Raw genomic sequence first — 72,089 nt, 5'->3', positions numbered from 1 at the left:
TTTGCCTGTGTTTTTGATGCATCCAAGGAACTTTGTGTTAAAAGTGTCGCATCCACCATTTCCTATGAACAGAACTGTTTCTACCTTTTGAAAGTCATATTTTGAATTCTGTATTATAGACTTTTGTCGTTTTGGTCTTGTTTGGTTTAGATAAAGATTACTTATTTGTCTTAACTGGTGCGTTGTGCATTTGTAGTATTTTAACTCCATTACTGTATGTGTGCACAAATGCTTTACACACTGCTTCTGTCATAAGTCTGTCTGCTTGTGCAAGCTAGCAAGGGGGTTAGCAGGGGGTATTTTAGAAGTGTACCCCTCTGACCCTGATTAGGAAGAAAGGTCCTTACTTGGACAAAGGTGAAAACGATTGCCAACTAGAGACTCCCATTCCAAACACTGTGAAAACTTCACGTAATTATATATAGGATTGTAGCGTGTATGTTTTCTGGTCCAGAGAATACCTCACCTGGTAGTTTGGGCTGGACTGTTCCATGGTAAGCAGGTTTAAGGCCAATTTGAATATGAATGGGTCCAAATTGAGGTGGCATGGCTAGCAAAAAAAGATAGATTTAGTCTGTGACAGGGGTTCAATGGGTTCAATGAGAGACGAACCTACCATGGACTAATCAGAAAGACAAAGACAGCATACTTTACGATTAGGATCAGTGAGGCTGGTAACTCGACGAAAGAGCTGTTTTCTCTCTACAAAACTCTTTCAATTGGAAACCCAGCTATTGCCCCCGATGACTGTTCGCCAGAATTGTGTGACAAAATTGCAGATTTTTTCTCAGATAAAATAACAAAGATCTACTCAGCATTCCCTACGCAGTCCAAAACCGGGGCAGACTTCGTTGAAAGCCCAAGGGAGTGGGGAGATAAACCTAGACTTACCTTCTTTACTACCCCTCCCACGGAAGATCTTCTAAAAATCTGCAGGTCGGTGAAGTCGGGCTCTCCGAGAGACCCTACCACACCCAAACGCATGACGGATAGTCTAAGGGTACTAGAACCATACATTAGACATGTACTCGATGTATCTTTTACCACCAAGACAGTACCTAGGGAGTGGAAAAAGGCGGTTGTTCTGCCCCTCAGGAAGAAACCTACCATCAGTTTTGAGAAACTTGACAATCTCCGCCCAATTTCACTCCTGCCCTACCTAGCCAAAGTGGCTGAAAAAACGGTCAATAAACAACTAATGGACTTCGTGGAAAAGGCTGCCTTATTGCACGACACCCAATTCGGACCTGAGTGCAGCGTTCGACACTGTGGCGCACGACAACTTGCTACAGTGTCTGAACAACGGAGGTATATCCGAAGCTGCACTCCAATGGTTACAATCCTTCCTGACAGGGAGAAGCTTCCAGGTTCGCCAGGGCGACCACTACTCGAGAGACATAGGTTTGGGCCAGGGCGTCCCTCAGGGTTCGTCCCTGAGCCCAACCTTGTTTAATCTCTATGTCTCTCCAGTGGCTTCAATTGCCGTGAGTCACGGATTGAGCATCGTGTCATACGCCGATGACACGCAGCTGGCTATCTCCCTATCGCGTGCACCCGGTCTTGCGATGGACAGTTTCAGGAACTGCATGCAAGAACTTGCAGCCTGGATGTCCACCAACTGCCTTAAGCTAAACGGCAACAAGACCGAGGTGCTCGTTGTGGGGGGGAACCCATCTGTTTGGTCATCGGCGTGGTGGCCTCCATGTCTGGATGAAGCTCCCATACCACGCCAGGGAGTAAAAAACCTAGGCGTATGGCTCGACGCTGACCTATCTTTTGGACCCCAAATAGACCGAGTTGCAGGCGTCTGTTTTGGTATCCTAAAAACCATAAGGAAGGTTCTTGACCTCCTTCCTATGTCAGCACGGAAAACACTGGTACACGCCCTTGTGACATCACGCCTAGACTACGGCAACCTACTTTACCTGGGTACCACCTGCAAAGCCATGAATCGCCTTCAGGTAATACAGAACGCGGCAGCCCGTCTCATCCTAAAAATCCCTAAACGTTCAGACACCAAAGCCGCTCTCAAAACCCTCCACTGGTTGCCAGTAAGAAGCAGAGTGGAATTCAAAGCCCTCTGTACATGCCACCGCATCCTGGCTAAGAAATCCCCTATTCCACTCCAGAACTTAGTGACAAGGTATACACCTGCACGTGAGCTGCGCTCCTCATATGAGGGCCTACTTAAGGTTCCTAGGGTCAAAAGAGCCCGTATGGGCGGACGCTCTTTCCGCTATCTGGCAGCGAAAAGCTGGAATTCCCTCCCTCTCCATCTCCGTCTGGATCCTTCCGAATCCAGCTTCCGCAAGAACCTAAAAACACACCTGTTCGCCAGATAACGGGTCACTGGTCTCCACCTCGGTCAGAGTTCTTCAGTTGCAGCGCGGGGACACGCTTTGGCGTAACCATGCGCTTTATAAGCTACCCTTAATAATAATAATAATAATAATGTATGACAATTTTCAGCATGCCATCCATAATCCTTTTGTATTGCTACACGTTGCCCTTAGCGGGAAGGATACGCCCAGATGTTGGTCCTGTGCTTGCTATGCCACTGGATTCAAGCTAGCTCAGCTGATGAGGGGTGATACCCCAAAACCAGGAGACGATGCTTGCTTTCCGGGCAATGAAGGACATGTCTTATATCGGGCTGGACTGATTTTGATATGGCTGGGTCCAAACTGGGGCAGGATAGTGAGCAAAAAAAATTATGGATCTAACCCAGTTGTCAATAGGTCTGAATGTTTGACAATATTCAGCATTCCATTCATCATCTTTTTGCTTTGTATTCCCAGATTGACCTATTCTTGGTAATCTGGACACACATAAAAATCCATTGATGTTGCATGGGAACACCTAGGCAACACCCATGGAAATGCCTCCCTGGTGCAGAGTAATGCAGCACAGTAATATGTGCTGTGTTACATTACTCATGATTTAAAAAGACATGCAGGGCCACGAAAGGTGGCCTTGTGTGGCTTCATAAATGTCATTTTTTCATTTGCTTTGCTCTTGTACTACATTGCATAGAACAAGAACGACATAAAGGGGCTCATAAATATGCCCCTGGGTGGTTAACTAAAGGACAATAAAGTAAGTAGCTGTCTTTTCTGATTTTGAGAGAGCAGATGCTCAGTACTCGCATTACAGAGTTGTACCAACACATTATTGACAGCAAAGTATCTAACCCCAAAGAGCTTGCAAAGTATACATACCTCTGGTCCAGTATCCGAGTGTCCAAGAAGGCATCTCTGGGGAAAAATGAGGGAGACAAAAATGAAAGTAATGAATCCTCAAAGGCCCCATAATACTTCACTGGGGATGGATACCAAGCCCAACTCTGACCAGAAAACAAATGTGTTTATTGATAAGAAGAAAGGAGAGTTATCCCCAAGTGAGTGAGTGAGTGATGGTATTTCTAAAGCGCACTAATGCCGACGCGTCTTGGCGCTATGCGCGGTAACTGAGATATGCGCTCGCCATTGTCCTATCGAGTAAAAAGCCACGTCTTAACTTCCTTCCTGAACCCCCTGTGGTTGGAGACTAGTCTTAGCTGCTGGGGTATGGAGTTCCAAAGCCTCGAGGCCAGATAGGAGAAGCCCTTCCCTCCCCAATGTTGTCTATTGATTTTAGAGACCATAGCCAGCCCTTGCGAAGCAGACCTCAGGGGTCGGGTTGGAAGGTACCTTGTAAATAGGTGTTGAAGATCGGAGGCCCCCACACCCGCCAGTGCTTTGTGGACCAGACAGAGCGCTTTGAAGTCTATCCGCCTCTGAACAGGGAGCCAATGTAGCTGCCTGATGGCCTGTGAGGTGGAATGATATTTAGGCAGAAGAAGGAGCATTGTGACTGCTGCATTCTGAATTGATTGCAACTTGGCCGTTTGGGCACAACCTGCTCCTAAATAAAGGGCGCTCCCATAGTCTATTCTGGAATAGATAGTGGCGAATATAACTGTTTTCCTGAGATGGTAAGAATAAATGGCAGGATCTTTCTCAGCCCCTTGAGCATGAGTAAACAGGCAGAAACCATCTGATTCACCTGTGGCTTCCATGACAGAGTGTTATAGGGATGGGCAAGTAAAGGGGTATGCCAAGTGTCCAAACAGAAAACAACAAAAGACATGCCAATACTACTATACAGTGCAAAGAGGGCACAGCCTCCACTAGTGGGCAGACCCAAGAGTTGACTAGAGTAGGGCTTGGCAGAGGAGATGGCACCAGTTAGTAAGTGGGATAGAACAGAGGTTAACCTAGTGTCCCTGGGTGACCAAATATGTTTACCAAAGCCGAAATATTTGCTATTTGCTAATGCTTTCAAGAATAAGCAGTGGGTTACCATCAATGTGCAGAGAGTAAAGGGTCTGAGGGATACAGGAGTACGTATGACTACTATAAGGTGTCATTTGGTAACACCATGGAAGGTCATCCCTAGTACATACCAGTAGATTGTGGAAGCAGGCAACCGTGAGTGTCACTACCCATTGGCTCTGGTTCTCTTTAAGTGGGTGTATCATGTTCTCAAAAAGTAGCTGTGAGTCTTGCCATGCCTATAGATTTTCTGCTAGGGAATGATCTGGAGCCCACTTTTTTGAAGAAAGGTCCCTCTTGGTGACGTTAGGGTTGCCTGAGAGGGTGTGCCTGATCACAAGGTCCATGGCAGCCTGAGAGTGGAGTCAAGGAAGCATGGAGCTTGGAAAATGTCCTAGCCAGCTGCTGCAAAAAGGAAAGGAAAGGACATGGGAAGTCAGCATCTGAAACTCCCATGGTCCAGGAAGAGGATGGGTGTTGGGGCAATGGCCGAACCTAAATGACAGGATATTACAGTCCTGGGATACCTGCATGGCTGCCTGGGTGGCAATTTGAGGGTAATTCCACCAGGGAAGAGTTCTGCAGAGCTCAGGGAGAGTGCCCATCTTCAGAGGGCTTGAGGGACAAGCAGAGGCCCAGGGAGCTGGTAATACCTCTGGAGACCATCAAATCGATTGAGACAAGTATCTCCTACATAGTGAGCCTAAGGTTGTTGTGCCAGGGGCAACCCATGTGTTTGTAATCCTTCAGTGCTACAGATCCCTCCTTGTGGGGCTGTCTCATGACACACCCCTGGCAGGAAACCTGGGGAAGGACAAGACCTTTGACAAGCTTGTCACCCACTTCTATTGCTCATGTATCACCTATTTCTATTGCTCAACTATGAAGACAGTCTCAGATGCATTCTTCAAGTCTTGTTCCACCTTCCAGGACAATGGAAATTCAGGGTGGGAGTCCAGGGCTTCCCTGGTCCCTTTATCTGTTGTTGGCACCCCTTTTAAAAGGGTGGGCCTCATTGCTGTTGGGGCCATGAACCACAAGACTGTCTTAAGCAAATGGTTTATCCTAGTCTTGGTGAAGAATGCCATTGGATACCCAGAAGTCATACCTCTGAGGACTGTCACTCCATCTAGGGCCTTGATAGGGATTTTTATCCGGGTGGGGTTTCTGAAAGAAGTAGATTCTGACAGGGGCACAAACTTCATATCTGCATAAAAAAGGTCAATGGGGGATGAGTGCTGTGTGAATTACGGTTCTTCTCATGCTCAGATCAATGAGTTTGTTGACAGATTCAACAAGACCCTTAAAGGCGTGATCATGGACCTAGTAGAGCACATGGCAGAAATAGAACGTTCTCTTGCAGTGCATTCCTTTTGCCTACAGGGAGGTCTCACAGAAAGGTGTTGGGTTTCATCATTTTAACTCCTTTGTGGCCTACCTGCTAGGGGACTGCTCAATCTGGTAAAGGAGAGTGGGAGCAAGCTCCTAAGACCCCCACCCCAGCTGCATGTTGACTCTCAGAAACCAGATACAATACTTCTGAAGGAATGCCTCTGAGAATATGGTAGCCAGTCAGGAAGTAATGAGGCTCTGCCATGAGAAGAAGCCCGCTCTCATTAAGTGGGTATCCGTGAACTATAGGGATGTTTTTCAGTAAGGGTTACTGGGTGTCATACAATAGACTACTAGAGCAAAGTTCGACTCAATGATCTCATTTAAAGCTGAAGTTTAAAATATCACTGGCATTGACTTTTTACAGATCTAAAGTTTTATGTCATGCATGGCCCAACAAAATCACCTGACACTGGTTTTCTACTGCTAAGCAGGGTAAAACAAGTAATGAGGAGTTGTACATAACATGGCCTGTCCTCCATGTTCCACATTAAAAATAAACAAGTACATGGCTACTTGCCACTCACTTCCACTATCTGTGCCTACCGTTCACTCTGCTGCAGAACCTATGCTCTCTGCTTTCCAGAACTTCTATAATAAACTTTCAGAGACCACAGGCAGAGACGCCTGAAGTTCCTTTATAGTGTAGTAACCATGGTTAACCAGTTCCGATACTCACTGCTGCTACATCATAGCAATAAAATACTTGAATTAGGATCCAGTCTTTCTTGCTAATGGCTCTTTATTACAGCCATGTATAACATAGAAATTAGTTCTATGGTGCAAGTACTAAATACTCTGAATAGCCCTTTCCACCTGTTTTAACACATACTGGGCATATTGGGAGAGGAGTTGGCCAAACAGCTTGGGCGGTCGACCTTGAATCTGGGGAACTGGGTTCGAGTCTCGACAATGATGCTGAACATCCTGTGATTCTGGGCAAATCACTTAATTTCCCTGTGCCTAACAAAAAAAGAAATTAATAACATGAATGTGTCCTCATGTAATGCAACTGGTGCTATGTAAAGTGCTCTGATACCCTATTCAGGTCAAGTTTGCACTATATAAAACTCTGTAAAATTAAATTCTCAAGGACTTAATGCCGAGTTAACAGCACTTTATCGCTGCCAATGTGGTAATAAATGTATCGCCCCTTTCACAAGCTGGTGCTAACAGCTGACAACACCAGTTTACCAGCGATAGCAGCCGCAAAAAACATTGCCGCAGACGACCCCGGCATCTATCGCTAATGAGATGCAGAGTAGGCGTTCTCGTGCCAAAAGCCGCAACAACACCACTCCGCAACATTCTCATTGACCAGACGAATCTGCGTGCAGAGTCAGACAACAGCCTGCACCACAAAAGGGAGGCCAGCCCAGAGCCACACCTGAAGAATAACAGATGCCATGGAGCAATTGAACATGCGGGCTGGACACCCAGGAGGGCCACAAAACCCACCCACACCTTCCCCAGGTCCCCCAACCCCTCTGGACCCCCACTGCCCCCAGACCAACACTGAGGCAGCGCAGACAAAGACAGTGACCCTCAGAACATGTACCAACCTCACACACCCAACACCAGAGAATGTCATTGCCCACTACATGCTCAAAGGGACAACCCACCTCTGCACCCTGGCCACCATTGTCTACAGCCTGACAGTACCAACACAGCGGACAACCAATATCCCTCCTCAGATCAAGCAGTTGGCAGTGATGTACCTGTTGGCCTCTGGTACTCTCCATCCAACATCCGCACGAGTCGGAGGAGTCACACAGCCAGGCCAATCCAAGTCCGTCACAATGGTCATGGATGACACCATCAGCTTGGCACCCCACTATCTATACTTCCCCCACACTGCACAAGTACAGCTGAAGACCAAGCAAGCTATCTACGCCATAGTTGGTTTCCTGCAAGTGATGGGGGCAATTGACACATGTCCTACTTGTGCCCCCTGCCGACACTGCAAACAATAAGTGCAACTGAAAGCAAACGTATCCCACCAATGTGCAGGCACCAGTGGACCACCAGGGAATCTCCGCGTATGTCGCCGCCAAACACCCAGGCAGTGTGCATGATTCATACACCTCTGACAGTTCATCATCAGCCAGCGCTTCCAGGATGGCACCCACGGAAAAACACTGCTCGTTGGCCTATACCAAATGCACACACCATTCACCTCAATTCCACAATAATGCAACTCACAACACAGGAAATGCACACATCACAAGCTCACATACAACATGCACACCCACAAGACACAACAGCACAACTCCCTGTGGGAACGTGGCCCAGCCATGGACATTACCCATCAGCCAAACAATAGCAGAATGACAGAAGAGGTGGAGAACGGGCATGTGTGAAGGAGGCACGTGACCGATGAATAAGAAAGTACACAATGCCAAGTGTGACATGGATGTGATGGCCAGACTCCAGTATGCAGACCACACACACATATCCATGTCTACACACACCGCTGGTGTTTGGAGTGCAAAGGACAGTGGATGCATCCATGTCACCCCAGCCAGTAGGGAAGATTGCAGGACTGTAGCTTGTTACGTTCCCCCTGTAAGTGTGAGCGGAATGGGCTGGCCTGGCATATACCAGGCCAGCATAGGGGTGTGAATAAAAGGCACATAACTCTGGGTATGTTCCTCTCCTGGAATGCCCAACGTCCCTCCCAGGGTGGCACCTCTTATCTTGCCACGAGGCTGACGCTGTTGCCGTGAGTGAGGTTGATTTCAATCTTGTGCACCATCTGCATCCTGGGCCGCTGGTCCCCGAACCTATCTTACCCGCCCCTGTGCACCCAAGCCTTAATGCCCACCTGTCGACACCGGCATGTGTCGAAGAGGGCCCACCACGTGCTGGTGCATGCTCCAAGCCCAATGGCCGGGACCCTGGCAACCTGCTACGACCGTCATGGAATCCGCAAGCAGTATTCATTTCTCGTTCACGTACTCTACCGGCTGACACAGCGGACTAGTAGGTCACACATTTGGAACTGAGTCTTGATCACACCTCGGCCAAGCACATAAATTATGGCTGACTTTATGTAACAATACTCCCTTCGAAGTGGTGCCACCAGGTCTTAGTAGTGCATCACTACTGCAAGATTCTGGGCCCACGCGGACTACTGCCCACGGCCTACGCTGAGCTCAAGTAGGTCATACAAATGGAACTGAGCATCGAGTTTTCCAAGGCAGAGTACATATTATTGCACGCAAGAAGAGGCATAAAAGAATGACGCGTTGCATTTAGGAGGAAAAAAGGATCATCGTTACGGAGGTGATCGAACACTACCTTCAACTGCCCTGGTGTCACTAACTCTGTGCATCGCAAGCCTATGACAGATTGCTGTGGGCCACTGCTGACTGCTGCCTCTGGCATACACTGCATTCCAGTAGGTCACACATTTGGGACTGAGTCTTGATTTAGCAATGGCGGAGTTCATAACAGTATACCGGCATCATCGCAGACTGCATCCCCTCTCAACCCCGTTGCCACTAAGTCTGTTCCCCGACAATCATGGACACTCACTGGTCATACATTGGTTGCATCTGAGTCTATGGACTAGGGGGAAGTTTTCATCCTCATGTAGCTGATACCGAATTGGTGGTGGCAATGAGTCTGTTGCTTTTCACTCCTCCATTTGGTGCTTCTAGATAACTTCAGACCTCTGAATCATGCCCTGGAGGACACCTTCACTGTCCCCAGCAACCCTCAGCAACATTCACCTTCGACATCGATGATGACCCACTCAGTCTGCATGGCCCAGCCTCAGTGTACTACAAGTCTCCGTCCCGTGGCTGGGTGCTTTTGCCTGCCGCTGTGCATCCAGAGCCATTCACTCTGTCCAGGTCAAGTCCAGGACCCTTTCTTCTGTGATATTGGATGACCTCTGAGACGGTGGTCTTGGGGTCATCGATGCCATGTGAATGTGACCCTGCGCTGTCTGCTGCGTCTGACCTCAACTGAGGTCCACCAGGGCTCACACATCCAATTGAGTCCCAACCGGTCCAGACGCGGCATCACCGCAGGGGGCATACACCACCATTGCCAGGACCACCTCCAACTGCCATCTGCCAGAGTCAAAACAGTGGTACTGGCAGACTTAATGTGTTGCTCACACCTATCGTAGATGCCATAATCTGCCTGATCCCCTGCTCAGCACTCCAGGTGCCACTGACTCAGTACACCGCAACCCATGGACCGTTGCTGAGTGAGTTTTGTGCTGTAGAGATGTTGCGCAGCAATGTCACCTCAGGCAGTGTGGGAGAGCTGGGACGTTGATCAGGAAGATGATGCAGGTCTAACACTCCCCACTGCATCTGCATCAGGAATATCCCGAATTGACACAAGCCTAGTCATTTTCATCACATGAGTGCGCTCAGCTCCAATGCCCTAATCTCAGTGCACTGCAACACTTCTGTTTGTAGGGTGACCTCTGTACTTGCTCCGGCTCCCTCCATGTTGCTCAGCAGTTGACTCTGTTATGCAGGTGGTTTCAGTTTCCATTGCACTGGTGTCCACTGTTCAAGTTGCTGCCAGCACCAAGCACTCCTTGCGGGCTGGCTTACACTCACCCCACACACATCCATCACAGGCGTCACTGTACATGTGGCCCTGCCAATAAAGGGGCTGGGCGCACGTGCCTGTAGCCAGTTCGACATAATATCTTCGTGTGTCCCTGTGATCTTGATGTATGCATGAGGGCCCTGGGCACTACAACATTACATTGTGCAGTGTACAGCTGGCCCAGACATGTCACCACAGGCAGCAGGTTGGAGATTGGAAATATAGCTGTGTCATCACCCAATCAATTCGTAAGGGAAGTGGCCTGGGCTGTGGTACGCAGAGCCAATGTGGGTGTGTGACTGATATTTGCGTGCCCCTGGCGTGGTTCTGTACTGGGAATTTGAATCTGCATGTGTCTGTAGGACAGTGTCAGTCAACTTTGTTGGGTGTAGGTGGTCCCTTAAGGATAATACACACCCACATATGTGATCTAGTTTACCATCCATGGGTTCGGACCACACCCGCACCTGTTCGGCCACCTCCATTTGGTGTTCTGACACCTGGCATTGGGATGCCATATGTGGGTCGGTGAAGTGTTGTGAGCCAGCCGTGCTTGCGGGTGATTCCTGCAGTGTGGTCTGTTGCATGGTTTGTGTTCTCCTTTAAGTAGCTTGACTGCACTGGTCCTGGTGGTGGGTTGTGTGGGATGTCCGTGGACTGTTGTAGAGCCTCATTGTCAAAGGTGTGGAGGTCCTTTCCAGCATCACTGATGTGTGGTCTTCTGTGCTCTGCTGGGGGTGTTGTGTGTCCCTCCGCAATGTGAAGGGGAGATGGATGTTGACATTGTGTTGGCATGTATGTTGGTGCAGAAGGGATAGCATTGGATAGCATTGGGGTAAACATTACTATTCCAACTCCAGAGAGTGCAACAGTAGGGAAAGCGTTGGATAGCGTAGAGGTAAAAATTACTTTTCCGACTACAGAGCGTGCAACAGTAGAAAAAGCGTAGGAAAGCGTAGGATAAAAATTACTATTGCGACTCCAGAGAGTGCAACAGTAGGGAAAGCATTGGATAGCGTAGGGGTAAAAATTACTATTCCAACTCCATAGAGTGCAACAGTGCAGAAAGTGCTGGATAGCGTTAAAGTTAAATATAACATACTTATAAATAATTTTTGTAATTAAAGTAATTATTAATTTAATTGGTAAATAACTCTACATCATTTACAAATACCCATTAATAATGATTAAAAAGATAATTACAATTGAATAATTAATTACCAATAAATTACCAATAAATAACAATAAATATGAATTTAATACATATTAATTTCAAAATAATAAATAGTGAACAATAACATATTTTTCATAACAAAAACATATTAATTAATAAAAAATGATTACCAATTAAAAAATAGTAAACAATAAAATGGTTTTTTATACCCAAAAATACTTTTAATGAAACATTAATTACCAATTAATACATAATAATTTCCAATTAATAAAAAGTAATCAACAATTAAAAATATTAATTGGCAATTAAAAAAAATAATTACCAATTAAAAAAATAATTACCAATTAAAAACATTAATGCTAATCAAAAACATTAATTAACAAATAGAAAAAAATGAAATACAAATTAAAAAAATTAATTACCAATTAATAATAAAAAAATTATCAATACCAATAAATAAAAATAAATCATTACTTAATTACAATTAAATCACTTCCCAACCTATTCCCCTATAAACCCACAACCCGCTCCGGTACTGAAACACAAAATTGACTTAAAAATAACATTATTAACATAAAAAAAATAGTATACCTACAATTTAAAACCAGTAGAATACTTAAAAAAAAACATATAACACATACATATTAAATACATAATAAAATACATAACAATAATACAAACATCGATATTAGTAGCATTGAGATTAGTAATTTTGATGTTTGATATCGATATTATTGACTTCGATATTACTTACCAAAGGGTCGATATTCTGTCTAACGATACTGTTGACCTCGATATTCTTTACCTTCGATATTTCCAACTCAATATTTCTGTGGGTCGATATTTTTGAATCAATATTTAGACTGGGCAACATTCTTGAGAATATGCCCCACTGTTCTAAATGGCCTAGTGAGTGGGATACTTCTCTCACAAAACTGTTTTCGTGAAAAATGTCTCTAGAAACTATATTTGTCCTGGGAAAATTCTCCAGCCCTCGATGTTTAGCAAAGTTGGAAAACTCTGAAAACGTTTGACATTGCATGACTTTTGAAGAAACCTTATAGACACTCTGTACAACTTTTCTGACCTATGTTGGTTTTCTTGAGCTTCTTTCCAGCTTTAAGCAGCTGTTCTGTTGCATTTTGTTGTTGTAAGAAGTTTGCTTAATACATTTACAAAATATATACACTTGAATAAGTCTGGAGTGCCATTTTGGCAACTAGTACTACTGTTCAGTAGAGATATGGTGATTATTAGGAGTTTAGTTTTCACTCATTTTTAATATGTTTAAATAGTGTTCCTTTAATTTGAAATGTATACGAATGTTCTTGAAAAGTTATCCATCATAAATTATTATTTTAGCAGCAGATTTCTGCCGCTAAACAAGCAATAATTAACGCCGTTCTTGATAATATGCCCCACAGCTTGTTTATTTTAAGGTGGATAGTGCAATAGCTTGAAGATCGAAATGCAATATTTCTGCATGAAATGTGAATGATGTCCTAATCTTAGGAGCTAGGATGCTAGTGTCAAATCTTCGCTTAGTAAATAACTGTCTGCCCTGAAGCTTGCCTTACCCTGTTGGAACATCCCTCCAATGGTTGGAGCATGTCAAAGGGCATCAAACTGACTGCAACCTGGCTAGAAGATTGCCAAATAAAAAATTACAATTCAAGGGTGTAATTCATCTCGTACTTTCTGTTGCTGCAATTTGCTAAATATTCAGAGGAGGCTTTTTCCTGTAGTAGACAATTCCTCAAAAAACTATGTAAACCACACATTTTCATGTGTAACTCAAATCTCCAATATCTTGAAATCGACGGTCGACATTCAAAGTACCATTTCTTTTGAATGAAGTATTATTTGCCCTTCGACATTGCTACAAGAACACGTTCATTGCTACAAGAACACGTTTAACGCGGGTTAGTTATGGCTTAGAATGTGTGTAACTGCACATTGCTGGCTTTATTGTTACATCAGCCAGACCCCGAAAATCACTTCAAACCCTAAATACTTTAGGTCCAGTTTCTCCAGTTGATGTAGTGGTTAGAGACAACACTCCTCATCAAAAGAATAACAAAAACAAAACAAAATAGTAGAAACATAATGGATTGAGTTCTAGATCAAAAATAAGGCGAACATGAATGTATTACACATAAATTAATAATGTAGTACATAGATAAATGCATGAAATGCCATGAAGGCTCAATATAGGAGTTACAGATATTGGAATTTCATAACCTTAATAATCCCTAGTTTGGCAAATTCTAAGCAAACATTCTAAGTGTGAAACTTATAAAGAGTACTGACAGCATCCCATTAGCAAGTATAGGAACAAAAAAAGAGAATGGCAAGTCACCTGCAGCAAAAATAGTCTATATAGTTATAGACAAATCATACAAGCTATTAATAGATTCTGTAAATGTAGCATGGTATGATCATGGTTAGTGTTGCATTGCCAAATCAGAAACAACAACGTAATTTTCTAAATCTTTAGCACCCACCCATGTCTTCAGGTAATTTTCCATCTGTTTCAGCAGCATCTGTACTCCTGCAACCTAAATTGAACATTTCTTAAACAATTGCTCATAGAATTAATTGTTCCACAACATTACTTTCGGCAGAATGCTTGCTAATTATACCTTCAGTACACAATAGAAGCTTCACTCACACTACACATTTTCTAACAATGTTGTGCAATGCTAGTACATTGGTGTCATTCACCTGGGGATCCGCAGAAAAACCAAAGTCTCACCATATAAAAAATAATAGTATATTACATGTTTCATCAGTTTTCATAGTATTACTTTACACTTCTAATTGACCTAGGTAACTTGCTCAAATTGCAATATTAGTAGGTCATAGGGTACAACTCCATGCATCATTAAACATTTTTTTTATCAAACATAATTTCACACAATATTTGCACATTTTGCCTACGTCAAAAATGCTATAACAGTTTTTCGCAGGAGTAATTTCAACGTTTTTGCACAACCACTCCAACAGCAATTCCAATTTTGTGAAGCTGTTCTGAATTACAGCTCCAAGGGTTTGCTGAAGATTCATAAGCTCCAGGAACATTTTTTAATCTAAAAGTACAAACTTTCAGCATGGCCAACTAGTATGTATTTCCCACGTGTATTTACTTGTGGGACAGCCACAGATGTTTTCCAGATTTCAGTAGATAACATAGAAGGGACTTTGAGCATTTTCACATTTTGTATTCTTTATTGAAAAAGTGTAAATTTGAGCTTTCTTTGTGTAATGTTTTGCTATGGGATAACCTTTGTTTTGATTTATTTATCCTTTTTTAAATATTAATGGGTCTTTAAAGTTCTGTATTTTATTTTTAGCTGCATTGTTGTTTTGACTTGTGTTTTACATAAGTGTATGCACCTTCTCTGCAAAATACCTTGCCTCTTCTGCCAGGCTGGCAAGGGTGACTTAGCGATTCCTCACAGCAACCAGTTTTTGATTTTGAGTGAATTTGTTATGGCCCTGTGAGAACCTATTTCCAGTTCATATTAAGACAGCGTTTATTCTTGCATAAATCAACATCCATTTCTATATATATACACAAAACAGGTAGGCTATTTTGAAACTATAAATACACCCATCAGCAAAAAAGTCACTCATAACTACATTTATATGAATATATTTTGAAACAAAATGCTTGTTACTATCATCAGAATAAACAAACAAAGGAGCCGGACAGTGTAACGTTTTTAGAAGCAATTGCAGACCTAGTATAATGAATTGCTAGGCTGAACAACCATTTGTGTTGAATCACTAATTTTTTATGAAAAATTATGAAGCAAGTATTTAAGCATCAAGGGGTACACTACCACATTTACAGAGGTTCACAAATACATTGAGTAAACCACAGACAATACATTCAATCAAATAATACACATATAAACAATTGTGATGAAAAAATAAATATAGACAACTGTGCAATGCCTCAACAGATTACGTCATTGAGGCACCAATCCTAAATACAAAATGAACAAGTGGACTGGCAAGATGAAAGACTAGCCTACTTGTTACTATCATCAGCCATTGATATGAAAATAAGTTACAATTGTGTATGTCTTGATGAACTTACACTAAATTACATAAAACATACATTTTTCCAGAAATATTCAGATCACCAGTATTATGTTAAACTAAAAGGTAGCAGTCTAGCACACATTCATTTGCTTGGTTGAAATTGACATAAAACACACATCTGTCCATTGTACCTTTTTCTTGCTTAGTCAATTTGCCTCTCGCGGATAGCAGATAACATACAGATTGCATTTGGTTAATACTGGGCACCACTAGTCGGTTTTCAGAAATAAAATATGTAGGGCCAATTTATATTTCCTGAAAAGGAAGATCAGTTGTGGCATATCTTGATAGCCCAATATGTCACAGTCAAGTGCAGTGCCTCCTTCAAAAAACGTATGCATAGTCATTGTTTTGGTAGCTCAAACTGGAACAAGTTTGCCAACTGCTTTCAGTTTCTGGCAAACTGGAATTCCTAAATGACGCTTCTTTTTTAAATGCTCCTGTAATCAGCAGTCCCAAGAACGTCCATCCAGCCAGAACTGTCACATAACACTCTTCTTTCCTCTAGGTGCAAGGCACATTATATGTCCCTCTGGTCCATTATCTCGTCACAAACATGTATTTTAGTGAAGAAACATTATACGTAAAACCCATTAAGCATAATCGTTATCCTTTTTACACAGTGAATCATAGCACACACATTGTTATTTCTCTCAGACAGTGAGATGAAGGAGAGTAGGTGTTGGAAAGATCAGCCATTTCTGACTTGATGAGGAGGAGGAGATGTCACCTACCACACTTGCACATCATAAAGGCTCTGCCTGAGTACACTCACAAAGGGATTGTCACTCTTCTATTGAGACCCAAGTCTAACAGGAGCTATGGCAAAGAGTCAGGATATTCCAAACATCTCTGAGGGTGGAAACCTCCAAAATCTTCTCCTATTACCTACTAACTAGGTATTAATATTTGACCCTCAGGCCCAACTCTTCAAAACACAACTGGACCGTTTGGAAGTCTCAGAAGGACTTCTGTGCAACTGTGCAAGAAGAACTGCTACTCTGTTGCCCTGCCATCTGAGTGGAAGGAATGGACCTGCATCTTGTACGTAGGAGCACCAGAGTGACTCCAAGGGCGTGTTGGATGGCCTCCTGATCATAGCAAAAGGGACAGAAAAGGCTCCAACTGCCTTGAACCCAGCACCTCGACTCAGTCTGCCATCCTATCCCCACGTTGTTCCAACCTAGTCCTGCACCTTTGGAATTGGGACTGAAGGTGTTCTGCCGGTCAATCTCAGGTTCTGTGAAACAGAACTGATGCAGCAAGACGCAGCTCCTCACAGCCTCATTGGAATCGACATAGTGGGACCCATCCCTAAGGGTTAATCTCGCATCCAGGTCGCAGTCTCCTCTGAACTGCCAGTGCACAGCACATCTTTGGCGTACAACTTTGCATCGCAATACCCTTATCTGCGGCATCTTCAATGATGATGCCAGACCCTTCAGCACATCCTGCAGCTCCTTGGAACCGACGCTGTGCATATCATCCTCGACATGGGAAAACAGGATTTAAGAAATATTTTTTTCGGCGGACCTGGCTTGGTCCCTGTATATGGTGTGTGCTCCATTGTGGTCGGCCTGCCTGTGTAACTTTGTCCCAGTCCGATGAGACCAGAAAACTGCAGTTGGTGCTTTGTGCTTCTTGGCACTATTTTCTCTTAAATCTTTACAATTGCGTATCTCCACTTCTACTGATTGGAATTTTGTCAGTTTGGTTTCAAATGCTATATTACATTTGACTCTATTTTTTTAAATTGGTGTGGGATTTTTCTTTTTTTTGTCTTCTCTCTTTTTTTTAAGTTTGATTTATTGAGGAATACAAAAAAGGGAGGAATGAGGGAGAGGGGGGTGAAAGGAGAAGAGTTACAATAAGCGGATGGAAGAAATAAGCAATATAACAATAATTCCATAGAAAGTAAGTGTAGGAAGGTGGATATCTGACTATGGTTACCCCCAAACTTTTTGCCTGGTGTTTAGCTGGTTTTTGACATAGTTGGCCTGGGATCCTGCTATTCAGGGCCCCAGGCTGATTGCTCTCTCCTTAAAATGGACTCCATGTACCTTAGGTGCATACACAATTGGAACTGGTTCATCTTATAGGCCCCTGTAACAGTGTACCCTAGGTACCCAGGGCACAGGTGTTTCCAAGGCCTACCAGGGGCTGCAGCATGTATTGTGCCACCCCTGACCTGGCCTCCATATTTGACACAACTGGCATATCACTCAGCTGGGGTAAGTTGGTGTAATCACCTCTTGCTTAGATATAGTATCACAATATCTACCCTTAAACTGGACACATATGTTCCTATCAGCCACTCCTATGGAAGGCCTCATCAATCCTGGAGGCAGAGTGCTTGGAAATATGTGAGATGGTGCTGTAGCATGAGCTGAGCCCGTCTGCAGCTGTCGGGAACCACTCCCTAAGCTGTTCCGGGATATTGCCATACCATATACTCTTAAGTGCATTATAATCCTTGCGGTTAAATGCTATCTTTGGTTTGGCTTTATCAAAACATGTCGAGTAAGGTGTCATACGAATGGGAATACTATCCTCTCAACAGTTCTGTCGACGGGGATAGCATTCAACCCTTCTAGAGGGACACGACATGTGTGTAGCCTTAACCCCGGTTAAAGTTAACCAGAGCCTCAGCATCACAAAATGGATGCTGCCACCGCAGACACGAGTCTGACCTCCTGCTGCTGGGAGTCCTTCCAGCGAGGGAGGCTTGGGCAAAGGGTTTCCTGCCTTGGGAGGTGCGAGCACCACCCCAGACAGGGTTTTGTGTATTGGGTAGGACAGGCCTGAATAGATTGAGACATGCCCGGGGCACACAAGGTGTCCCCGTGCATAAGCCAGTCCAAACCGGTCCTGGGACTTTCCAGATCCATGCCTGGCGAGGAGCTGGACAAAGGAAAGGGGGTGTAACCGCCCCCCTTCCTGGTTCCTCCCAGAGGAGGGACCTAGTAGGTGATCCACCCCTCAGATTGGGAATAAGAGTGGGAGCAGTGCCATGGCACAGCAGATCATCCTGAAATCAACTTTAAACAAGAAGAAGACTGGACTTCGACATTCTGCTGCACAGAAGACTGAAGAGAATCTCCCTTGTGGCCTAGGAGTGGCCACCCTGTGAACACAGGCACCAACCAGCAACTCGACGTCTGCTTTGCCACCGCCTCCCGCTGGAGCCCGAGCCCAGAGCCTGACAAGACCCAGACTCCCAGACCTCTCACAGCCCGATCCACAGTCCCCGCAAAGAAGGGACCCGTGGAGGCACAGAGTGACGTGGGACTGGACCTCTTGAAAGACACTCAAAAAGCTGACTGCGCAGCAACGGAGGCATCCTCGATGTTGTGCTTTGGGGACTGAGAACCCCCACCACCGAGCAGCCCTTGCACTAAAGAAGAGCCCTCCAGAATCTCCACGATCTGCGTGGGGCCCTTTTGCATTGTGCCACTCGACGTGCCATCCCGGTCACTAGCCATGTGGTCAGCGGCCATCTTGGCGACAAAACCGACAAACTACACTGCGAGTCCGGTTGCTCCAGACTTGCCCAAGCTCCTGTGAAAAGGAGCACTCGCTCAGACCTTGCTGGTCCGAGTGTTAAGCATTTTTTGATTCCTACTTGGCTTGCATTAGCAAAAGCCTGTTTGCTCCGATCAAGTTGCCAACACCGCCAACAGCGAGAAGCCTGCGTGGGACAGCTCGTGACCGACTCCTGGACGTCCTCAACCCCCGGTGTCCACGTGGCTGCAGAGAGAAGCTACACCTCGACGCCTGTTTGCACCCGACATCGCCTGGTTCCAATCTGGTTCCACGGTAGTCACTGGCTAGTGACTTTGAACATTGTCCCCTCTGCTTTCAGGTCTTCACATCTTCAGATCCACCCTTGGATCCACCGGAACTCTTCACATCGAGCCGCCTGCAGCATCTCCAGCTCCAAGCACCATCGACCAGCGTGACGAAACCCGACACTACTTCGACCCTGTGCACCCGCTTCCTGTGGGTGAGGTAACTCAGCTCTGCCGGTGTTTCTACACTGGTACATATCTCAAGGGCCTGTGTCTTAAGTTTCAGCATTCTAGGTCACTCGGAAGGTTCCAAACTAACTAACTTTGTACTTTTTACGCACCATAGACTTTACATTGGAAAGTGCGTGCACTTTAGACACTGCACCCGAGTCCCGCAGGCCTTTCCCGACTTAATCACTGCTAGTCTCGAATAGCTCCAGCGATTCCCAAGGCCCTAGGCCTGTTCCCGTTCTGATTGGTATCTCTTATACCACTTTCTTAGTATATGGTTTACGTGGTCCCTAGGGCTCATCCATATTGTGCAACTTTTGTGTATTTTAAACTGTCTTGTGATTTAACGATTGTGCTTCTGTGCTCATAAAGAGACCAGGGGATTTATAGTTAATAAATCAATATATATTTTCAATATATATCTGTGTGGTGTCCTTTCATTTGGTATTCAAGGGGGTTGTGTATGGTAATACAGCTGGCTTCACATGCCTTTCAGAGTTTAGCCTAAGACTGCTTTGTCCACGTTACCACTAGGATAACTGGTCTACAAGGTTGAATTACAACCAATCATCATAAGGGTTGCTTGGCATGGTACAAAGTGATCACTAGAATTAGTGAGCATTATATACCAGGCCAACTTCTCACAGTAAGCATTACAAGCATGAAGAATTCTGAACACTTTATAAGAGTACAATACAATAAGTAAAACACAGTATATTGAGACTTAATATTATAGTAATCAAGTAAAAAGAAAAAACAGGTAATAAGAAAATCACGGGGGCTTGTGAACTTCAACTGTTTCAGGATCAGGAGAGGGATGAACTGGGGCAGAGGAAGAGAGGTATGTTACCAAAGGAAGCCAAATCAGGTCACGTTTAATAGCTAGGGAGATGGGAGATACATAATTGGTGTCTAAACGATGATTTAAACAGATTGCATTCCACCAAGACTGATATGAAATATTTGCAGCCTGTTTCCAGTTAGAAGTGACGATATGAAATGCTACAGCAATGAAAAGGTCAAGTAAAGGGTAGTGATTGGGAGAATGAGGGAGGTCCGATGAAAGGGAGCCAATAAAAACTAGTGAGGGGGAAAAGGCGACCTGAAACTGGAAAATCTTTTGTATTTGCCACCAAACCAACTGCCAGAACTGGGAATTTGGAGGGCAATCAAACAACATATGTTTGAGATCAGCAGAAGGGCATGGACAAGACCAACAGGTAGAGGGAGTGTCTGGTGAAAAACGGGATAAAGAAATCGGAGTAAATAAAGTTCTGTGATAAAAAACAAATAAAGTTTGGGTAGTGTTAGCAGCTCTAGAGGTCTTATGAAGTTTAGTCCAAATTTTTTCCCAAAAAAGTACAGGCCAATTCTGAGAAAAATCCAACTCCCATGTAAGTTCAATGCGAGATTTCAATCTATCAGTAGTAAAACGGAAAGAATTATATAGAGCGGATGCAGAAGGAGAAGTCTCCAATAAAAGGGAAGTGGATCTGTGATCTAAAGGAACATCATTGGAGGGTGAAAGAGATTGAAGATAGGAGAGCAAGACTGGATAAAGGGTAGTGTATTGCGATCGGGCAGAAGCAGGCAAAGAGAAAAGAGATTGAAGATCCTGGAAGGAGAGAGGTGTATCCTGGGAAAGTGAATGAGAAATCCAGCGTATTCCTCGAGAGTGCCAAGTTTTCCAATAAATGGTACGATTACGGATTTTGAGAAGAGAGTTATTCCAAATCGGTTGTTCGTGAATGGAGAGGAGGGATGGGTAGGATGAAGTTAAGTAAGGAGAAAGAAGATTACAAGAATGTGAAAGAATAGGCGAACGAAGACGAGTTACAAAAGACGTAAAGGACAAGAATTCACGGAAGGTAAAAGGAGAAATAAAAGAGGATTCCATATTTAGCCAGACAGGATGATAATGAGGCAGATTAGATGAAAACCAGCGAGTTGATTGTTTCAAGGAAAAAGTACGGTGATACTGTTTGAAATCAGGAAAACGTACTCCGGATTGAGCTTTGTCCTTACGTAAAGAGGCAAGAGCTATTTGAGGACGTTTACTGTTCCATAAGAATTTCAGTAATAAAGAGTCAATCTTCTTAAAGAAAGAAATAGGAATGTGCAAAGGAAGCATGGAAATAGTATAGAGAAGCTAGGGGGATAGCATCATCTTTATAGAGTTGAGTCGACCCCACCAGGACAAAAAGAGCAGATGCCAACGAGTGATAGCCGTGTCCATTTTCTTGTAAATATAGTCAAAGTTTAGCTTGAGAGTATCAGATAATAGGGGAGAAAACCAAACCCCTAGGTATTTGATTTTGGATGGTTGCCATGAGAAGCCTGTACAAGAAAAGAGATGTTTCTGACAAAGAGGATTCAAAGGTAAAATTCCACACTTGTAGGCGTTCAAGCGATATCCAGATACTGCAGAGAAGGAAGAGACCTGCTGAAGAAAACAGGGAATAGAGGTGGCAGGGTCGGAACAATAAAAAAGAATATCATTGGCATAAACCGAGATTTTGACTTGTTGGGAAACAAAATGAAAACCAGAGATAGTGTCATCTAAGCGAATTTTAGTAAGGAAGGGTTCTAAGGCTAAAACAAAAAGTAAGGGAGATAAGGGGCAACCTTGTCGAACCCCTGTATGTAAAGAAAAATAATCCGAGGACATCCCATTAACAAAAATAGAAGCTTGAGGATCAGAGTAAAGTAAAGAAACAATAGAAATGAATTTAGGAGGAATACCAATCCAACGTAAAGCCTGAAACATGAAGTCCCACCCAATCCTATCAAAAGCCTTCTCCGCATCTAAGGAGATAGCTGCGAAAGGAGGAGTCAAGGAAGAAGACTTGCTAAGAATGTTAAGAAAAACCCGTGAGTTATCAGAGGAGAGAGGCCCCTTGACAAAACCAGATTGTTCTGGGCCAATTATATCCGGTAAAAGGGGGTCCATGCGTAGTGCTAATATCCTTGCTAGAATTTTGTAATCAGTGTTGAACAAAGATATTGGCCTATAATTTTTGCATAAGGAGTGATTCTTATCCTCCTTTGGAATTAAGCAAATTAAGGCTTGTTGAAAAGAACCGCTAGAAGAACCGGCATCAGAGAAAGATTGAAATAAGAGTAAGAGTTTAGGGAGAAGGAGAGAGGCAAAGTGGCTGTAAAATTCACTAGTAAACCCATCAGGGCCTGGAGATTTACCATGACGAAGTTTAGATACAGCAAGGGCGATTTCAGAAAGCTAAATGTCCTGTTCCAAAGTGTGAAAATCAACATGTGAAACCGAGGGAGATGGAATACAGTGAAAGTAAGAGAGGATCTTAGTGATATCTTTTTAGAAGAAGATGAGGCTAACAAAATCCCTGCTTTAGACAATGTTAAACCAGTTAAATGTTCAACTATGGCCCTTCAAATGACGAAATTATGTACAGAATATTGCCTTAGGGCCTGTAATGGACGTTTACCGTCGGATAGCTTGAAGAAGCCTACCTTCTTTAGGGGGAACTACAAAAGTAACATAGACGTTGTCATCTTCTCCATACCAACTTGGGCATACCTCCTTGACATGGAGGTAATAGAAAGATTAGAAAGCGATCACTTCCCTCTAGACTTTAAAATGGAGGTCTCGCTGTTAGAAGTTACAGCTTCCTCCATGTCTCAAGAAGGAACTAATGGTGACAACAACGAGACCCACATTAGTAACAACAGACGATCTCTAAAATGGCCATTTATACTGGACAATGGCGAAATTGTCGCAGAAATATACACACTGTTCGCATGTCCTTTTGGCCCATACTTAAATCACTCATTAGACGAGGAAAATAATAGCCACTTCAAGATGTTACACAAAAAATTCTTTGATGCTCTAAAGTTGCTAGTCACCTAAATGCCCAGGAAAAGTCAGCAGAAGACACGCAATCTGTCTCATAGTAAACCCTGGTACAACAAAGCTTGTAGGGAGTCCAAAAGGGCACTTTTAACCGCGATCCAATCTAAGGCACTTTTAGATATTAAATCAGCTAGGAACAATTATAAATTGGTACAAAAGGCATCCAAATTAGCTTGGGAAGAAGAGAAATGGGCTGATTTGCTGCAAGCAGCAAAATCACGTGATAACGTAGCTTTCTGGAGGCTAGTAGCGAATGGAAACCACAAAGGGAGAGTGGTCAAGGACGTATATTTGGACGAACAGACCTGGGTTAACCACTTCACTAGCCTTTATAAAAAATATGAAAAACTCCCCACTGATATGGTTGTCCTAAGCAATGCTCTTCCAACAGACTACCTGGACTTTACGCTAGGAGTGACAGAACTGGCAATAAGCCAAATTAAACCTGGCAAAGCCCCTGGGTTAGACAAGATTCCGGGAGACTTGTATAAACACGATCTAAAAATATGGGCACCCTACATTAATTACTTGTGCAATGAGTTATCCCGAAATCTTGACTTTCCAGAGAGTTGGAAGGGAGCTGAAATTCTTTTTATTTTTAAAAAAGGAGACAGGATGGACACCTCAAATTACTGGCCAATAAGTTTAATGGACATACTCCAGAAAATGTATGCACAACACATCTTACTCCGTGTTAACGATTGGCTGGATGAAAAGACAATTTTGACTAGATATCAAGCGGGATTCAGACCCAAAGTAAGCACAAAAGATCAAATTTTCCGATTCTGTTGCCTTTACTGGAAATATGTTAAGATCAAAAAGGGCCAACTATATGTTGCGTTTGTCGATCTAAGGGCAGCATTCGATTTAGTGCCGCGCAAATTACTATGGGAAGCATTGAGTGTAGCAGGGATGCCAACTACCTTAATAGTGCAAATCAAAGAGCTCCATAGAGATAATTTTGCGAGAATCCGTTGGGGCCCAAACGGAGAATTAACCCCAAAAATTCCTATTGAGCGTGGTGTGCGCCAGGGGTGCGTTCTGGCCCCTACACTCTTTTCCCTTTTCGTGAATGACATTCCCTCATATTTAGAGGGATGTAAAAACGATTCCCCCAAGCTTAATGGAGAAAAGGTAACTTCCCTATTATTTGCAGACAAAAAAAGGTCTCCAAGCTCTCCTAAATTCTTTCAGCGAGTACTGCAGCAATAAAGGATTGGAGATAAATGGGAAAAAGACTAAGGGGTCGATTAGGATGGCGGACGGACTTGCGTCCGTCCGCCACTCCTGAGTAGGAGGGACCGTCCGCATGGGCAGCGGCGGTCCCTCCATTGCAATTAGGATGTGACCGCCACCCTGGCGGTCACATCCTGTATGTTTTACATTGCAGCGGGTGCTGCTTGAAGCAGCACCAGCCGCAATGTAAAAAATTAAAGCAGTGCATTTGCATGCGCAAAGCGGCAGGCACCGCGCGGTGCCTGCCGCTTCGTGCACGCAAAGGCAGGGGGGTACCATAGGTACCCCCCATGTGCACCCCCATGCAACCTTCACCCAGGGGGCCCACAACGGGCCCCCAAAGTGAATGTCCGTATGCTTTTCCACGGCGGAAAAGCCGCTGTGGAAAAGCATTACATTCCCTACACCCTAATATGGCTGGCGGTGTCTGATAGACACCGCCAGCCATGTTAGTGCTTTTCCGCCGTGGTCGCCTTCCGACCGCGGCGGAAAAGCGGAGGACAGATTGTGAGACCCACCAGCCATCCTAATTTGGCGGTGGGTCTTTCAGGCCTCCTCGGCGGATTCCCCGAATACTCCGGGCCGGCGGTGGCTTCCGCCGGCCCGGAGTATGCGGGGAATCCGCCATCATAATGACCCCCTTAGTGTATGGCCCTAAATCCAACTAAAACAGATAAAGGCTGTTTAACCCTAATTGGTTTAAAATTAGAATCGGTTCCTTACTTTGCATACTTAGGGGTGACACTGGATTCCAAATTTTCTTGGAAAGCGCAACTGGAAAAAAGCAAGATGACATTTTGCCAGAATGCAAAACCCATTCTCAGGGAACAAAGTCTGAGTACCAGTAAAGCCGTATCTCCTGCGGTTGAACTTTTTAAATTTAAAGTGCAGCCAGCAGTGCTTTACGGCTCAGAAATCTGGGGCCCTGGGTCGAAAGGCACCTTTAGTGTCCTAGATAATAATTTTTTGAGAAGTTTGGTCAGGGTCCCTAGAAGTACCCCTCTGGTGCCCCTTCAACTGGACCTAAATTTTCGAAGAACGGACCACCACATTATTTTACGCCCTCTGCTGCTATGGATAAGGCTATGGCAGGTACCAGAATTACAAGACTACAGAGATGGGCTTAAAGAAATTATGAAGCTTGATAACCTCAAAATAATATCGTGGTTCAAACATGTCAAAATGTGGCTTAACAATTTAGGCCTGAAACATTACTGGGAAAACCCGGATCTATTACCACCTAACTCAAAAAAAATAGTAAAAAGGGCCTTTAGGACCTACATCATAGACATGACCAAAAGTGCTTCATCTAGTGGGACACTAGTAACAAAGTTCCTTACCTTTAAAGATGAACCAACTTTCGAGACCTTTTTGGATGAAATAGAACCGCCGCTTGCAAAGAGTCTATTTTTAAAATATAGATATGGCAACCTCCAAATAGGCTCCACATTGGCTCGCTGGACTAGTGGTGCAAATATCCCAAATCAAGTGGTAGATAAACTTTGTCCCATGTGTGGAAGTCACCAAAAAGAAAACGAGCAACATATCCTCTTTTTCTGCCCATTATATGCCCAGGCCAGGAAAAGATGGATCAAACCAATATGCCTAGCGTTAATGTGTGAGATCATGTTTTCAGGCTCTGAGAATCCTCTCTACCAACACAAGCCAACCTATAATATTTAGTGTCAGTAGATTTTTGCATTGCATCTTTTTCCAAAGAAAAAAACTGGGCTATCGATTGTAAATAGGTAGAAATGTGAAAAGTCCCTTTCAAATAATTAATGGGGGCCCACTGCAGAACCCGAATGTTGTTGATTACAATTGTCTCCAATGTAAATGAATTGTTCTTAATGAATGGTTTTATGTTCCACGCTGTACAGTTTTAATATGCTTTTATTGTATGCATATGAATTGCTTCTTTTATGGCATTAATGCCGAAATAAAGATTCTTTGAATTGAATTGAATTGAAGAGAGGAGATCATCAGACGTTGGAACCTGTTCTGGGGTATAAAGGGTATCGTAAAATTTGGCAAATTCAGTGAGGATATCTTTATCCTTAAATGTGAATTCACCAGAAGAAGTTTTGATAGATTGAATTTTTGTGCGTTCCTTACGAACCTTTAAGTAATTGGCCAGGAGCTTTCCCATCTTATTCTTACCCCCATAGTATCTAGAATTACATTTTATTTAGAAGCAGCGTCTGTTGTGAATTTGTTAAAGGAGATTTTCGCTTCAATAAGAGCCTTAAGGGAGGAATCAGATTCAGAAGCATAGTAAGCAAGTTCTAAAGCTTTAATGTCAGCCAAAATTTTCTCTGACTTGGCCTCTCGAAGTTTCTTCCACCGAGACACAAAGTTAATAATAAAACCCCTAGAGGCTGCTTTGAATGAATCCCAAACCATAACAAAAGGGGAGTCAGGGGTATGATTTAAAAGAAAAAATTCCTTGGCAAAGGCAGTGAATTCGGTACAAAAGGTTGGTTCCAAAAGTAAAGCATTATTAAATCGCCATCTGCCAGGGTGGGGAGAGAATGGGAGTAGGTCAAGATCTACAAAAATTGGGGCATGGTCGGAAAGTAAGATGGAGCCAATTTCAGAACGAATAGCGTGTTGGGACAAGGATTTACTGAGAAAGATATGGTCATTGCGGGATTGGGATTGATGAGGAGGGGAGAAAAAACTATATTCTCCAACATCAGGATTACACAGTCTCCAAATATCTACTAAGGCGTTGTTTTGAAAGGAGTTCACAAACTACGTGTGCATTCTAGAGGGATCAAAATTGACTTTCGAGTGACGGTCAAGGAAGGGATCAACAATCTGATTACAGTCTCCGCTGAGAAGTATGTAATCTCCAGAAAGGGAAGACAACTTGGAAGAGATAGCAGGCCAAAAGGATCTATCGATTCCAGTATGAGCATACACATTAAAAAGGGTGAGTGGAATGTTATCGATGAGTAAATTAACAATGAGCCAACCACAATCAACATCATATTCATGAGTAATCGAGGAAACATTTAACTTTTTATGCAACAAAATTACAACACCATTCTTCCTAGACGTCGTAGGAGAACAAAGAACATGACCCACCCAAGAACGTTTAAGTTTCAAAGCCTCCGGTTCAGCAAGATGAGACTCTTGAAGGAGGGCAACGTCAGTTTTAAGTCTTGCTAAATGTGAGAGAATCCTCTGTCTTTTAATGAGATTATTTAATCCCTTAATGTTCCAAGTCGTTACACGGAATGAAACAATTTAGAAAAACAGCTGAGTGCAACATGCTCAATAATGCATAAGAAATACAATGGAGAGAAAATGAGAAAAATGGAAAGGAAAAGAGAACAAAGAAGGAAAAAAAGAGAAACCGTGAAAAAGAAAAGTTAAGAAAAGTCCAAGAAAAGAGAAATAGAAAAGAGGACAGCATCAATAACGATCAAGAAGACAGTACACGTCCAAAACGAACAACTGAAAGACATACTTACAAAAACGAAAAAAAAAAAAAACAGAAAAGGGGATATGGTGGTGCAGGACACGACGGCGATGACATCCAGAGCGGACACGAAACCTCAGTTATTATGACGTCAAAAACAGCAACAAGGCAGCACAAGGAAACAGTAAGGTAAAACATGGTGACGAGGGGAAGAGAAATACCTGTTGAAAGAAGAGAGACATTAGGATAAATACATGAGCATGAAATGAAAAAGAAGAACAGTGGGTTGAACAATTGGAGTACAAAAGAGGAAAGGCAAACATAAGGATAACAGTAGGTACTTCATAATATCATTAGCACAAATGAGGAGAAAACCAGAACAATATTATAATGAGATCAAAAAGAAAGTTAACAAAACCAGTCAGCCAGGCTTGGACATATCAATGACATCAGGACCATGTTGATGAAGACAAGCTTGTAAGGCCGCAGGATCCTCGTAGGTGGTTGTTTTATCTTTATAAGTAACCTTAAAGAGACAAGGTTTCAAGAGACCATATCTAGCATTAAGGGCTCTGAGCTGCGGCCTCATGCCCAAGAACTTCTTCCTGCGCTCCACGGTGGCCTTGGAAACATCCTGCGATAAGTAGAGACGATGACCCTCCCATGTAATCTGCTTCTTGAGCTTGGTGGCTGAAAGGACCTGTAGGAGGTCAGTGTATTGGAGGAACAGCATGATGACGGCTCTGGGCTTGGAAGCAATTTTAGGACCAAGACGATGAGCTCGTTGGATGTTGATAGAGGATAAGGCCGGAGCATCTAGGATCTTGACAAGAAAGGATTGGAAGAAGGTGGTAGGGTTAGACCCTTCTGAAAGTTCGGGAAGACCGTATAGGCGTAGGTTGTTTCTCCGATTCCTGTTCTCTAATTCCTCCGTCTGAAGTTCAAGTAGTAGTATTTCCGCCTCCATAGACGGAATACGGGAACAAGAGGACTGTAAGGAATCTGTAGATTGTTCCAAGGTGAGAACATGTGTATCCAGAGATGACCACTTCTCCTGCATTGCCTGCATATTTTTGGTGGTGGCTTCCATAAATGGCTTGAAAGCACGAAGCTCCTCTAATATGAGATCCATAGATGAGGGAGAAGAAGCATTCCCAGGAGAAGGTGGGTCCTTTTTCAGGCGCTTGGAAGAAACTAAAGAGGATGATGCTTTACTTCCGGTGGGAGCCTTAGGAATGGCTCCACGTGCGGAGTCAGATTTGCTGACCGACCCTCTTCCATGTCTTGAATAGGTGAGTCGGAGTCTGAACCAGCCGGCACTTTAGATGTGGAGTTGAGCTTTAAATTGCAAAGTTTCCCCATGAAATCCCAGAGTAGCAATTGAGAAAGAGCAATGAGTCAAAGGGAAATAAACAGGAGTCCAGGCACTATGTAAGAAGAACGAAATGCAGGCACCTTATTAGTACAAGAAGATAAGGATTATCAATATTCCATGGCAGCCTGAGAGAAAAGAAGGACCACAATGTCATGTGGAGAGCATAAGAGGGCAGTGTCAAAACCAGGAGGAGACATCTAAATGAGCCATAGCGCAGATGAAAAGGTCACACGAACACCTTTGCAGATTTTGAAAGGAGCGCAATGTAGGCAGCAAACAGTGATGAAAGTTTGCACAACGCGCCAAGAGAGCAAGCGGTGTTAATCAGAGAGAGCTCGTGGAGACATGAGGAAATCCACAAAATGGCGGGCGAATCCACAAAAGTCAGGTCTCACAAAGCGCAAAGGACAAGAAAAGTCCAGAAGCCACAGCAGGCTGGAACGAGGGCTCACCTCTTATGTAGGGTTGTTTTGATGTTGTTGGCCGAAAATGCGGCATGTCAGGAACTTCACAGCCGGCCGCCGTGAGGAAAGGCAGCCGGCGCACAAAATGGCGGCCGCAATTGCCGGAATCGGCAGCTCCGTGAAATTGCGCAAAATTCAGAGCACAACCGGGAAACAAGGAGGGCGAGCAGCGCACCTCACGTTCCGGTCCACATATCTCGCACAAAGCACCAAAAAAAGTCCCTTTAGTGCTGCAGAGGAAAAGTAAACTCTGAGGCTCGCTACAGAGCTCTGGAGCTACGCCGCCATCTTGGCCGGTGCTCAAGCCACGCCCCGTGTCTTCTCTTTATTAGTGTTGAAATGCTTAATGAATACTTTACACATTTTCTCCTGACTGCCTGTGTCAAGATACCAGAGGAACAAGCACAGGTTAATTTAGGGTTTGTTTGTGATTTCACTCTAACAGAAATTGTGGTTGCTGCTAGAGTAGTGTTTCAACCCCCTCAACCAGTAACCCAATATTAAACACTATGTAACCTTGATCCCAATGGAGGGCCTTAATTCATCAAAACTCCCAAGTTAATTACCCTTTCTGTAGCTCAATTCACAAAAAGTACATAGGTAGTTTTATATGTATCCAATTAGTGCATTTTATTTCACAATGTTCTCTTCATAACTCCAGATCACCATAATATTCAATGTCAGCCAACGCATTTCGTCCATTAGGGACATCATCAGGGCTTAAAACATTATTATTTGCAGTTAGTTTCTAACCGGATACCCCACTTGGCAGAATCCGTCTGTCCTTTCAATTGCATGTGTGATCTTTCAGTTCCTCCTTTCAATTCAAAATGAAGTCCATTTGGTCGTCGCAATGCTTCCCGCGGGAAGAGGGGTATCCGGGTATGTGATTCTTGCCCGCACCGCTGGACGTTGTGTTTGACAATTTTAAACATGTATAGCTTTCTACTTAAGTAGTGTGCTAAATGCCCAGGACCTGTAAATTAAATGCTACTAGTGGGCCTGCAGCACCTATTATTTCACCCACTTAGGCAGTCCCTTAAAACATGTCCAAGGCCAGCCTTGGCAGCCTGAATGCAAATTTAAACTGCCAATTCGACTAAGCAACAGAACATTCCACTGCATTCTTCTCCTCAGCAACAAATATTATTCAGTAGTTCTTCGTCTGAACATGGAAATCTTCACTGTGACTTCATCCAGTGAGTCCCTGATGATGACACCTTCTCCTTGGACACCACATGCAGCTTTGCCCTGCTGTACATTCCCTTTCGAGAAACTATTTACTGAAATTTCTTCTTAACTTGAAATTAAGTGCCAACTAGGCTTATACACTTTTGTATCAATCATGCATTCCATTGTCATTGACCATATTTTTATACTTTGACCCAGTCATGAGTGATTTGATGTCTGCGTTTGGCAATTTGATCTTTTAGGTGCCAATTTTTACCTTCTACTCTCACGTGTCATAACTCTCCTTCTATTCATTGGAATTTTATTGTTTTAGTATTAAATAATTTATTAACATGTAGTCTATCTTTCTAAATTGGTGTGGGATTTTCCTCGTGTTGTGTTTACACTTTATTACTGTTTGAGTCCTGCATAAATATTTTACATTGCCTCTAACTTAAGTCTAACTGCTTTTGTGCCAAACTACCAGAGGGTTAAGCACAGGCCAATGTAGTACATTTGTCTTTCTCCCTGACAGGGATTTTTGTTGCTGCTCGAGCAGGGGTAACACACCCCTCAACCAACAAGCCAGATTCTCACTGATAATGAGCCCAATGACAAGAATACTACCCACCTATACTTGACATATTATCACAAAATCAGAATGTGTTATTAACAATAAGTCAGTCCTTCTGTCGTAAATTAACAGCGATTAGATTAAGCATTAGCAGAAGACATCTTAGTCCTGGCTGTTATCTTGACATATTCATGGCAGCTACATTTTGTCTGCTACATGCTGCCTTGTGTCGACCATGTGCTTTTTCCTACCTCCCTGTCCACGGCGCTTGAAATCTGTCCGACAACAAGTTATATTTAGCATCCCTCACTTTCGCGCATGTCAAGTAGGGTCCACTTCTGTTAGTGATTACTTCGAGATAGGAATGTATTTGTCGACCCCCAAAACTGTTAGCTCCTCCCACTGATCGATTGTGCCTCTCGATATTACCTTATATGTACATAAACTGTGCTCTTGTGTTTGTACACTTACTGTGGCATATTTGGTATTTGGTACTTGGTAGACTAGTCTTATTTGTATGAGTATTTGTATGATTTGATATATGAGTTATAACACATATAGGCAGGCAATGTGGAGATTTTTCTTCAAAGAGTCAAATTTGACCAGCACAACGTACTAGAAGTACCTTAAGTGCCACTTAGTGTATAATACTGCATATTTTGCAGTATTTTTGGCATGCCTGTTTTCAGCGCACTTCGAAAGATGTGCTGCTTTTGTCATGGGGTCCGAATTAGACTTGAGGACTCGCAACCGGCTCCTCCAGAGGGGACGCCTAATAGGGATGTGTATATACAATTTGGTCTTTCTTCCATAATGTACTGCACGTTGTGGAACAAATATACTAAAAAGGATCCTGAATTACGTTGGCCTATGCATGGGTCATTTGATATACGAAATATTGAGTATGTGGAGCGATGTATGTTTGAGCGGAAGTCTAGACGTGATATGTTTGAATGTGTGCATATGTGGGAGAAAGAAGTGCGTGAACGAGCGAAACGTGAGCAAGCATTGATTGAGAAGGAGCAGCGGAAGAATGTGTATGAGAAAGCGCTGGAGTTGAGAAAGAAAGAAGTGAAAGAGCTAATCGAGAGAGAGGAGAAAGAACACAAATTTTAGGTACCTGCCAATACCCTGTCCGACAACCTCTCTACCCTGTCCTCAATAAACCACAAGATGACTTTTTGTTATTAGACCGACCTCCGCCTCCGTATGCCGTTCCGTCCATTCAGTCCGATGGTGGTGAAGATTCTGATTCGGAACATTAGAAAGGCACGGGACACCCGTTTTATGCTGTCCGCACAACGTGCAGCCGATATCAGACAAGCTGCTCGAAAAGCATTACGTAGCACTGATCCTGTTTCCGATCTTTTAGCTAGTATACAGGGGTGGTCGGAAAGGGAGCAGATGTATTTCATCGAGGCAATTGCTTCAGAAGTTATTGAATTATTTTGGAAATTCTCTCCAGATTTAGAACCTGATGATGTAGCAGCTGATTGTAAGAACATGCTTGATTGTCTTTTTGTTTTTTCTCAGGTGGTTGACACAATTAGACAGTTGGTTAAATTACGAACTGAGGCGGTTCACTTGAAGGAGAAGAAAAAGCTCGTAGACGAAGCTGCGTAGAAATCTCAGACCGGACAGTCGCAGTCTTCTATCTTCGGAACAGATAAGCTAATGGCGGTTTATATGAAGCCTATGCTGGAAGCCGCGCCTATGTATGTTCCTCCTAAAGAAGCGGGTGACAATGATGATAAAAATTCTGTTGATGGAAAAGGTTATTTTATTTATAATTGGGTTTATACTTCTTGGAATAGGGCAGATGTAATGGTGCTTAAAGCAGCATTACCCGATCCACGTAAAAATCCAGCTGCCTTCTATGGTTCCCCCTCCTAAAAGCTCTATAAATTCCTGTCTATAAATTCCTGTATTATGACTTTGTGTGACATTGATTTATTTTTTGGGTTGATATTACCACCGGATATGTGGTGGACCGTTCGTAGAAATATTGATCGTGCTACTTTTGGCGCGGAATGGAAAGAATTAGAACAAATGAATGTGGAGAGGGAACCCGCTCAAAAGCTACATAAGTTAATATTAGATCTTCCTGCAGCTACATTAACTAAGTTAAAAACAGTTATTCCCCCTAAAAATATAGATTGGACTGTTTTAGCATCGTGCAAACAAAATGTAGATGAATCGGTTTCTCATTTCTTTACACGTTTTGAGGAAGCTTTGCACGATTTTAGCAGTCAGTCCTTGACAGATGATACAGGCAGACATCTTTTTGTCGATAAATATGTTGCGAACTTGTTACCAGGGATAGCTAGCTGTTTAAAAGCCAGTGAAAGTTCTTGGACTACATCTTCTCCAGCATCTGTTTTAACGATGGCTCAGTATTATGAGCGTCAAGAATTAAAAACGAAAGGCAATGAAGACAAGAAATCTAAAGATCTGAAAATGAAGGTTATGTTAGCTCAAGTTTATGGCCTGCCCTCTAGAGGTTATGATAGAGGCGGATGTGGATCTTTTAATTCCCCCTATACTTGTTCGAATTTGTCTATTAATCAATGTGCGTATTGTAAGCAATTTGGCCACTGGATGGCTGATTGTCCAGTGTTGCGTGCTCAACAGGGTTTGCGAGGTCGGGGACAAATGAGAAATCGCTCAGGTTATTCAGGGCCTAGAGGGAATACAAATGGTTGCGCTCGATTCGACAACAATCTACGAACACATGATAGGTTTAACACCTTTGATAGACAAAATAAGTATCCAATGTCCGATTATGTGCAGCTTGACCTTTATGATTATGTTCATGCATAGGATTGCCTAGGAAGGGGTAAGGAATCAGTTGAAGTTCCAGTAGATCAGACGGGTCCCTATGTTACAGCACATGTTTTGGGTTCTACTGATCGGTTTCTGGTTGATACAGGAGCTACTCGTAGCGCTTTGTCTAAACAATTGGTTCCAAGGGCTTCCCTGCTGGCGTAACTATTACTTCGATTGGTTTCGATGGAACACCTTCCATTAGCCCATTATCACAACCACTTGCATTCCATGTTGATAAATTTAGTGCTCCATGTCCGTTTTTGCTTTCTCCAAACACACCAGACAATATTGTGGGTCTCGACATGCTCAAATATTTCAGAGCCACAATACGATGCTCTCCTGAAAGAGTGCGTGTCATTTTGAATGATAATCACTCTGGGACTGAGAGAACTTGTTTTGTTAAAGAAGATATTGCATTAGCTTCACTCCCTGAAACTTTGTGGGCTACCTCAGACACTGATGTGGGCCAAATGGTTATCCCACCGGTACACATTATTGTCAAGGAGTGAGCTGTGTTGCCATGCTTGCCTCAATACAGAATTTCACAGGAGGGTGAGGGAGCACACATATGAATTGTACATGATCTCATTCAAGTTGGAGTTGTTGAGGAAGTTCTATTTAACGTTTGTAACAACCTGATTCTCCCGATTTTGAAACAAGATACTGATAATAGAGTTTACAGGTTCATTATAGACCTTAGAGAAGTGAACAAGATCGTAGTACCACAATACCCTGTGGTTTCTGATATTACGACACTTCTTACTTTGGTTCCTCCAACAGCGACTACGTTCTCTGTTATAGACTTGAAGAACGCTTACTTTTCGATCCCTATTCATCCTGATAGCCGATATTTGTTTGGTTTCACTTTGAATAATCGATCGTATAGATTTTGTAGAGTTCCTCAAGGCTATACCGAGAGTCTGAGTATTTACAGTCAAACATTGAAAAGAGAGCTTGATTCTTTTGCTTTGCCTTAAGGTGTGGCTCTCATACAATATGTCGATGACATCTTGTTGGCAGCCGATACCTCTGAACAATGTGAAAAATGCACTCTGTCTTTGCTTTCTTTTCTTGCTTCACATCATCACAAAGTGTCACAAAATAAATTGCAATATTGTAGATCAATGGTAACCTACTTAGGTCACTTTTTGTCTAAGGAGGGACGTGCATTGACATCAGATCGCATACAAGAAATTTTAGACACACCAGTACCTTCGACACAGAAAGAGGTGCGTGCATTTCTTGGTCTTACTTCTTTTTGTAGACAATGGATTTTGGGGTTTCCCTACATTGTTAAACCTTTGCTAGCACTTTTGACAAAAGACAAACCAATACCCCTTCCTTGGACAGATGAATGTGAAACTGCATTTTGGCAGTTACGACAAGCCCTCTGTTTAGCACCAGTGTTAGGTACACCAGTTTACGCAAAGCCTTTTACACTCTATGTGCATGAGAAAGATGGATGCGCGTTGTCATTCTTAGTTCAGTTACATGGTGATAAGCAACGTCCCTGTGCTTATTTTTCAGCAGTTCTTGATCCTGTTGCCCGAGCGTTGTCTGGGTGTTTTTGCTCAGTTGCAGTAACAGTGGTGTCAATACGACATATTGAAGGAATAGGTTTGTCACATAAGCTGTTAGTGTTGGTACCCCATGCTGTTGATGCTCTCTTAAATCAGACAAAGACGCAGCACTTAACTAGTGCCCGTCTGACAGGATATGAACTGACATTGCTAGCCCCTCACATTACATTGAAGAGATGTGCAACTTTAAACCCAGCTACTTTGTTGCCATATCCGGCGACTCAGCCCCAGTCTCGAGAAACACATGATTGTATATTCCTGACTGAGGAACAGACAAAGGGTTGCATTGATTTGCAGGATACGCCTCTTCCAGATGTGGATGGTGAATTGTGGGTTGATGGGTCCTGTTTGAAGTTACCAGATGGCACGACCTCAGCCGTGTATGCAATTACCACGCTTGAGACAACAGTGGAGACAGCTCGCATACCAAAGAGATTGGCTCAAGCAGCTGAATTGATAGCTTTGACACAAGCATGTGAACTTAGTACTGGTCTATGTGTGAATATCTATACAGATAGCCGCTATGCTTTTGGAGTGGTGCACAATTTTGGCCTGGTCTGGAAGGAAAGAGGCTTTCTTACATCTCACGGAATGCAGATAATGCACGGAGATTTAGTACATAATCTTTTGACTGCATTGACATATCCGAAGAAAATAGCTATTGTGAAGTATAGTGCGCGTAAGAAAGTGACAGATAAGATTGGACAAGGGAATGCCTTTGCAGATCACTTGGCACGTGAGACTGCGACGCAGAGAAGCACTACTTCTATGTATGTAGTGAAGTCACAAGCTGAGCGTTGGCATGATGCTAGGCAAGAAGTACGAGAGATACAGAAATCTGCTTCTGTAAAGGAACGCAAACGATGGTCTGAAGAGGGATAGTTGGATGATGAAGGTTGTTGGCGAAATAAGCAGATGGATAGATGGAAGCTGCCTATAGCCTTTTTACCACATATGTTTCAGATGGCATATGGGCTTGCACATGTTGGAGCTTCAGCAATAACGAGTTTGCTTACGCAAGTTTGGGAGCATCCAGAAAGTGCTAGTACAGCTAATAGAGTAGAGCTGTCTTGTTTGATCTTTTTACAATATAATCCTGGAAAAGGGACACAGACTCCAGCTGGAGGATTTGCTACTCCAACTGCACCTTTCGAAGTCTTGCAAATGGATTATATCCAGCTTGAGCGTTGTAATAATTTGAAGTACGTCTTAGTGGTGGTCTGTGCCTTTAGTAAATGGGTCGAGGCATACCCCACGAAGGATAATACTGATATTACTACTGCAAGGTTTTGTTGAAGGAATTCTTCCAGAGATTTGGTGTTTGCAAATTCTTATGGAATGATAAGATTAATTTTGTTGGGGAAGTTATCAAACATGTCCTGAAAGGATTAGTAATTAAACAGAAGTTCATGCAGCGTTCCATCCACAATCAGCAGGATTGGTGGAAAGGTTTAATGCTACTCTGAAGTTCAAAATAGCTACGATTCAGGCTTCCACAGCTTTGACTTGGCCGGATGCGTTGCCTCTGGCATTATTGTCTATTAGATCAGTACCACATTCTCGAACAGGCCTCACTCCTTATGAAGTGGAATTTGGAAGGCCAATGAATATTTGGGGAGTTCCGAAACCGAGTTCTGTGTATGATGTACACTGTGTCTTAATGAATGACTATTTGGCACAATTAACTGACAGCTTGGTTTCTATTCATCAACAGGTTCGAGAAGCACTCCCCAACAGATCTGCAGGTGATGGCCATGCACTCCCACCTGGTGATTTTGTCATGGTGAAGGTATTTGAGAGGTCAAGCAGCCTGGAGCCGAGGTGGCGTGGACCAGAACAAGTAATCCTTACCACAAGAACAGCAGTTCGAGTCACCTACAAGAAAAATTGGGTGCATAGTACCCATTGTCGCATGGTATTGTCGACCTTGCTGGAACCTGCTGTGCTGACCAATCATCGAGAGATCTTGACTACGGAGAAAGGCCACGCTGTATCACCTGATGAATCTGCGGAGTTCTTCCCGGACCAGACAATCCCTGGAGCATCGAAATACAACTTGAGGCCGAGAAAAGAATCTACAGTTTTGAAAGAGACAGGTTGAGCAACCGCCCTGGGTAGTAGAAACGGAATGCCGATATGACAAGGGGAGGGATTAGCCCTGCGTAGTGTAGTGACACCCACCTTGATCTTCGGTGAAGAAACCAAAGTCTACCCACGGGAGAAGAGCTCCTACGATTAGTTTAGATTTTATTTTTTAGAGAGAATTGATTTTGTTGCTGAAATGAATAAAGAAAGGAAAATTTTGGGTGTTATAGGAGTTTTTGCTGCTTTGACAGGTATAGCAGTGATTACTTGGTCACTCAAAGTGATAATTCCTGCTCGTGAGTTGTTTATTGTTGCCACTCCAGTCCCAGAGGAGCACCAGCATTTCACTTTTCCATATCATGAACAGAAACACCGCCAGTCGTTTCTCAATAACACTTTTGTTCAGATGCTTCACCATATCCATGATGCTACGAACACCACTAACTGTTGGGTATGTGGGATGATTCCAGCGCATCAAAAGAAAGGAGAAACGCCTTTTATTCCACTTCCTTTCTCGCACAATGGTTCTTGTCGAGCCTGGTACACCTTATTGTTTTCAACTAGGAAACCTGCAGTAGGTGGACTTCTTTTGCGTTTGAATAAAGAGTGTTACCAGGACAAAGATGGGTATCCTCAAGCCAATGAAACTATATGGGAATGGGAGGAATACCGACCGGACAATTTCTCTACGCCATATGTCTTCATCCACAAAAGAGACTTTGCCAAAAGTGAACGATTTGTGATTACTGTTACAAAGACTAAAGCAGACTTATGTGTACAAAATATTGGACATATCCCAGTTGGAGACAGTGATTGTATTACTGTATTAAAAATAGATGGAGCAAATAATAGTTCTTTTTCAGCTTCACATAACACATATCTAGTATGTTGCAGTAATGGATACTATCGACTATCAGTTGGGTGGTCAGGTGTGTGTTATGTATCTTTCTTGTTACCCCCTGTTTTCTTGGCACCTGCATCGTATCATAGAGATTTTAAACTGTACAAAAATGTTTCATTGAATTGAAGCAAGAGGACCAAAAGCACTGATGAGGTAGACCAAACAGAAACTAGTTTACAGCAGTATGTTGATTTTAATTTGGGATTGTTCTCTTTTATGGGCGCAGCACTGAATAGCAGGAAAGTGAGACGGTTAACTAGGGTTGTAGAAGCTGTCACTAATCAGACTGCTATAGCGCTAGGAAATATTACTGAAGAACGGCAAGTTGCTAGAATTGTAGCGCTCCAAAACCAGATGGTTCTAGATGTGATGCTAGCAGATAGAGGAGGAGCATGTAAATTTATCAATATTAGTAGTTGGTGTGTGTTTATCTCTGACAATTCGCCCTCAGTGTATGATGCAATTTTTAAACTACATAAGATAGCTACAGACATTCACATAAAGAATGGCACTTGGTCTTTTACTGGATGGTTTTGGGCTCTAGTCTCTGCTTGGGGTTGGAAACTACTGACTGTTCGATGTATTGTTTTTGCAGTGATTTTCACCTGTTGTATGTGTATCCATTGTGGCCCAATGCTATGTTCTATGTGCATTACTGCATGTATGCCAACCAGGAATAATATTGTGAAAATGAAATAACAACACGTGTTAGATAAAGAAGTAGCTGACATGATGCGAATAGATATACAGGATGAATGTTTAGATTATCCTAGAAGAGCAAATGTCTTCAGCTAATGCTGAAAGGGTCGTCTGTCGTAAATTAACAGCGATTAGATTAAGCATTAGCACTAGAAATCTTAGTCCTGGCTGTTATCTTGACATTTAGCGGACTCCATTTTGTATTCATGGCAGCCATTTTGTCTGCTACATGCTGCCTCGTGCCGACCATGTGCTTTGTCCTATCTCCCTGTCCACGGCGCTTGAAGTCTGCCTGGCAACAAGTTATATTCAGCATCCCTCACTTTCACGAATGTCAAGTAGGGTCCACATCTGTTAGTGATTAGTTCCAGATAGGAATGTGTTTGTCGACCCACAAAACTGTTAACTCCTCCCACTGATCAATTGTGCCTCTCTATATTACCTTATATGTACATAAACTGTGCTCTTGTGTTTGTAGCGCCTTCTTTTGAGCCCCTGTGCGGGTATAAATAAACCATGCTGTCTAGGCTCGTGGTGCTACTTCTTGCAATACCGAAGGGTACTGTTTGAACCGTAGCACCCCCTCATGAGGTGTAATAAATGTTACTTTTTCTATTCCAGTTTCTGTGCCAACTTCTTGCTATTGGTCTGAGGACTATGTGCAGAGAAGGGCGAACCCCTTGCACTAGCGGGTCTAGCTGAGGCCTGCTACTACACTTCTTGATTTGCCTTAGTGCCACCACATTGGTAAAAGTAGTAAATGGTATACTTCACCATTGCAACGGAATAGAAATCAATGGTGACGGTATCAATATTCAGTATATATTATAACCCACCATTGCAACACCATAAAAGTCAATAGGGATTGCATTGTCAATCATTACCATTGTTGATACAGTAAGATATTGATAAACATGTGTCCCAGTGTCTTATTTCTCGTTTTACTATGATGCTATTACACCTTTAGAACTAACCAATAGGGATTTCCTCACTCCAGAATTAATGAGCAAAAGCTTTCCCTCCAGGAGCGCTTAAAACACTGGATAGCCTCTTCCGGTATTAGGGATTCAATCCCTTGTTAGCCTTAAGGTGACTTTTGAGAAACATTCTTGGGGACTATTGCACTTCCTGCAGCCTCAACAATGCCTTGAAACCCTTGGTAGTGCCCCTGCCCTTTCTTGGAGCACCACAAAATGCAATTAAACCAATCTGCTCCTGCCCCAAAGGCTTAAGGGACACTCCATTGCCAAGAAGAGTTAATATGAAATGAATGGCAGTGACACTTTCAGAAAATACTATTTCTGATTTAATACATCAATGCTGCATTTAATTTTTTCAAAATTGGATGCCATACCCACTTGAAAAGCTGCATGTTCATCATTACTGAGGACAAGAGAGGAGCCCAAGGCCCCTACCGAATATAGGAACACAAAATGATGATAGAGGGAATGCTGAACATTGTCAAAAAGTCACCCCTTGTCACGAATCTGAGTTAAATCCATGTTTTTTTTTTGCTCACCATGCAACCCCAGTTTGGACCCAGCCATTTGCAAATCAGGCTTGACCCTGCTCCCCGTGGGAACAGTCCAGCCTCAATTGCCAGGTCACGCCCTCCCTCGATGTTGAAACAAGCATCCTGGGACCTGTTTTCGGGTATCACACCCTCATCAGCCAGGCTAGCTTGGACAAGGTGCATACCTCTGCCAACCAAAAACCCAATTTCTAACACATCACATACTTTCAGTGGGCACTATACACATACAAAGTGAATGCTCATTCACATTATGAGACCAAACCCAGGTCAACACCAATCCTTGTGGGACAGGCACAGTTTAGCCCTTGTTGATGGTTTGCTGCTAATGACTACCTGTGCACAGCTACCTGGCTGCAATAGACAGTAATCTCACACATGCAGTCTACACATGTGCACACACATGTTTGCTCACTTGTTCATATGTAATCAGCCCAGAGCCTTACCCTGGAGCAGCATTGGTGTTATCCTAAAAGGTGGATGCTGTTAGTTAACACTCTTTGTCCATTTATATGGAATTTACTTTGAGAAATACATAAGTTGTACAACTCACTCACAGCAAATGTCCAAAACCAAAAGGGGATTAAATGCGCAGAACCTGTTTGCTACAATTAGTATTTTTTAGCATTCCTTTATAACAAATTCCTGAGTTGTTGACTCATGCATTCAACATCTGTGGGTTAGATTGGATTTCTCATGGCTTGGAACTGTATATCTTCTTAAAACCCTCTGAACACTCCCCACATCCAAGTAGATTTGCAGGACCATTGCTTCCTGCTTTTTGCTGGACTCCTGAATACATAATATCTTTTGTTGGTGTGAGTGTTCAAACTTTCACCTATGTTTGAGGATTCTGAAGAAAGTTCATTAAACTACACTACTGTCTCTGATTTAATATTGTTATTCCTGTCTGCCAGAATAATATATATAATTTTTCAGGCACCTCATTTAGGATGGAAGGATCTGTCTATGAAACCTCAAATTAAATCACTGATGTTGGCTTGCTTTTTCCATCTGCGCAGCATCAAGATGATTAGCAGATTCCTTACCCATGATACCCTTGTCCACGTCATACTGGGTCTAGTAGTCTCCTGCATTGATTATGCAAATTCCCTCTATATCAGGATCCCCCTCTACCAGTCCCATCAACTCCAACTGGCTCAAAACCTGGCCGAGAGACTGGTCTTTCGGCAGCCTAGGTCTTGTTCTGTGAAACTGCTTCTGAGAAGCTTACACTGGCTTCCTGTTGTTCAGCGGAGTCTTTTCAAGGTGGGCTGTATGACCTACCTAGCCCTCAAAAACCAAGGACCCTCCTTCATTGCCGCTTTCCTCCACCATTACACCCCCTCCCGAGCACTCCGGTCTGCGGGCCTCAATTTGCTTTCCACTTGCCTGTTCAAGCATAAAAAGCTTGGGGGCTTAAGATTTGATTCACAAGCCCCCCACCTCTGGAACTCCCTCCCACCTGACCTTCGTCTCATCCCTTCCTATCAGGTGTTCAGGAAAGCCCTGAAGACGTGGTTGTTCGCACAAGCTTTTGATTAGAATCTTTATGCTCCGCTGTTAGCGCCAGTCTGTCCCAAAACGCCAAGAAACCGTTGATGAACGTGCTCTGTATAAATTCTTTTTTCATTAATTCATTCATTGTCTTGTTGCCATCACATCTATTAGCCTGTTCTTGCATCATCGATTTATCCCATGAGGCAGTAGACGCCACGCTGTTCCAGTTATCACTTCGCTGAGCTCTCTACAGGTATCCAACCTACTTTTTTACGTTTTTATCAGCTCGACTTTCCATTAATATATTAATATATGAGCCCCTCTAAGCGCTATATCAGCAACTGAAGATATTCGAAGCCCTCGCTTGGCTAATTAACATTTATTCGCCGGCCTTACTCACCCGCACAGTGCAGTACCTGCCGATCGGGAACGAAAAATTACTCGAATAGAGCCATCAAGTTTCTCCCCATTTTTAACTTGATCTGCCGCGACTCATGCTGTCATGATTTTTTGACCTACGAAGTGATATTGCAGCTCAATAGGTACCAGACAAAAAGACCTGGTGCAGAGACTTCGTTTGGACCTGTCTCTACATTGTTTCTTCTTTCAACTTCCTAAAGCATCTATATATGCTACATGATGGTAGCGTCCTGAGGAAGACACTCTCCTTGTGTTGAAACGCGTAGACGAAAACCATCTTCCCTCCATATCATTGGGAATATTTGTACACATAATAATTTGCATTTATCGAATCTTTAATGAAATAATTTTTATTGTTATTTTTTAGTTGTCCTTATGTCATTGATTATCCTCATGACACCTTTTATCAATTTTACTAAATTAAATTCTCAAATGCTAACTTTCTGCCTGAATATTCTTTATTAATTTTTCGTTACTTGAACTTCGCCAGTACATGTGTTTTGCCTGGGTGTGTTATTTACTCATAACTTGCATCATGTGCATCCTTGCCTTTACCTCCTGTGGGTAGAGGTCCAAGTCGTTCTGCTCACCATCAGGTGGTAGGGTTCCAGTTCAAAGTAACTACAGATCAGTTGCTTTCCCAAATAAATTATGCCCCATCTTTGTTGAGGTAATGCATGTAAGCGAGCTTGAATATCTCTTTTTTAAGGGTGGGTATAACTTGTGTATTTTGCAGTAGCGTAATAACGCTTCAGCTCAAATAATAAGCCTTGTTCTCAGTGTGCACCATGTTAGGTTCACAAACGTAAATACAGTGAAAGTGATAAACAGTGAAAACAAACACAAAATCTTTCTCTACCTTAGTCCTTTTTCAAATACTTATTTTGGTAAAATTATTTTGTAAGAACAATATTGCACTTAAAATTATAGGCAAATAGTAACACGCTCGCTACATCAGTCCGAAATTCCAATATCATGCAGTGGATTTAGAAACATGTGAGCCCTATAAACTATATTAATAGGGAAGGTTTATGTATTCATCTACCTTAAAAATTGTTTTTGGAACAATTCTTGTACATAAACTGCCTTCCTGCCTATTTTGTGCTCGACATTTTAGGGTTCTAATTTACTTCTACACCATCTCTTTTTCTTAAAGTGTAAAAATAATTTTGTTTAAAAGAGGCTTGACTGATTCGGAGCTTGGATTCTCACCTCTCTCTCCTCATACTCCTGCTGTCCTCATAATCCCTCCTGTCCTCATTGTCCGCCCTCTCTCTACTTACTCCTCTCTCTCTCCTTATCCCTCCCCTTAACAATTCCCAGCTGGCAAAACATCTCTCCAAGTCTCTCTCCTAAAAAGAAAAGAGTGTGACACAGCTCCGGGGGATCAAAAGATGGCTGTATTGCTGTAAAAGCGATGCCAATCCAAGGGTCCCTGAAACACTCGGCAGACGCGTTTCAGCCTCTAAATGGCTTTCATCAATGCCCATTTCAGTGTCCTCGATGTTCCAGGGGGTCTGTTGCTATGTTGTTTAAATCGTGATCACAACCCATCAAGTTATCACTAGCCCCATCCTATGCCTCAGAGCTGCAAGGCACCTCATGCTATTCCTGCTGATACACTTCATCCTGGGTATTGGAGTCCACCAATAGAGCCCAATGCAGTGACGGGACTTCCAATACATCACATGATGCCTCCAAACAGTGTTGGCTGGTGATCCCTCGCCACTGTAGCCGTCCAACAGGTAAAGTCTGTCTTTTGTCCTCCTTAAATCAGGCAAAACTATTTCTGCCTCCTCTCTCCCCAGTGCATCAATTTCCACCATGTGGGGCACCGTGGGGGGGGGGGGGGGGGGGGTTGGCTGACATGTAGCAGTTTCATGCATAAACCAAGGTTTGCAGCTAAAACGCGTTGCTCCACACATCGAGGCTGGTTACAAGCCAGAACCTGCAATCTGGCACAACATTGCTACCAGTCTCTCTCCTGTAAAGAAAAGAGTGTGACCCAGCTCTGGGGATCAAAAGACAGCTTTATTGCTGTAAAAGTGCTGGCAATCCAAGGGTCCTTGAAATGCTAGGCAGGCTTGTTTCAGCCGTTAAATGGCTTTAATCAGTGCCTATTTCAGTGTCCTCGATGTTCCAGGGGGTCTGTTGCTATGTTGTTTTAATCGTGATCACACCCCATCATGTGATCACTGGTCGCTCCTATGCCTCAGAGCTGCAAGGACCCTCATGCTATTCCTGCTTCTACACTGCATCTTGTGCGTTGGAGTCCACTGATAGAGCCCAATACAGTGATGGGACTTACAATACATCACGCGATGCCTCCAAACATGTGCGGGCGATCCAGTAATCTATATTACTATAATAAAGTAAGAACTTTCAGGCTTTGAGGCGGGTAAACTACACCCGATATACCGTTGAAATCGTCAGGGTGTCTAGATGGTTATAGGCTATATAAATGACAAAATAAGATGTTATTTACAATATTTATATTTTTTTAAAAAGTAGTTTCCCCCCACAGTAGCACCGGCCGCGACGTGCGTGCTCACGTCAGTATGGGGAGGAGTGGCGTCCAAGGAGCGTCGGACATGGCGCGGGGGAGGAGCGGTGACTTGAGGCCAGCTGCGGTGGGAGCAGCGTAGAGGTGGACATGGCGCGGGGGAGGAGCAGCGGCAGACAGGCGGTGAGGAGCAAAGCGGCGGAGCGGAGAAATGAGGACCGGCGGTTGAGGCAGGAGGTGTGGTGAAATGAGGACCTGCGGGTCAGGTAATGCTCCGGGGACAATGTCAGGGCAGGCGGGTGTCTGGCCAGGCAGGGGACGGGAAATTACTAAAACAATGATCGGGGTCAGGGCAGGCAGGGGATGAGGCGGGCAGGGGCATGGGCTGCTGGCGGGGCGGGCGGGGCCATGGGCTGCTGGGCAATGTCGGGGCAGGCGGGTGTAGGGAAGCCTAAATGCTCCCGGACAAGGTCGGGACGGGCTGCTAGTTGTTTGTATATATATGTATGCCTAACTTAGAGGCAATGTGTAAAGTATTTATGCAGCATGCAAACAGTAAAAAAAGAGAAACACTACACAAGAAAAAGTTATTTGACACTAAAATGACAGAAATTCAATCACTAGAACTAGAGTTATTAATTTGTAAAGTTTACGGAAAAACAAGTGCCTAAGAGATCAAAGTTCCAACGGCTGACATCTAGTCATGAATAATGTCTGAATAAGGCTGCTGGCAATGTATAGAGGAGGAGGTATTGCCTTCATGGAGCCACTAGCCAAAATCGCAATAAAGAATCCTACTTTTGAAAATCAAAAATCTCCAGCAGGATGAATCTGCAAGCTGTAGCTGATGAGGGTTCCACGAGGCTGGATACCCTTTTTGTGAGGAGCCACTGAACATGATTTACTGATGTTGCAAAGCACATAGTGGGAGGTTCCATGAAATAAGGCTAGCAAACTATGCACCTTGGGCAGATTGACAAGCATGTAGGTCCCAGTCTCCTCTCAATTCTCAGAAAACTGTCCTACCCAAAACGTGTCTCCTGTTTCGTATTTGAGCTTTCTGTGCACCCTCAGCACCACTTCCAAGGGCCCAAAACTTAGAGAACCAGGACTCTATCAGGCTGGGTCCGGGACTGGTCAAAAGATGATCAGAACCTTTTCGGCCCCTGAGTCTTTGATCAGCAGACAGCCAACTGGCCCTTGGAGTCAATTATGGAACTTCCTGGGTTCAAGGCGAAGAGCAGGGCTCAAGCCGAAGGCAAATCTCAGAGGCTCAGAGATTACTTCATGCACCAGAGACGTCCTTCTTGGTGCAGCACAGTAGTTACTCTGAAGTCCATAGCAGGTCACTGGTGCAGTCAGTCCTCTGAGTGTTCTTTCACTTGTCCAAGAGTGAACTGAGGAGTGGGGCTTAGAGTTCTATTTTTATACCTGGTGCCTCCTTTGAAGTTGGAGATGTTTAGAGATTTGCCTTTCAAAAATGTTGAAAATATTTGGAATTTCCTGCCTCTCTGCCATGTCTCTAACCTGGCTCCAGGCATAATGGACTGGTGTGAAGTTCTTTGTGAATGAGAAGGGCCTGCCTATTGATGTGTAAGTGGGGCTCCACCCTCCTCCATCCTGCCAGTGATGGCCCATTCCGACACACCAAGTCCCTCTATTGTGTTCCCCTCCGGGAAGAATATACCAGTATCAACTTCCAATCACACCTAATGATGTGATGCAGGAATAGTTTGCACAAACAAATTAGTTAGGACAGGAAAATGCCAACTTACTAAAAGTCGCATATTCAAAATGGTGACTTAAAATCCGACTTTACCATTGAAGATGATGATAAATCACAATATACCAGACACCAAACACGATTTTCCTACCTTCTCCTAATCAAATGTTAGCACTTATTACATGTAATAATGTAATGCAATGTTATCCTATGCAAGAAGAGGTCCTCACAGTAAGGAAAAACATATTTAGGCATTTCCACTGACAGTATAAGTAAAACTTAAATGTGCATTTCTAACCTTTTAAATACAATGTACACTGCCCTGTGGGCTGCATAGGGCCTAGCTTGAGGCGATGTATATGAAATAAAAGGGGATTTTAAGGCTTGGCAAAGAGGTTATATTGGAAAGTCAAATTTGCAGTTTAAAACAGCTAACAGTTTAAAGGGTGGCGGTTAGGGAACATAGCTATCTCTTTAAGACGGTAAAAATTGCTTTTAAGGTTTAATCTTACTCCTGGAATGAGTTGGGATGATGGTTAATATGAAAAGCGTGATATGTTTTGCTGTCTTTCTCATTACTTTCTTTGTTTGGTGGACACCAATAGTGGGCAACCTAGTCGAGTACAAGGCTTACTGATCCAAGACTGTTATTTTATTAGAATATACATGAAAGCAGAGATTGTCCTGAGAAATGCCAAATAAAAAAATACATTTTCAGAGTTCCACCTGGGCAGAAAAATGTCAACCTCACAATAAGTGAACTCTGTGCCTGTTACACAGTCCTTACCTCTGTTTCTGATCCTTGTCCTGTGGGAGCCCTGGAATAAAGTATAATTTTTGCCTACAAGGGAGACAGTTTGAACTTTGCACTCTGACCTTCACTCAGACCCCTGTTATAGCTCATCTTTGATAAAATAACTCAGCTCTTCGCCAGCTGTGTAGAGGGAGTCCACTGATGAAGCATTTCACCCTTGGGCAAGTGAGGGTTCTCATCCGAAAGACTACCACTCTTGACTCCCACTACCTGTGGTCCTTAATACTTGTCCTACACGTATTTTTGTGTGAGATTTTGATTATTAGGGAGCACTACGCCATTGATTTGGTGCTTGATCCCTACTGACCTCCTGTGTGATTTAAACAAATTAAGATTAAAAACATTTTCTCTGTCCTATCAGAGCAGCACCAAGGAGTCCTCTAAGGCTCAATCCTATACCACACCCTATTCAACACCTCCATGGAACACTAATACTTGGTCATTCAACAGTCAACTTTCCGCATAAAACATGTAACTACACTCACAAGTATCTATTAGAAGAATGAAGAGATTCTCTCAGAAGCACTTAACTTATTAAGGGCTTCCGAGGGAATCTCTTCATTCATGGACTTCTGTGCTCCATCTGAAAATCAACTCAGTAAAGTCTGAATTCCATCTCATCACAGCCAACAAAAGCATCATCGCAATTTAAACCTGTCTGAATGAAAAACCTAATCCTAACACTACTCCCACTATCATTGGCTCTGAGATATATCTGGGCTTCATTATGAACAAACTCTGTCCACCACATGGATTGCAGTGATCCCAGTATTGGACAAGTGTGGATAAAATATTTTTTTTATTTTTTACAAACTTGTGAGCACAGAAAATTTCATAGGCAACATTTGACGAGTGGTTCAATACACCGTTGGAGTAAAAATGTACACATAGTTGATGAACTGAGCATTGCCCATGTTTCCTTGCAACAGTTGATCCTTTTTCTTTATAGGGTACTGGACTCAGTATAAGAAGGTCTCTACCTTTTAGGAATATCCAACCAAGTGTGTTTGAGTATGCATTTCTTTATCTGTCCGTACCAGAATCCCCTCTTGTGGGTTTTGGTAGGGACAAATAAGCAGTTGGTGTGGCCAGATTAGTAAGATCTGGTACTGAAAAATGCACATGATCTAGGGTAGGCAGTGACAGGGCAGAAACAAATAGATGACACAAAAACTATAGGGGTGCAAACTATTTACCCATATGTACATGTTTTTTTAACCATGTGATAGTTGGGCAAATTTTAAATCCAATGTTCAACTAACTACATCAAACACATTTTTAATCCGTTCCTTAGGTACAGACGTCAAGCAACAGATGAGGTATCACTATGATCCTCAATGAATCTCAGAGCCTTCACTAGACCATTCTTATGTGACTAAATATTGTTGTCGTGCATATACAGTACATGAGAGGTTATGGTGAGGAGCCATGCGTTAATGAAGCACATTTAAAGGTTCACATTCTTTTTGGAGAAATCTTTCTGGAGAAACTGCTGTCAGGAAGGACCACAAGAATTCATGTTCTCCAACTCTGGCGAATACCCCTAATATCACTGTCCTGTACTGACCCAGTGATTTTTGTGTTACTATAATGCTCCAAATGGACTCAGTGGGACTTATTTTTAACTAAATAATCATTCTGTTCCCCATATTATGATGTATTGTCCAATGTTTGCCTAAAACACGTTTTTTCACCAGAGAGATAAATATCGAGGGAAAATTGACTTTGGAAAACATTTTGAACTGCACCATATAGTCAGACGTCTGTACTAGAAGCCTATTGCTGATTGGTATAGGGTCAGTAGTGCCGACATAAAAGTACAGAGCTGACAAGGCACAATGTGTTTTTTCTCTCTACTTTTCTTCACTTAATACCTGTGGATGGTCCTTCATACAGCATCATGCTGTGACATTTTTACAGTTGACTTTGTATAAGATTGACTTCTTAATTCTGCACACCATTGGACTCAGATGACTATTCAGTATGCATGATCCTGAAGATATAATTGTCGGAGACAAAATGAATAATGATTTGTCAACTATAAGGATTGATAATACCTAAGTTATCAATAACAGTCATTGACAGTAATTGAGATTATGCTAGTTTTATTCGTACTCAAAATGGTAAAAATGTGTAAACTCTTCAATGACATAAGTGCACTTTAAATGAGGGGGTCTTGTGAAATCTGAATATGTTATGTGCTACCTGCGTAATTCATGCAGAGAAAAATATAAGTAATATCATCTGCCTTGCTTTCCAAAGGCATTCGGAGACAAAAGTCTAACTTTACAACTTTTGATATTCGCATAGGTCATTTACGAGTCGCATCTGTACAACTGCAGTCAGACTGTAATCTCTGGTTTGGGCCGTACTCTCCTGCTCAGGCCCTGCTCTCCGGCTTGGGCCATAATCTCCGCACCCCGGGGCAGAATCACTGGCTCAGGCTTGATAAAGTGTAATCAATGGGCCGGAACTCAATTTTGACAAACAGGAACATTAGTAACGTGAAATAAATGGTAGAAGAGGTCATGGAAATCAGTTTAGGTGGGGAAAAGGGTATGGTCAGACACTACATCACATCATAGAAAAGTTTGCTCCTTTGCATGATGGTACATGCAATCAACAATTTGCTCTCCTCTCAGTGTTGACTGTAGTGTTACACCAAAGTTTGGTGTAACACTTCAGTCAACACTCCAAGGAGGATTGCTGATTCTAATTAAAAATTAAAGGTACACCATTGGACTATGGCACTTATCTTGTAGTACCTTGTGGAAACGCAAATCTGGCTGCACGTTCATGAGTCTTCCACTCTCTGATTGGCAGGCCTTCAAAGATATTTTTGTTGTTGAGGTCACCATTACCTGTGTAATGCACTGAGCACAGTAAATAAAAATGAAAAGGGCATACGAGCGCATGGTAAGCAGAGAGTGACCTCTGGCTCATGCAGGGGTCGTCCTGGTATTAAAGTAATATTATATTACAAATGAAAGCAGTGTGCTGGTTTAGTGCACCTCCTGCAGTGGGTAACTTGTATGAAGACATTTTGAGAAATGTTGCAAAGCAGACAGGACTAAACTTACTCACCATGGCATAGACCAGGGACAGCTTTAGGGTAGTGCAACTAGTGAGGCCGCACTGGGTGTTGACCTGGCGGGTGCACTGACCTCATTTGGGGGCACTGTGTTTAGCAATAACTTAAGATTCAAAAGCAGCTGATACAGAGTTTCTTGGGTGTCCAGATTTCACGCAGCAATAAAAAGGTCAAGATGACTATTTTGCTTAATGTTCCTGCTAGAGAGAGAAATCAGAGTTTTGTCTGGTCTAGTGGATGTAAAGTAGCACAGAGGGTTAATATGCCAGCTGCAAAGAACATGCCTGTATTTAAAGTGGATAGTTGAGTGGATTAGTAAAGCCACCCTTTATCATTATTAAAACCAATTAAATGTATGCAAGAGAGGGGTTATGTAGAGAGGAGGGACCCTTTTGCCAGGTGGTAGTGAGGAAATTTGAGAAGGCGGTCAAGTGATGGGGCGGGGTGCTAAAAAAGATTGTTGCCCAGGCCCCTACCACTGCTAAAGCTGATCCTGGCATAGAGGTTGCAAACGCCCTGGAAAAGGTGACAGATAGAATGATTTTCGTAAACTAGAATCCCCGTATACACTAGATTTAGTAACATGTATATAGGAACATATATAGGCTTAGGAACATATTACCTACTGGCGGTCGCCAGTAGGTATATATAGTTAGGACCTAGTTACCATAGGAAATTCCGAACATTCTATTGGTAATAACTTTGGCGCCGATTGAGGGATCTGCCTATAATTTTTTTTAATTTGCCTCGCTGCGCTCCGCTCCTTCCCTGAAGGTTTCTGGGGGATTCGTTAAGCGGGGGCCGAGAAAAAAGGGGGGTCCCAAAACGTGTTTTCCCATGTTAATTTCCATAGGGACATTCGGACAAGGCTACAGCTCGAATGGCTGAACAGAATTATACCAGATTTGGCTAAATGGTAGGGACTGGTATGCAGCAGTGCCTTTTGTATATTTGGTGTAAATCCCTCCAGTAGTTCTTGAGAACATTTTATTGGAAATTTTTCAAATGGCATTACTATGGGACCTTTAGACACGGCTACAGCCCGAACGGCTGAACGGAATTACACCAAACTTGGCAAAATGGTAGGGACAGGTATGCAGTAGTGCCTTTTCTATATTTGGTGAAAATCCTTCCAGTAGTTGTTGAGAAAACGAATTTGAGCAAATTATTATATATCTATATGCGCTCAACATTCTATTAGGAATGACTTTGGCGCAGATTGAGGAATCTGTGTGCAATTTTCCAGAATTTTGGCCAGCTCCGCTTGGCTCCTTCCCTGAAAGTTTCGGGGGGATTCGTAAAGCGGGGGCCAAAAGGGGGGTCCCAAAACGTGTTTTCCCCAAGCTAATTTCCATAGGGACCTTTAGACATGGCTACAGCCCGAACGGCTGAATGGAATTACACCAAACTTGGCAAAATGATAGGGCCTGGTATGCAGATGTGCCTTTGCTATGTTTGGTGAAAATCCCTTCAGTAGTTCTTGAGAAAATTGAATTTGAAATTTTTCAAATGGCATTTTCTATGGGAACTTTAGACACGGCTACAGCCCGAACGGCTGAACGGAATTACACCAAACTTGCAAAATGGTAGGGACAAGTATGCAGATGTGCCTTTTCTATATTTGGTGAAAATCCCTCCAGTAGTTGTTGAGAAAATTGAATTTGATCAAATTATATATCTCTATGCGCTCACCGTACGCGCACCGTACGTGTACGGTACGCGTACTGTACGCAAGGGAGTTTCTGATTGGCTGGCAGTCGACTGTCAACCTTCCAAACTGTCCAAACCAGGAAGTGTTGGCCACCATCTTGTTTTTCAGGAGAACTGAGGCACAAGAGATCCCAAAACAAGAGTGGAAAACACGAAAAGGGGGAAGGGTAGAGACCCCCCAACCCCCTAGCCCTTTTCAGGGAGTCCCAAAAGGACCCCCAAGGGCAAAAAAAATAAAATCATGGGGTACGCGCACCGTACGCGTACCCCGCGGTTTAAAAAAATAATAATTCATTTTGCACTTGGTGGTCCTTCTGGGACCCCTTGAGAAGGGCTAGGGGGTCAGGGGGTCTCAACCCTGCCCTCTTTTCGCATTTTCCACTCTTGTTTTGTGCTCTCTTGTGCCTCACTTCTCCTGAGAAACAAGATGGCTGCTCAGGTGGTCCCAGAAGGATAATAACATATATTAATGTTATCCGCTAATAGAATTAGCATTTACAAAACCTTTGAAATTTATTGAAAAAAAACTATAGGTTTCACGCCTGATAGAGTTAGGAATTAGCATTTAAAAAACCTTGCAAATTCACTGAAAAAACTATAGGTTTCAAGCCTTATATAGTTAGGAATTAGCATTTAAAAAACCTTGCAAATTCACTTAAAAAAACATAGGTTTCAGGACTTATATAGTTAGGAATTAGCATTTAAAAAACCTTGCAAATTCACTTAAAAAACCATAGGTTTCCGGCCTTATATAGTTAGGAAGTTGCATTTTAAAAACCTTGCAAATTCACTTAAAAAACCATAGGTTTCAGGCCTTATATAGTTAGGAATTAGCATTTAAAAAACCATTGAAATTGCTCCTATATAGTTAGTTGTACTAACTATATTTTGCGCACCCGCAATCCACTGCTGATGATGTCACATATTACATCATTCATGACATGGTCAGTGACATCACTGATGACATCACTGATGACATCTCAAATGACATCACTGATGACATCACTGATAACATCTCATTTGACATCACTGATCACATCACTGATGATATCATTCATGTGATAATACGATGCACCTCCTCACAGTGTAATATAACCTTTGATACACCCAGTGTTAAATACAGACTACCATTCTTGAAACCATCGACACATCAATACCAGTTACTACATACGCACTCACTGATTCCTAGGTCTACACACACATTCACTCATTCACCCATAGAATCACTCATACATACAGTCACTCATCAATACAACACTAGGATATGCACTCATGCACCTATACAGACACTCACACACTGCCACTCATCCATGGAGTTACTCAAACACCTAGTCAGTCATGCAAAGAATCAATCAAGATCAGACGCCCTAAAGACGCCAATCGGTGGTTTAACAACGAGCTGAAAGAACTGAAACTTACGGTTCGCAGGGCAGAACGTAAATGGAGACTGGACTACTCCCCCGACTCCAGGACTCGCTACGTCCACCTCCTAGGGACCTATAAGCAAAACATCACTGAGGCCAAGAAAGCTTACTTCTCGGCCAAAATTTTGGCGGCCGAGAACCAACCTAAGGAGATCTTTGCCATTACTCACGATCTGGCTTTCTCCGATCGGACCTCACTTAAACCCCCTCCCTCACAGAAACTCTGTGATTCGCTGAATCTTTACTTTGTCGAAAAAATTTCGACAATCAAATCCAACATCCCCCCCTTCCTCTTTTTTTGTTGACCCCCTGCCTCCCCCCGCCCCAGCCTCTTTCAATTCCTTTCCCCCCTCTCTGAAGAACTTTTCCTGTCCCTCCTCCCCAAAATTAAATCCGGTTCCCCTTCTGATATATGCCCGGCACACATCTTACGGCAGATTTATACTGTCTGCCCTCTGCCTCCTCTGGGTTTCCTTAACGACTCACTGGTTCGAGGGGTTGTCACTCCATCGTTAAAAGCCGCTTCCATCGTCCCCATCTTGAAAAAGCCAGGAGCCGACCCCTCTGTGATGGCCAACTATCGCCCCATCTCCCTTCTCCCGTTTCTGGCGAAGGTGCTTGAGCGACATGTTACATCTGCGCTCAGCTCCTTTGCCGAGGAGAATGGGAGGCTGGCTCCGTGCCAGGCTGGGTTTCGGCCCAAGCACTCGACAGAGTCAGTGGTGGTGTCAGTATTAGACACCCTCAGAGAGGGTATGGACATGGGCAGATCTCAGGCGCTGGTCGTCCTTGACTTGTCCGCCGCTTTTGACACGGTGGATCATTCAATCTTGCTTTCCCGTGTCAAGGCGGCGGGCATAGGAGGCTTAGCCCTTATCTGGCTTTCATCCTTTTTGAGGGACCGGACCCAGGCGGTTCACCTTGGGGAGTTTTCAGCTACCCCCTGCCAGGTCCAGTGCGGTGTTCCCCAGGGCTCTTCTCTCTCTCCTTTACTATTTAATCTTTATATCGCCCCTCTTATCTTTGCCCTACAGCAGCTGGAGGTCACGGTATATAATTATGCCGACGACCTCCAGCTCATCTTCAATCTGTCTTCTACCCCTGACCCTATCTCTAACTTCCAATCTATTCTATCTTTCATCAGGGTCTGGATGAATTTCAACCACCTGAAACTCAATCCCGATAAAACGGAACTTGTGGTGACGGGTGGTTGCTCCAGTCCCTGGAATTCTCTCTTTTGGCCCCCCTCCTTTGGTTCTCCTCCTACCCCTGTTCCCTCTGTTAAGACTCTTGGCATCAAGCTAAATGATAAACTCACTATGCACTCCCAGATTGGTTCGGTGGTTTCTTCCTGCTTTCTTACTCTCCGTACTATCCACTCTATCTCTCGCTTCTTTTCTTTCTCTGCACTTAAACTAATTATGTCCGCACTGGTCCTGTCCCGCCTGGACTACGGGAACATCTTGTTCAATGGCATCCCTCAGTACAGCCTGCGTAAACTGCAACTAGTGCAGAACCAGGCTGCCCGCCTTGCCTTCGGTCTTCCCAAATTCCATCATACCTCCCCCCTCTTGAAAACCCTCCACTGGCTCCCTGTGCGGGAACGCGCCTTGTTCAAATTAGGCTGCATGGCGTTTCAGGCCAGGACTGGCCTGGCCCCCCTTTTTATATACTCCGCCATCAAGGCCTATGTCCCTGGCAGAGACCTCCGCTCCTCGGCACATCTTCTTTTAGCAGTCCCTCGCTACCGGAAAAAAAAACAGGGTGGCTCGAAATTTTCCACTCTTGCCCCCATGTTCTGGAACTCTCCCCCCTTGCATCTTAGGTCCCTCACCCAGTATTCTAGTTTCCGCAAAGCTCTGAAGACCTTTTTATTTTCCCAGGCTTTTCTACCGTAAGCCCTGCCTGCCTTTCCAGTCGACGCCTTAGCAACTGCTCTTGCCCAGCTGGCTGCCTGCTACTTTAGCGCCAAGAAACCGCCCAGGTGTACGTTGCGCTTGATAAATATTTTAAACTTATTTTTAAACTTAATCACACTTCCATTTCCTCAACTATACAGTTATACACACAACACCTTACTTATTCAAACATATACTAACACATACTTACTCTCTTTTACAATCACTGATACAAGTACACATTGATCCATACAGTCACTTACGCAATCAGAGACTCTCATGTATAGTCATTTATATATGCCAACTCTCACATGCACTGTGTTTTACATATGTACTTACTTGCACATGTAGCACTGAGATATCCATTCACTCACCAACACACCCATGCACACAGTCAACGACCCATATAGCTGTTTCCACATGCACTCTTGAACTCATACACCTAGTGAATCAACTGCTCACACATCTATGCACAGAATCACACACCTCCCAGCCACCCACACACACACTCAGTCTCCCATTCAAATACTTGGGCAACCAATCAATAACCCATATAGCCACTCATATAGCTACTGATCAACACATGCAGCAGCTTACACAACAACAGACATACTGATGCACACTTTCAGACAGTTTAGTCACTAACCCATGCATTTAGTAAGACACATTTAATCACTCACTCATACAGTCAATCACGCACCTACTAAATCCTTCATCCAGACACTTATACATCCACTCATTCTTCAATATGTAAAACATATTTAAACTTTACAGAAACACACAGTCACTGGATGATGTCATCAGTGATGTCATCAGTTATGTCAAATGAGATGTCATCAGTGATGTCATCAGTGATGTCATTTGAGATGTCATCAGTGATGTCATCAGTGATGTCACTGACCATGTCATGAATGATTTTATATGTGACATCATCAGCAGTGGATTGCGGGTGCACGAAATATAGTTAGTACAACTAACTATATAGGAGCAATTTCAATGGTTTTTTTAAATGCTAATTCCTAACTATATAAGGCCTGAAACCTATGGTTTTTTAAGTGAATATATATATATATATATATATATATATATATATAGTAGGTAATATATATATATATGATACCAAAAAGTCTTCTTAGTCGCTGGAAACAAGACGAAGCAAACCCGTTTTCAGTGCAAAATTATTTATTGATGCCCAACACCAACACCGCCATTACGCGTTTCAGCCAGAAAAGGGCCTTGATCAAATGACAGTTCTGAGAAGTAAGTGTGCAAATTTAAAGCAAAATTGCATGCCGAAACTGAGACCATTGATTGGTTGACTGACATGGAAGACATACTATCGTGTTCTACTGTTGCGAATCACTTAATGTCAAATCAGTTGCAAAACCAAGTAAAATCATTGTAAAATACAATAATGGGACACTAGGTCGACATAACTAATAATTTCAACCTTATAGCAGCATATTGAATTAAAAAGTCCATAAATAAATAAATAAATATGTCTTTCTAAAAAATGTATTCAATAAATAACTGCATTGGTACTGGCAATAAAAGACCTTGATTTGCCTATGTACAGTTGGTCTCCCATATTAAATTAAATTTAGCCCAAGTGGGCTAATATTATATAGTAACATACATATAATAATAAAGATATGTGCAAAGTTCCGCAAGGCAATTCAATGATTTTATGACATGCTGTGTTAAAATAATGTTAGGAATAATAAATATTCTTTTTTTTGAAAATGAAAGAAAAAGTGAAATTTTCTTAAAAGACCTAAACTTGGTCAGTAAAGCAGTTGGTTCACAGCGATAAGTTCCAGCATAGATAATCACAGATAGGTATAACAATCATCATTGGCATTGAGTTCATTTGGTACTTTGCAATCTGATAAAATAATGTGCCTAGTCTCTAATCTACGAAGGAGTGCCTCTCGGTCACCCCCTCTCCTTAATGGAGGGACACAGTCGATTACAAAGTATTTGAGGTCAGCAGGATTTTTATTATGTCTGTCTCAAAATGCCGAGCGACAGGGTACGCGGTGTCGCCGGTGGTAATGGCTCGCAGGTGCTGGAGTATCCTCTTGTGGGCCTGCAACTTGGTACTACCCACATACCGCAGGCCACATGGACACTCCAGCACTTACACCGCGTACTCTGTCTTGCAAGTTAGTTTCTTTTGGATGTGGATCGGTCTGTCTGAGAAGGGACTTGAATGCTCGGTTTTGTTGATTCCATTTTTACATGCTTTGCATACCGAGCATTTCAGAAACCCTTTACTAGTGGCAAGCCACGACTTAGAAGATCTGATCTCAGGGCTACTGGATACCAGCCAATTACTCATAGATTTTGTTTTCTTGTAAGTAATACAGGGCGGGCGTATCAGATCTCGACCCAGTGTAGGATCGCTGGCAATCAGAGCCCATTTCTTTTTGACAATCTTTCGAATGGCAAGATGTTGGCTACTGTATGTTAGGATCAACCTGGTCTCATTTAGGTTGCTCTTGAGTTTATTTTGGCCGCCTTTCAACAATGTTTGTCTGTTCATGGAATTGGCCCTGCTCATGGCTTTATCCAAAACATTCGATTGATAGCCTCGTCTCAAAAACCTAGCCCTGCACTCCATCTGAGCTATTTTACAATCTTGTTCTGTGCTACAGATGTGTCTAATGCGCAACATTTCACCGTATGGAATGCTGCGTATTAGGTGCGCAGGGTGGTGGCTGGAGGCGTGGAGCACGGCATTGCCGGCCGTAGGTTTCCTGAACAGTCTTGTTTCTAACTGCTCATTTGCTATAAAAATTTCCACATCCAAAAAGAAAACCATATTTGCACTAATATGACTTGTTAAACCCAAGTTTACATCATTGTCATTAAGTTCACAGATAAACATATTTGCCTCAAATTCGGTACCATTCCATATTATTAAAAGATCGTCAATGTATCTAAGCAATTTGACTACCTTGGTGGACATTATTTCATGGTGGACCTGTTCCTCCCAGTAACCCATGTGGAGACATGCAAAACTAGGAGAGAAACAGGCCCCCATAGCCACACCTCGCACCTGATGGAATACCTGATTGGCAAATAGAAAAAAGTTGTTGTGCAAGCAAAGGTCAATCATTGACAACAGCATCAAATTATGATCAACAAAACAGGTAGGCCTAGAACTCAGATAATGTTCTACCGCTTTTAGATCCTCTTTGTGATGAATGGAGGTATACAGGGACGAGACATCCAAGGATATTAACAAATAACCAGGTTGCCATTCTATGTCCGACAATTTGGACAACAAGTCTCCTGTGTCCAGGACAAATTATGGTAATGCTTTTACGTAGTCTTGAAGAAAGAAATCCACATATTTGCTCAGATTTTCTAGTATGCTGTTCCGTGTCAAGATAATTGGACGGCCAGATGGTTTTCAGTCTTTTTTTATGGATTTTAGGAATAAAATATGCCACGGGCATCACTGGATTCTCGTTCTTAAGCAATTTAAATTCATCAATAGTAATGAGTCCCTCGCTTCTCCAAGCCATTAATTTGGTGTAAGTATGACTCCATGATTGTTTGACGTCGTTCATTGTTGCTCTCTTGTAACACTCTCGGTCATTTAGTTGGCCTAGAGCTTCCTCCATGTATAGATGTTTCGACCAAAGGACCATATTTCCACCCTTGCCAGATTGACGGACAATGATGTTGGTATTACCTTGCACTTTTTTAACCAATGCATGATATGCTGCATCTTGAGAACGATGTTTAGTGTTGATTTTGGTTTGTTTGCGATGCAGTTCTTTTAATTCCAAGCAAACTTCATCCTGAAAAATATCGATATTATCTTTCAGCATGAGTGGTCTAAATGTGGATTTTGGTTTGAATGTTGTCAAAGCTGTAGTAGTTTTAAAACCTGTGTCTAGATTGATCGCTGGTACACTACTATTTTGTATTAGAAATTCCGCTTGCGATAACTCTGAGTTACCCATTGTTGTCGATGATTCCACTTGAGGAGGAAAGTCAGTCACAGGCACAGTGTTGGATTTCTGTGTATCATAATCCTTCCGTAGTTTAAGCTTTCTTATGTATTTATTGAAATCGATTGGAGTGTTAGCATAATCAAATTTACTTCTCACATTGTATGATAGGCCCAATGATAAGATGTTGGTTTCATTCTCACTTAGTTTCATGTCCGTTAGATTTACCACTGTCTGTGCATCATTGTGTGTGGCTCATAATTTCGTTTCCACTGCTGCTTCTTCTTGTTGGGAGGCTTGGTTTTTTTGTTTGCGTTTGTTATTGCAGCGCCTCCGTTCCCTCCATTTCCTGGTAGCAGTCTGCTTGTGCTCGCACTTTTTGCACTGGATCGCAGGCTTTGATTTCGATCCAGGCGTACCACATCTAATTCTTGAGCCAGGGTAAACTTTTGAAACCCCGACCGTTGTGATCTGATTTGTTCGTTATCAGACTCACTATCAATGTTAGAACTTGCACCTGATAGTGAGGATGTTTCGGGCGTTTCTTTGTTAGCCTGGATTGTCGGTGCAGTGGAAACTTTTTTATTGCTTTTATGCTATCGTACTTTCTGGCGAAAGTAAAAATCTGCCCATGCTCGTAGTCTAGGCGGTCGCGCTTAAACTTGTAGGTTTTGCGCTTCTTAATCGTTTCTTCTTCACGTTTTAGATGTACCATCATATCATCCCGATATTTGGTGATAACCGGAGAACTGGGAAATTTGTCGATTTCGATGTTAAGGGCGTCAATTTCTTTTTGTAATTTGATTCTATCACTCTCGGCGTATTTGACTAAGATCTCCACTAAACGCCGAGAGGACTCCAAATTACTCTCCGCCCACTCTGCCAGCATACACGGATCTGGGTTTTCATATGACGGTGCTAGCATAACCCTTAGCCCCCGCGGCATTCTTCCTACTTCTAGGTAACGTGAAAGGGAGCGGTGCTCCCCCCATTTGGCCTGTTCAGATTTACTGGCCTTCTCTAAATCTTTAAACAGTTCTTTGACCTTGGGTTGTGGATCTTGCTGTGTATTTGTGCTGGAACCTGATGAAGCTCCCCCGGCCGGGTAATCTGCAAACATATCACTGGCTGCTTCTTCTCAGCTTCTCAGAGTGTCTACGGACCTGGTGTCAGATAATGGGCTAGATCGTACTCACATTTAGACTCTTCCGACGATAAAATATCCTCGTTGGAATCTTGCACACTCCACACGGGAAGCTCAGCGGGACTCCTGTAGTAGCGGGTAGTATTGGAAAACGTCCCCATCTCAGTCAGCCGACTTCCGACATGGAACAACTCCGTTACCTCTCCCAATCACCTCTCCCAATCTTCCCAGGGCTGCCGCGGCTACTCCTCGCTGGGAGAATGATTAAGCTCCATGAAACGAAGTTGAAGCTTCCTGCCGCCTGCCCTGAAGTGTGGACGGGTTTCGCCAATTCGGGGAAGCAGTCCCGAAGTATTATATGATACCAAAACATCTTCTTAGTCGCTGGAAACAAGACTAGGCAAACCCGTTTTCAGTGCAAAATTATTTATTGATGCCCGACACCAACACTGCCACTACGCGTTTCAGCCCGAAAAGGGCCTTGATCACACAACACTTCTGAGAAGTAAGTGTGCAAATTTAAAGCAAAAGTGCATGCCGAAACTGAGACCATTGATTGGTTGACTGACATGGAAGACATACTATTGTGTTCTACTGTTGCGAATCACTTAATGTCAAATCAGTTATATATATATTATCTACTGGCGGTCGCCAGTAGGTAGTTATAGTTAGGACTTAGCTACCATAGGAAATCCGCAACATTCTATTGGGAATATCTTTGGCGCCGGTTGAGGAATTTGCGTGTAATTTTCAGAAATTTTGGCCAGCTCCGCTGCGCTCCTTCCCTGAAATTTTCAGGTGGATTCGTGAAGTGGGGGCTTAGAAAAAAGGGGGGTCCCAAAATGTGTTTTCCCCATGTAAATTTCCATAGAACGGTCTGACAAGTCTACAGCCCGAATCGCTAAACGGAATTACACCAAACTTGGTAGAAAAGTAGGGACTGGTACGCAGACGAGCCTTTGCTATGTTTGGTGAAAATTGCTCAAGTGGTTTTAGTGAAAATTAACTTAAAAAACACATGTATATCTGTAGGCGCGCTCCGAGCGCTCACCGGTACACCTACCGGGGAGCGCACTCGGCGCGCTTACGGTAGTGCGCGAGCGGAAAGCTGATTGGGTGTCGGATGTCTGTCAACATTCTAAACAGTCCGGAGAGTCCGCCATCTTGTGTCTCGGTAAAATCGAGACATCTGAGGAGAAAATAAAAAGGGGGAAATTATTAAAAGGGTTTTGTGAGGGGGTCTAGAAGGACCCTGAAGGGCAAAAAAACTATATATATATTTTTTTTTAATTCGCGGGGTAAGCGCTGGGTGCGTTCTCAGGTGCGCTCTCCGGTACACGCACCCTGAGCACACCAAGGGGAAAACAGTGATAGAAAATAGTTTTAAAAAAGAAAGGGGGTGAGGGGCACTCTACCTTGCTCTCTTTTCAAGTTTTGAAGTATTACATTTCACTCTTTTCTGAAACTACACAAAATGGCGGCGATAGGGTGTATCAGAGACAGATAGTGAGAGAAAGGAGGCAGGAGATGAAGAAGAGATATCAAATATACATCGGTAAAAATATAGTGGGAGAAGGGCAGTAAATATAAGTAAACTTACTATGTAACAAAAAAATTGTGCACTCTATACTATAACCATTTCATTATACTACAATCACTTCGCTTTTACCTCATAAATTAGAAATAAAAATGAATAATATGTCAACTAATTTTTCATTTGTAATATATATTTTATTGTTCGGATTTCTCATAATTTAGCATGTCCTCATCTGGTATTTCATCATTATTGATATATTTGATGTACTCATGAAAATTGAATTAATTCTTCATCTCTGGATGGATTCAAAAAATCTTTTAAGTCATCTTCAATTTGTGATGAAATGGTGCATTCATTGTCTATGGCATTTTCTTTTTGAAGATGTGTTGATGTAATATCAAATGAAAGTTCATTGTTGTCCTCCATTTTTAATATGAAATGTCTTGTTTTAAATTGCAGAAAAAAGTAATCACTTTCAATTATCATTTTTAGTAATACATAACATAAAAGTAGCTTAATCAAGTATTTAGTTCTTTAAAATTAATTGGGCAGTGTATAGTATCAGGCAGGAACTAGCAATATAAAACACTGCATGTGATGAAGCCAATCTTAAACAATAATTATAACAGAAGGACTGTAAATTACTAATGGAAAACATTTTCCAAATTTTCTTAAAGTGTACAACATAGTTCCCCTTACAAATTAACAGCTCACCTTTTTGAAAATAGAAGAGTTAGTACTGTGTTATTCTAAGTCCAGCAATTGAGCACCCAAACTTTCTCTCAGAAGTACCTCAGACTGGGGTATTACAAAATGGCTGTGTTTTCCTCTCATTTAAGATATATACATCAAACTTCATCACACACAAAAATTCCAAACTAAAGTAATGTTTTGATTGGTTCTAAATGTCAATACTTTCAGATGTGTTTTCCCTATGCAATTTTCCATAGGACAATTTGACACGCCTACAGCCTGAATGGATGAATGGAATTACACCAAAGTTGGTAAAATGATAGGTACTGGTATGTAGTAGGGCCTTTTTTTATATTTCTTTGAAATTTCTTCTGTGGTTTTTATGAGAGTCAACTTCAAAAAAACATATATATCAATAGGAGCGCACCCGGCTCGCTACGGGAGTGCGCGAGTGGAAAGCTGATTGGCTGTATGATGTCTGTCAACATTCTAAACAGTCTGGAGAGTCCGCCATCTTGTGTTTCGGGAAAATCGAGACACCTGAGGTAAAAAAAAGGGGGGAAATGATTAAAAGGGGGCAGGGTAGACACCCCTAGGTTTTCTGAGGGGGCCTAGAAGGACCCTGAAGGGCACAAAAACGATTACAAAATTTTGCGGGGTAAGCGCTGGGTGCGTTGCCAGGTACGCTCTCCGGTACGTGCACCCTGAGCGCACCACTGGGAAAAACAGTGTAAAAAATAGAGTAAGAAAATAATGTAGAGCGTTTAGAGGTAAGTTAGCTCTGAAAAGAGCTGTTGTGTTATGTGGGTGTTTTTTGTACCTACAAGTAGGTACCAATCCAGAGTCTTATATTCAAGAGGAAAACTCTATTCCCCTCATCTGTAAAATGCACACCATCTCTCCTATAGATGTCTTGCATGTTGTAACGCAAATTGTTGTGGTAAATTGAACCCGTACTATAGTCTCTGAGGAACGCAGAAACAGATTTATTCACATGTTTCCTTGCTTTCTCAATCTGTGTACAAAATTGGTTGGACCAGTTCCATTTTTGCCTTTGGCATATATTAGAAAATACCAAGGCAGTTTTTGGAAAAAGTGACATCAATTGCCCAAAGATGTCCTTTAAAAGCATTTCCAGACCTACCCCAGTTAAAGTGCCTAGGTCATTTCCACCACAGTGCACAATTATAAGGTCAGGGTGTGGTAAATGCATAAAGGATTTTACCAATGGTATCAATTGGTGACTTCTCAATCATCTCTGTCCAATCCATACAATGTCCACATTTGGTAAATCAAGGCTGTAAATACCTCTATTAGCTGCATATTTTTTACTCCAGTGGACATAGCTATGACCCACAAACCAGATTTTTTGCATTTTGAAAAACTTCTAGTGCTTCTAGTCAGATGAGTTGTGGAAATGAAATTGCAGTTTGATTTTGAAAAAAAGTGGTTGAGAATCAGTGCAGTTGAAAAACCAGAAATGATTGGTGCTTTCCTAAAAATCTCCACTGAAAATTAGGGTGTATGCTTTTTTTTTGTAAAAGTCATTTCAATGGTTGAGAAAAAGTCATCTAAACAAACATTGCAGTTGATTAGCTAGTAGATTGAGAGGTCAACACCCTTGATGGATTCTTTTGCAACATAGTATGATGAACTTGTGACCTGTGTGTTGGGTTAGGACGGAGTTACTATGGTTACAGGGTGAATGAGCACTGGGGGGATGGGTGAATGTTATGTGAGTTTCAAAGTCTAGAAATGTGCAGTTTGGTTTTGAATTTGTGTGGGAACAATTTTGGTTGGTTAGGTACAAGAATATGGATCTGAAATGAAAAAGAATCTGTGCCATTATTCTCAGGCTCAAGTGAAAGAAGCATTATTCAGAGATTCTGCCTAAGAGTTTCTGTTGAGTGTGACTGACACTGTTTTACAACTTCAAAATCATTTTTAAAGGTGAGTAATGATTCTTTTATAAAAGATAGAGAGCTTAAAGATTTTTGACAAGTATCACAGTGAGTGTCTCTGTGAATTAAGGAATTATATTTTTACCTTTTTCCATAATGTTAGGTGTGTGTGCTTACAGTTTGTATTTTTTAGTTTATAAGGTAGACTTCTTTTTAAATTGTTTTTTATTGTTGGATTCAAGGCTGGCATAAAGATAGTGTAATGGTTTCATTGGACTTGTAAATATGCTCCTTTTTTAGAAGCGCCTTGTGCAACCTTTAACATGGGTGGAAGCAGTGAATGTTTGGAGAGAGATTGGAATAGCAGATAGAAAACCATATGAAATGGTGTGGGAGATGCATAAAGTATTTCAGTAAGGGCATCAATTGAGATAGAAAATAAGATAAAGAGGGGCATATTTACAAGCCCCTTGTGCAATGTCTGACAATAATACTGGTATAGAGATAGTGTAATGGTTTCATTGGCATATTTACAAGCCCTTTGTGCAATGTTTGACATAAATGCTGGTATAGAGATTGTGTCATGGTTTCATTGGTATATTTACAAGCCCCTTGCGCAATGTTTGACATTTATGCTGGTATAGAGATAGTGTCATGTTTTTATTGGCATATTTACAAGCCCTTTGCGCAATGTTTGACATTAATGCTGGTATAGTGTCATGGTTTCATTTTCATATTTACAAGCCCCTTGCGCAATGTTTGAAATTAATGCTGGTATAGAGATAGCGTAATGGTTTCATTGGCATATGTAAATCAGCCTTTTGTTATACTAGTGTTTATATTGTTTACTTTTTGTAATTGCTATCTAATATGTTTGTAGTGGTCTATAATATGTTATTTTTTGTTTACCACAGATTATAATCATCTATACAAACAAAGAAAAAAATGCCTTCGAAAGCAAGACGTGAAAAAGTTCATAAAAGAAAATTAAGGTCTAAGGAAAAAGAAAATCAATAACCAACCAAAATAAAATCTTCAGAGAAAAAAAAATGCTCCTGGTAAGCAAACTAAAACTTTTCTCAGGAACTTATTGAAATGTCAAGAAAAAAACGTTTTTTTGAAAACAAGAATGAAACATCTGTAATTAGAAACAAAACAGGATGTCCTTCTAAAAATGTTAGACATGTACAAGGAGATGATATTTTGTATAACAAAAGAAGGAGCAACCAATTTACTGACATTCGTAGACAACTGTTTTACAACAGAATAGTATCAAATGTATTAAAAAATGCAAAGAGGTATCAAAAAAAGACTGCTTTTTACATGAAAAAAAAACATAGTTAAGATTGTGGATGAAGCATTTAAAGTGAAAAATAAATTGTTTAGTTTAGTAATGAATAGAATTCGTACACTTGATAAGGTAATCAATGTGTTCAAATCAAAATGTAAGTGGAGGAGAGTAACTAATCAGACTAATTTCTGTGATGTTTTTTCAGGAGAATGGAAGCATAGTTGTTGTGAGCCATTTTTTAATGAAGAAAGTTACTTTCAGAATAATTATTTGGTGCATGCAGTTGACACCAGTGGTCGAGCATATGAGGTGAAGGACAGTTGTCCGGTTGAAAAAGAAGAGATTGTGCCTAGAAATACAGAAGAGGTGTTAGCTGATGAAGTTTTAGGGAGATGTCCTAAGGCTCCAGTGTATACATGGAATTGGAGTAGTATTTGTAGTGTGCGACAGGAATCAATTGATTTGTTTTGCACTTTCTTACGGACATTTACTAAGAAAAGTGTGAAACAAAAAATGAAAATTTTACGAGAGTTAGATCCTTGTAGAGTGAGAGAAATAACAGGTTTGCAAGGGCATTCACTGGCTTTTCTTTCAAGAAAAGTATGTCAGAGTGTTTTTCACCATTTTAAGATGTTAGCAGTGCATCATAGTAAAGTGAGGAAATTAGTGAGAAGGTTGTATTATGCAAAAAGTCCAGCACTTAAACTAAAACAGCTAAACAGTGCTCTTTTGCATGGAATTGAATTAGATGTCAAAACATTTGTGATGAAATTGAGTTAGTTACTGTGGTGAAAAAGATGTCAGTGCAGAAATTGATACAGTAATAGAAGGTAATGTAGAAGAGAATGTAGAGATTTTAAGTACAGAAACATTTGAAAATGAAATTACAAAGTTTGAGGTCAATTTAAGTGAAAGGCCTAATTTTTCTTGTGTGTGTTGTCGACGAACTCATTATAAGCATCAGACTAGATTAGTTGATTTAGGGGTTCTACCACTGGATTGCCGAGAGTGCTGTTTCCTTTGTGTCCTCTCCTCTCTGATTGCAGGGGGGCCACTCGTAGGACAAAGACTTTGCTGCCAAACCTGTCCCTGGGCCTCTACAAGTGCATAGGAGCACCAACGCGACTTCAGCGAGTTTACATCTGGTCCCTAAGGCTTGAGGCGGGACTGCGAGGACCAGCGTGCAGCGCGGCGCTGATCAGCCGCAGCTGGTCCTCTTCCCGCCCCTCCACCCGTTAAAATCATCGCAGTGTGTGAGCAGCCTGGGTTCTACCACTGGATTGCCGAGAGTGCTGTTTCCTTTGTGTCCTCTCCTCTCTGATTGCAGAGCAACGCCTCGCGGCCCCCGCTGCGCCAGGGCCGCTCGTAGGACAAAGACTTTGCTGCCAAACCTGTCCCTGGGCCTCTACAAGTGCATAGGAGCACCAACGCGACTTCAGCGAGTTTACATCTGGTCCCTAAGGCTTGAGGCGGGACTGCGAGGACCAGCGTGCAGCGCGGCGCTGATCGGCCGCAGCTGGTCCTCTTCCCGCCCCTCCACCCGTTAAAATCATCACGGTGTGTGAGCAGCCTGGGTTCTACCACTGGATTGCCGAGAGTGCTGTTTCCTTTGTGTCCTCTCCTCTCTGATTGCAGAGCAACGCCTCGCGGCCCCCGCTGCGCGGGAGCCGCTCGTAGGACAAAGACTTTGCTGCCAAACCTGTCCCTGGGCCTCTACAAGTGCATAGGAGCACCAACACGACTTCAGCGAGTTTACATCTGGTCCCTAAGGCTTGAGGCGGGACTGCGAGGACCAGCGTGCAGCGCGGCGCTGATCGGCCGCAGGTGGTCCTCTTCCCGCCCCCTCCACCTGACCTTCCTAGATAACCGGTGGCAGTAACGCGCACGCGGGACGCGTGCCGGGCTAAGGCCGGGGCGAAGACCGGGCAAAGAGCGGGCCGTTTAAGGCCGTTCAAGGACGGCAGAGGACGGCCCAGGCCCTGAACCCCTGCATCTTCGCCCTGAACCCATCAGTAAGGTAGGCGGTACTGACTTCCAACCGCTTATCTTTTGAGGCCCCATTTGGCATCTGGCTCAGCACCACAGATGTCAACTATGCGTAATAGAACTAGAAGCTGCACCAAAAAAGCCATGGGGGTAGCACAAGTGACTGGCCCTATAGATCTTTTCATCTCACGGGTGAATGAGACCATTGATAAAAGTATTGTATTGCTGGAGAAAAGAGTCTCCTTGGACCTCATGAACGCTAAGCGCTCTTCCCTGGGCTCTCTCGCAAACGCAAATTCACCCTCCCAACAAGCCCTGAATAATTGCTCCCTACCCCTACCTTTGACTACCATTGGCACAGTTACAGTACCGAATGCTGTCGATTTGTCAGTCACTCGTTCTGATACGGATCCGTCCTTCATTGATCTGGAGGCTACCCCAGATCTAGAAGCCTGTCAGACATCTGAAGAGACGGAGCCAAGCCTGGATGGGCAAACTGATAAGTCGACACCTTCTGTGCCTATTGATTTTGGGGGAAAGGTTATTATTATTCCAACAAAGGTAGCTTCCAAGACCAAGCCTAAGGAAAAACCCAAAGCTAAAGCCAGGAACCATAACTTGGTATCACCTACTCCACACCTGGCGCCATGTATTCCCTGTTGGGTTGAAAATATGGTTACAGATCTCAAACAGGACCTTGAGGCCACAATAGCAGCACAAATAAAGCCTCTAATCTCTAAACTTGACAGACTCACGTCGCTAATAAATTCGAAATGGCCCAATAAGAAGAATGGGCCTGGGTCTGTCCAGCCACAAGGGATTAAAGAATCACTTTCTAACCCTTTACCTTGTGTCAAGCTCCCTAAAGATGCACCTAACAAAGCGAAAATACCCTCAGCCACCAAGGATCCAGCCGCACTACACTTGTCCCATACAGTGAATAATTCCGCTCAACCCCCACTCCTATCTACCCCAAAGGCGGTGAGTGCTACCTCGACCTTGCAACAACCAGCTGGTGGTAATAAATCTACCATCTCCCAAGCGAAAGATTCTACAGGAAAACCTACTAACCCTGCAGTTTCTAACTCTACAAACAATCCCGAAGGCCCTAAGCCAAAGCAGGCACGTTATAAATCAATCAGCCTGCCACCAGAAGTCTCTCCTTTTGTGGTTGTGCTGACAGCCGTTCCCCCACTGAAGGAGGGAGTAAAAGAAACCTTTGTAGAGTTAAGAAACAAATGTGCTCAGTGGCTTCAATTACACAAACCCTTACCTAACAATGTGAGTGGGGAAATTCTTACTGTGCGTAGAGGGGACTGGGTGGGCAGGAGTAAGAAAACAATACCAGGGGATGTAATTACAGTCAACTTTAGGGATATAGGGGCAGCGAGTTTCATCTGTAACACACCTAATAGTGGTCCTGCCACCCAAATTAACCCACTCCCCCTGTCTTATTTCCTCCCCATGCAGCCAAGACCTAATCTCCATCGGCCTACTTTCCCAAACAACAGAGGGCCTGTATATCCCCCGCAACATGCCACTAAACACTGGCAGCAGCCATCAAATTTCCCATCTTTATTCCCACACCATGCTAGCCTTCAGTGGCAACAACCCTTCCAGCTCCCACCACCCCTATATCAACCTCCTCAGCAGTGGCAGCAATCCTTCCAGCCTCCTCTACCTGTTAATCATCAGTGGCAACAGCCATGGCAGGATTTGCCCCCTTCTTCTTTTGACCCTTCATATTCTCAATTCGCCCATCCAAATAGGTACTGTGTGTTAGACGAGGTAGATTGACTTAGTTCTATGGAAGGTCTAGACATAAATCCCGCTTCCATCAATAATGATTTGGAGGATGTATTGCCAGCCACATCCTTCCTTATATGCCCAGCGGTGTCACCACCAACACCGCTTCCCCATATACTAACTAGGGATAGTGTAGACCCACCTAACTCTCAAATAATTGTCATCCCCGATGGTGATCTAACACATGGTGAGATAAAAATCCTTAGCTGGAATCTTGCGGGGATCTCTAGGAAATTAGGCCTCCCGGAGTGGAACGTCCTGGTTGACGCCCACAAGATTTGTGTATTCCAAGAGACCTGGACCACTGAGCCACTGCATCGTGTCGGGTTTGTCACATTTTTTACACCAGCTGTAAAACCTAAGGCAGGGAAGGGGCGGCCATCAGGGGGACTCATCATCTGGGTAAGCATTTTGCTTAACTCTCGGATAACCATAAAGAAGGCAGGAAACCCAGATATCCTTGGTATCTCTTTATCGGGCCCACGTGGGGGACTATTTGTTGATCTCTACAATGTCTACGCTAGAGGTTCTAAAAATGGGTGCATCTCACCAACGGTAGCGGAGCTTGAGGCCCAACTAGGGGACCAGAGTGAACCTGGCCATACCATAATAGCAGGAGATTTCAACTGCACATATGAGCCACTTCCCCTAGAAGGAATACCTGATTTAGGAGAAGAGGATAGTAGGTGGGGTATTCCCACCCTCTCTATTCCACCCATCAAGCGCTGGACTCGTAGTGCAATACATCTAAATGCACTTACCTTAGAGTTCGGATTAAGAGCAGCAAATGGCCGTACACGTTCTGATCAGTTGGGTGCCCCTACTTTCAACAGAGTTGGTCACTCCACAAGGATTGACTATATTCTGCTGGACCGGGGACTCTGGAGTTCGGTCATCGATATGGTTGTTATTCCTACCATAGAGAGTGATCACAACTCACTTTCCTTAACCTTAGCGAATTTTTGGTCCACTGGAGCGCCGTCAGCACCACCGAGCTGCCCACAGGAGATTATTGTCTCCTCTTGTGGAAGACGCCTTAAGTGGAATAAGATCTTGTGTAACATTGATAAATTATCCACTATAGATGAGGTGGTTAAAGGCACACAAGATGAAATTGGCTCCATAGACTTAACTAAGGCAGCAGACAAGGTTACTACTATCTTTGAAGTAGCCATAAAAACTATAGGGGACCTTTTATGGACACAAGGGACTACAGGGAAACCCAAACCCCTAACTAAACCCAAAGGCAGGCATGACTGGTACTCTGCATCATGCAGAAAGGCCAAGTCATGTTTAATTGAGGCAGTTAAAGGGAAGTCCCCCCTATCAATACAAACAGCCAGAAG

Source organism: Lissotriton vulgaris, chromosome 4_1, assembly GCF_964263255.1.
Source record: "Lissotriton vulgaris chromosome 4_1, aLisVul1.2, whole genome shotgun sequence".
NCBI lineage: Eukaryota > Metazoa > Chordata > Amphibia > Caudata > Salamandridae > Lissotriton > Lissotriton vulgaris.
This window is presented reverse-complemented; position numbering follows the sequence as displayed.